We start from the raw sequence: 61169 nt of genomic DNA on the forward strand, positions 1-61169 counted from the left end.
CGGTAGCGCCGGAACAAACTCATTTCCGGCCACCAAAGCCCAACTGTACGGTGCCACCCGCCCCGCCTACCGCCCACAGCCCCAACGCCGCAGCCGGAGCAGGTGCTGCTCCTGCTGCCTCTGGTTCACCTTCGTCATCCTCTCCATACTCGTCCTCGCCGCCATCGCCAGTGCAATCTTCTACGTCCTCTACCGCCCCCACCGCCCCAGCTTCGCCGTCACCTCTCTCCGAATCTCCCAATTCAACGTCACCGCCACCAAGCTCACCTCCAAGCTTGACCTCTCCATCACTGCCCGCAACCCCAACAAGAAACTCGTTTTCATCTACGACCCCACCACTGTATCGGCCGCCACCTCATCTTCCGACGTCAGCGTCGGTACCGGCACCATCCCTGCCTTCGTGCATGGCACCAAGAATACGACGTCGTTTAAAGTCCTCATATCATCCACTTCAGAAACCCTCGACAGCTCGTCCATTACAGCTCTGAAATCAGATCTCAAGAGCAAGAGCTTACCCCTGAAATTTCAGCTGGACACCAAGGTGAAGGTGAAGGTTGGAGGGTTGAAGACGAACAAGGTCAAAATCAGGGTCACATGCGACGGCATCAAAGCCACCATTCCAGCCGGAAAGTCTCCGGGAAAGGCGTCAACGGAGAACGTGAAGTGCGAGGTTGATATCCGAGTCAAGGTCTGGAAATGGACTTTCTGAGGAGAGGGGTGAAAAATTTTATTCTTATAATTTTTACATTTTTATTTTATTTTTGTTGTTGTGATAATGTGTTTGTATAAATAGAAAATTTGGTGAAAATTGTTATAAAATGTATGTGCAAGATAAATTGTAATTTTTTTTTTTTCAGTTTTGGTTGTGGAAACTGAATGGATTTTGATGATTTTTTTCGTTCTTTTTTAATTATATGGCACTGTTTTAGCTTGGAGTTTGGTTACCCAGAAAATTCTCAGTGCAGAGATGATGAATTCCACTCAATCCAATGGCAGAAGTTATATTATTTGTTTTTCAAATTATCATAAATTTTCCCTCCCAAAATATTATTTTCTTTTAATTTTTATTCCGTAAAATATATTTATCGAATCGCATAAAAAAAATTATTTAATGGAAATAAAATTTAAAGTTGAGTATTTTATTCTTTACTTTTTCCACAATATAAAAATTATTATTTGTTGTCAAATATTAGTGTATTTATTTTTTAATGAGAATTCAATTCCAAAGAGAAAAATGCATGGGATATATTTGAAAAAAAAAAAAAAAAAGAATTTCAACCCAAATCTCGGGTGCTAATCCCATACAACAATCAATATCAGATAAATTCAGGATATCATTAGTCGTAAGAGCAGTTATAAGCCACTAAAAACACACTTCTCAAAAAAAAAAAAATGTCAATTATTATTTTTTTCCTTCTATTTTTAAGAAATTGAAATACAATTTATTAAAATATAACCCATGCACAAATGGGTTAATCCACCAATCTCATCTTCACTTTCCTAATTTTATTTGGCCCGAAATACAATTTATACTAATTTTACCTTAATATAATATTATCATTTTAAAGTTAATATATTTATTAAACATAAATGTAAAAAAAAATTAAAAAATATAAATAAAATGAGAGGTCAAAGATGGGGCCATATCTTACTGTAAAATTTGGCAAGGTGGGCATTATTTTAGGAAGTGGTTGTGGGTCAATTTAGTGGTTGTCACAAAATTGAGAACGTGGAAAAGGGCTTATCTCAATGGGTTCATATACATCATCTATGTTAGGTTTGTTATTAGTGTCGGTGGGAATTTTATAAAGCCATCAATTATTGTGGTTGTGTTCCTACTTTCCATGTAGGCCCCCATGGAGATGGATATGGTCTCTAGGGTTTTACACTTTTGGCATCCCTTTCTCTCTAGATGGATAAACCCTAGATAGCCACTTCTTTTCTTCTCATTTTTCATGGCATGTGCAACATATGTGACCATTGCAATGAATTTGGGTCCATGTCAATGGCCTTATAAGGTTGCTTTTAGTTTTAAATAGGTGATACAACGATCATAAAATTATCGTATTTCAATTATTTTTAAGAGAGAAGGTTAATTTTTCAAGAAAAAAGAAATGATATTTTTGTCAAAAACTAATATTTTTAAATAAAAAAGACTAAAGTATTAGATTTATAAATTTGGTATTATTTCGTCTATTTTAATCATATAACCTTATTCAATAAGTTTTTTTTTCCCCAAATTTCATTGTTTTGTATCTTGGTCATATTTTATTTTATTTTTTCATATCTTCTTCTTATTTATTTATACTTTGATCACATATATTCGTACAATGATCATATTTATTTGTACGATGATTTAACGTCTCGTATTTCACTATATATTTGAATAGTCCACATTATGTATTCAGTATGATACTGAATCAATACCATAACATTTGTCTTACTATAATGTTGATCAATCAACAAAAGTTTTGACACGATACTTAAAGTTAGCTATATATATATATCATTGGTGTATTCTTTGATAATTTAAACTTTTGTTGATAAAATTTTAGTTTTAAGATGGTTATAAGTTCAAAAGTATTTATGATGTAACGTGTTAGAGTTTTTGGTCAAAGTTAATATTACAAAAATAACGAGAATAGACAGTAAGAAACAAAACAAAATAAGATCTTATAGATTTACGCGGAAAACCTTAGATGGAAAAAAACCCACGAGTAGAAGAAAGAAAATTAACTGTGTCAAAAAATTGGTACAAGATGAAAAATATTTGAGCGACTTTTATACATACACACACACACATATATATGAAAAAGTAATTAAGAAAGCACTTCAACGTCTCTTATTAGACGTTCAATTGTTTGCTTCGATTTCCTTCAATTTTTAGGTTCTTAATTGTTTTCAAGTGTTTATTGTTTGAAACTTAATTTAAACTTTAAATTTTTTTCTTTACCTTAAAATATATTAGTATAAGACTCATTGATAGTGAAGTAGTTCTCGAACCAAAGTAAAATTATCAACTTAAATTGGTGGTGGGTTTTGGGCATAGATTAGAATTTGAAGTGACTTAATGTTATTAGGCTTTGCTCACAAAGAAAATGGGCTAATAACACTCCTTTCTTTTACAATGGTTAGTGTGGCCCATGGTTGTCACAACTTGGGTTGTAAAAATGTTTGATATGGTCCAATTAAGATGGTCAATTTATGTCCTAATCAAATCAAATTTAGCTTTAAATAATGAAAAAATCGAATCAAATCAAGTTTATTAACATCGCTCACGCTCGATATAAATAGATCAATGGACCCAAATCATTTGAACATTTAACCTAATTAGGGTTTAAAGGTTATTAATTTGATCATGGTCCAATAACAATGAATGACACAATAAAATGTACACGATAAGTGTAAGAATAAATACTAATAAACTCATTTAATAGATTATTATTAATCATAAAAATATTATGAATTTAGAGTATTAATTAAGAAACAAGGAATTAAAATATCATATTGTTCACTTGAGTTTTGTGGTTATTAAAAATTAAATAAATATAATGAGTTTTCAATAAATTGGCACATATTGAAAATTTGAAACAAAAATAAGGAAAAATGATAAGTCATTTTTAGTATCTATCTATGACTCCTATACGATGGAATGGATGAACAAAATATTGGAGAAAAATCATTTTCCATGAAATTGCACATATTGGCAAATGTCTATACGACATTAAATTCTTGTATTTTGGATCTCAATTTCTTCCTTGACATAAGTCATCTTTATTGAGGCCTTGGGAAGTTTGTTTCCATGCCTTCACCGTGGACTATAAGTCCTTATATTTAATAAAAGTGAAGACTTTGGGTTCAATTCATTAACTTTAGACTAAGCTTGGATTTTGGAAAATTTGAAGGAGAATGAGAGGGAAAGAAAATAGTAAGGAAAAATTGTCATTCTATGTTAGGAAATCATAACTTTCAAGTGATCAATTATATGAACTCAAAAGACTGCCTACTTGTTTTAAACATTGATTGTATGACATTAAATTCTTGAATTTTGGATCTTAGTTTCTCCCTTAGCATAAGTCATTTTTATGGACGTTGTGGAAAATGTGTCCCCGTGCGTTTACTTGGACTATAAGTCTTTGTGTTTGGATGATAGTGAAGATTTTGGAGTCAGTTGATCAACTTTAAGCTAAGTTGGGTTTTTGCTAAATTTGAAGGAGAATGAGATAGAAAGAATGGAGAGGAAAATAAAAGGAAATAAAATGTAAATATATATAAAATATTTTTTAACATTTATATAACAGAGAATGCAGAAAATGCATCAAAGTAATTGATAAGAAAACCTAGCCATTGGCCCAATGTCTTGGATTAACAAAATATGGAAAATCATTTTCAATGAAATAGTACATATTGGTAAACAAAAAAAAAACCGATTTTTGTGTTACTTCTAGAATTTTGACTGCAGAAAACATGAGCTTGTAACCATAAAAAGGAGCCCTTGAGTTATATTATATATATGCCTTTTCTTCTTTCAAGTACTTACACTCTCATTCTCGCTCTATTTTGTAATTAAGCAACCATGAGAAACTCCAGACCCATCATTCTGTTTCCCTTATTTTGCTTTTTCTCCTCCACCATCTCAATCTTATGTGACCCAAATACTTTGTTTTGCAATGAAAAAGAGAAACATGCCCTTCTAAGATTCAAGAAAGCTCTCTTTGATCCTATGTTTTATAGATGGATATGGATATGGATATGGTCTCTAGGGTTTTACACTTTTGGCATCCCTTTCTCTTTAGATGCATAAACCCTAGATAGCCACTTCTTTTTTTTCTCCTTTTTCATGGCATGTGTAACATATGTGACCATTGCAATGAATTTTGGGTCCATGTCAATGGCCTTGTAGGGTTGCTTTTCAATTTTAAATAGGTGACACAACGATCATAAAATTATCGTATTTCAATTATTTTTAAGAGAGAAGGTTAATTTTTCAAGAAAAAAGAAATGATATTTTTGTCAAAAACTAATATTTTTAAATAAAAAAGACTAAAGTGTTAGATTTATAAATTTGGTATTATTTCGTCTATTTTAATCATATAACCTTATTCGATAAGTTTTTTTTTTCCCCCCAAATTTCATTGTTTTGTATCTTGGTCATATTTTATTTTATTTTTTCATATCTTCCTTTTATTTATTTATACTTTGATCACATATATTCGTACAACGATCATATTTATTTGTACGATGATTTAACATCTCGTATTTCACTATATATTTGAATAGTCCACATTATGTATTCAGTATGATACTAAATCAATACCATAACATTTATCTTACTATAATGTTGATCAATCAACAAAAGTTTTGACACGATAGTTAAAGTTAGCTATATATATATCATTGGTGTATTCTTTGATAATTTAAACTTTTGTTGATAAAATTTTAGTTTTGAGATGGCTATAAATTCAAAAGTATTTATGATGTAAGGTGTTAGAGTTTTTGGTCAAAGTTAATATTATAAAATAACGAGAATAGACAAAAAGAAACAAAACAAAACAAAAGAAGAACATATAGATTTATGCGGAAAACCCTAGATGGAAAAAAACCACGAGTAGATGATAAGACAATTAACTATGTCAACAAATTCGTACAAAATGAAACTATATAAAAAAATTAGTACAAGATGAAAAAAATCCGAGCAACTTCTACACACACACATATATATATATATATATATATATATATATATATATGGAAAAGTAATTAACAAAGCACTTCAACGTCTCTTATTAAATGATCAAGCGTTTGACTCCGTTTCCTTCAATTTTTACGTTTTTAATGGTTTTCAAGTGTTTATTATTTGAAACTTAATTTAAACTTTAAATTTTGTTCTTTACCTTAAAATATATTAGTATAAAACTCAATCATAGTGAAGTAGTTCTCGAACCAAAGTAAAATTATCGACTTAAATTGGTGGTGGGTTTTGGGCATAGATTAGAATTTGAAGTGACTTAATGTTATTAGGCTTTGCTCACAAAGAAAATGGGCTAATAACACTCCTTGCTTTTACAATGGTTAGTGTGGCCCATGGGTGTCACAACTTGGGTTGTAAAAATGTTTGATATGGTCTAATTAAGATGGTCAATTTATGTCCTAATCAAATCAAATTTAGCTTCAAAGAATGAAAAAATCGAATCAAATCTAGTTTATTAACATCGCTCACACTCGATATAAATAGATCAATGGACCCAAATCATTTGAACATTTAACCTAATTAGGGTTTAAAGGTTATTAATTTGATCATGTTCCAATAACAATGAATGACACAATAAAATGTACACGATAAGTGTAAGAATAAATACTAATAAACTCATTTAATAGATTATTATTAATCATAAAAATATTATGAATTTGGAGTATTAATTAAGAAACAAGGAAATAAAATAAAATATCAGATTGTTCACTTGAGTTTTGTGGTTATTAAAAATTAAATAAATATAACGAGTTTTAATTAAATTGGCAAGTATTAAAAATTTGAAACAAAAATAAGGAAAAATAATTAGTTAGACCTTGTTTGGAAACTATTTTCAAAAACAGTTCTGAAAAATTATTTTTAAAAATTATTTTTTAATGTTTTATAAAATAAAAGTCTATTTGAGAACCTTAAAGGTTTTTTTTAATCCATTTTTAATATTTAATTTTTTTTTTTATATTTAATGTTTTATTTTTAATCAATTTACATATTTATATAATTATTTTTAAAAACAATTTTTAGAAAACAAATGAAAACACTTAAAACATGTTTTTAAAAATAGTTTGTTTCTTATTATTAAAGAAGGAAAAATAGAAAATAGGTTTTCGGTTGATAAATGCGTTTTTTTTTTTTAGAAAATAGAAAATTATTGTCGAGAATAGTTGGCAAACAATCCAAAAAAAAAAAAATTTTTTTAAACAATTTGAAAATTTTTGAATTTTCCTGTATCTAAATTAATTTTTTTTTACAAGAAATGTTAAAATAAAAAAGGAAAAATGAACAAGCTACCATGGCCTTTGGTAAAAGCCTAAAACCCCACTTTCTAAACCCCTGCCAGAGTTTGGGCTAAAACCCTAGTTTGAAAGCTACGCTTCTGATCACATTTGGATACATTTTCTCTGCAACATGTACCGTGTAGCTGCAAAATTAGCTTCCACGATCAGGTACCCGTTTCCCCTTTTGAGATCATCTCCATTTTCATCGTTTACACTTCACATCAGCATCATTTTTCAGGGTTTTATCTACTGAACGATTTGTATATTCTCTGTTGTTTCTCCAGCTCTGCTTCTTCCAAGAAACTGGTAAGAATTTGTATTCCTTTTTCCCCTTTTCATTTCTCTGTCATTTCATTTTGTTTTCCGGTCATTTTTCTTTCCTTATCTATCTGTTTGGTTGCCGAGAAAATTGAGGAAAAGAAAATAGAATTTTGAATCTTTATCTTTTGTGAAGCCAGGTATCTGTGCTGTATAATGCTCTATTGGGTTGGTCCCAGATAATGAAATTTATTTTCAGTCATGTCTTAGGACCTGGATTATGAAAATCTAAGAGTTCTCATGTTGTTTGTCCTTTTACTGCATTTTCTCGGCAACCAACTGGGGAGCTACAGTTATTCACTTGTGTTACATAGATGAATGGGCAAAATGAGTTATTCTTTTTACCGCTAAATTGACTTGTTACAATAGATCAGTGAAAAGGGAATAAATTTATTTAAATAAATTTTCTCATTCTTTGGAGCTGGGAGGAGATGGTTTAGGGACTTGGATTCCTTTTGACATGTTTGCTTGTTGATGATTGAATTGAAAGGTATATAGCAGGGTTTTATCTAGTAGAAGTTATGGAGCAAAGGATATCCATTTTGGGATTGGGGCACGGGCGGCCATGTTGCAGGGTGTTACTGAGCTTGCAGAAGCTGTGAAAGTTACAATGGGACCAAAGGTACTGATTTATATTCTTGAGTTTCTTTTTTATTTGTTCCTTCTTGAACTTTTGGGAGAAATATAAATCTAAGTTATGGCAAGGAAAAGACGTTTTCACAGATCATCAATGATGGATTGGAATTGGATTAGTGAAACAATCACAAATTGTTCACAAGTAGTTGCAAAGATTTTTGCCTCTATCCATGCAATAAAATGTAAACCACAAAAGAACACGGGCTGTTGAAATAAATGAAGACTTCAAATCTTATATCAGATTGGTATGACGTTATAAGATTCCAAGTTTTCTTCTCTTTTTATATTTGCTCTAGATAATCTAGTGGAGCATTTGGGAAAAGAGAGGAAAATACTATTTTGTCTTTGAGAATTACTTTTTTTTTTTCCTTGTTTTTTTTTTTTCTCTCCTGCAGGTTAAAACTGGATTCCATTAATTATTCATCAGAGATTAAATAATTGTTATTTCTCATCAAATCCCTAAAGATAAAAAAAAAAAAATAACAGCTCTAAGTTGATTGAGACTTGTTCTTTCTGTTTGACTGTTTCAGGGTCGCAATGTGATTATTGAGAAAAACCGTGGGGATCCTAAAGTCACCAAAGATGGAGTCACTGTTGCCAAAAGCATCAAGTTCAAGGAAAAGGCTAAAAATGTTGGTGCAGATCTTGTAAAGCAGGTTGCTAGTGCTACTAATACTGCTGCAGGAGATGGTAATTCTTTTCATTGTTCTCTACTTTATATCATAAACCCACTTGAATTTCTCAAAATTGATTCATATACACGATTATACTTTTTAGAATGAAAGCAAAGGAGGCATAAAGATTCTCACTACTAAGAAATCATACTTGGATTCTTTCATTTTCAACGCACCATTTAGTAAGGCTGTGGTTTTTATCTGCCCAAAGTTCAGGTGCTCAAGTGGATGGGAGTAGCTGTTGGTGTGTCATTGAAATCATAGTATATTATCTTATATTTTCTTGACATGCATGACCAGAATAATTAGTGATATGAATGTTTCCGTTGTTTTTCATGTTCAAAGTGGCAACTGGTTTTAGTTTGATCATGCCAGTTTAATTGGTTATTTTATGTGGTGGAAGCTTTAATATGCTTCTTACCAACCATGATTTTGAAAGCACGTTTTTCATTTCATTAGTGCAGTTTCCATGACATCATATAAGGAGTCTCATCACAGAAGTGGTATTACTTATTTGGCTGCAGGTACAACTTGTGCAACTGTGCTGACTCAGGCAATATTTACAGAAGGCTGCAAGTCTGTAGCTGCTGGTGTAAATGCAATGGATTTACGCAGTGGTATCAATATGGCAGTTAATGCAGTTATATCTGATTTAAAATGCAGAGCAGTGATGATTAGCACACCAGAAGAAATTACTCAGGCAATGATGCTTCTCAGGAAAACTGATTTTTATTTCTGGTTCTTTTTTGTATGAAACATGGGGCTGGCCTTCTAGGAACCATTTCAACTTCGGTTACTGCAATTTTGTTAGAAGTTTCTTTCTGGAAATATAGGTCACATAACCCCCTCCCAATCTCCTGGGCTGTGTTCATCTCTTTACTTGAATAGTCAAATTAACTTGATCATGAGCAGACCCTTTTCTACATCTTCATGCATTAAAGTACAATACACAGCCTGTATATGTGACAATCAGTGTTTCTACCTTCTGCTGCTTTTATCTCTTTGTGGGCATTGTTTTTTTTTTTTCTTTTTTTCTTTTTTTCCCTTAACCTCTTTTGCTGGTTTTACATATGAGCATCAGATATCCACGACATACCTCCTTCTTACTTGTACTCATTATTGGCCAATTCCATACTCTATGAAACAGGTGGCCACCATCTCTGCAAATGGTGAGCGTGAAATTGGAGAATTGTTGGCTAAAGCAATGGAGAAAGTTGGGAAACAAGGAGTAATTACTGTTGCAGTGAGTAACACTCACTAACTTATCTTCTGATATATTATGATCAATAGGCTTAACACAAGTTGATATGGTTTATGGATACTTGCAAAACATCCAGGATGGAAATACTTTGGACAGTGAGTTAGAAGTGGTGGAAGGAATGAAGCTAGCGAGAGGCTATATATCTCCTTATTTTGTTACTGACCACAAGACCCAGAAATGTGTAAGTTCAGATCTTTATTTTTAAACACAAATTTGCCTATCTAAAAAAGAATAATAATAACAGATCACCCTGTAACTGAACAAAGACGAGGTCTCCCACTATGAAGCTTGTGCTATAAATATTTGTGGACTTTATAACACACACACGCACATATAAACCTTTTAACTTCAACATCTAAATTACAAAGGTTTTAAAAAAACATTATATGCTTCCATCATGTTGTTAAATTCAACATTCATAATCTGCTAAATCTTTGTTTGCATGTGTCAGGAACTAGAACATCCTTTAATCCTCATCCATGACAAAAAAATTTCAGACATGAACTCACTTGTAAGAATATTGGAGCTGGCTGTGAAGGTAATTATCCTATTTTGAATGGATTATTTTTCTATGGGATACACTGGGTGAATGATCTGGTGAAGTCATAGGAGAACTTCTCAGTGATAATTCCTAGCTTCACTTGCATTTCTAAACAGAAAAATAGAGCTCTTCTAATTGTGGCCGAGGATGTGGAGAGTGATGTGCTAGCTATGCTTGTTCTCAACAAGCACCAAGCAGGGGTTAAGGTAATTGATTAACCTTTCTTTTGTAATTGTTTTACTGGGTATACTGGATCAACTGCTATAGAATACTGTTGCATGTGAATTTCAATGGTATCCGAATGCTAAGGCAATCTCTTTATTTTTTTTTATTAACTTTTTATGAGCCTACAAAATGTTAATAGCCAAGCATTCACATTATTTTATATAGCGCATCATGTTAAGCTCTCCAAGTAGAAGGCTGGAAATCTCCAGCACCCTTACCTACTTGTCATATTAAAAGTATCTAAGAAGCTTTATTAGCTTCTCTAAAACAAAATTCAGTTTTTTGGTGCTCTTGAAAGAGTCCACAATTTACAGCTTTAAACAACACTGAAAATAATGATTAATAACCACATTCACACTTCTCATTTATTGAAATCTCATGTTTCAAAGCAGAAGAGTAGTAAAACTAGAAATTTGAAAATTCCAGGTCTTAACTTACAAGTCCAATTTTAAAAGCTTAAAGTAAAATGAAACAGATGGTTTGAGGGCAAAATATCTATTTTATTTTATTTTTTTATCAGAAGCCAAATATCCATTCGAAAGATACATTCTCATGAATTAGTTTCAAAGCTAAAGAAAAAACAGAAGAATTAATGGAAGAAATTGTGGAGTATGAGCGAATGTGATACAAGAGGACTTGGCAAAGTGAGTGTCCTAGTATTCTAATGGCAACATTAACCCATGATATCATTCTGATATTGAACAATAAAATTAGATACCAGAGGTTGTAGTGGATTCTACCATGGTATCACTGGGAATAGTATTATCCTCTGGGCAAACTGTTGGGTCCCTTTTGTCCTAACAAGATGATTGAAGTTAGATCTTGCATGTTCTATCATTGATATTTGCCAATTTACTTGTTAAATTTCATTTGTAATATATCCATTGTCTTTAGGTCTGTGCCATCAAGGCTCCAGGTTTTGGGGAAAACAGAAGGGCCAATTTAGAAGATCTTGCCATTCTTACTGGAGGAGAGGTGCCAAAATTGTTAACACTTCATATTTTTTTAGTATATATGCTTACAGTGTTATGATTCAGTATCTGATATGCAGGTTATTACTGAAGATCGTGGCTTGAATCTCAACAAAGTCAAAGTTGAAATGCTTGGTACTGCCAAAAAGGTTTGTGCACATGTACATGCTTTACCTGAGCTTCATCTGGACGTGACTGAGGATGGGATGCGACAGACTTTGTAATTCTGAATGGAGGAGAGAGAAAGACCTAGACATCACTGATCACACCATCCTCAGTCTTACGAGCTCAATATGCAGAGATCTTTCTAATTCTGAATGGAGGAGAGAGAAAGACCTAGAGAGAGAGTGAGTGAGAGAGACGGAGAAGAGTTCTGGCCCCAAGGTGCGAGAGGGGTCTCAGAGGGACATTCCAGGTCAGGGGGTCGGAGAAGGAGGTTTGGGATTGAGTCCAAAACTTTTGAGGTTGAGACAGAGAAGAAAAAGGGGAAGACGCAAATCTTTATAGTGGAGAGAAAAGGAGGGGTTACTTCTTGGATCAAGCTGGGGCCGGCAAGTTTAGGGCCGCTCATTGAAGGTCTGGTGTATTGTTTAAAGGACACAAGGTCGGGCCATTGGGAGAAACGATGGCAAGAGAATGGGAGATTTTTCTCCCTAGCGCGAGGGGAAAACAAAGGGGGTTGCTTCCTGCGCCTGGGGGTTGCAGATCGGGAAAAGAAGAGATTCAGCATCTTCGTTCCCAGAGGTAGAGGAGCAAAAGGGGGCTGGATCCTTTTGACGGAGGCGCTGCGAGAGATAGAATCCAGTCCAGATGGGCAAATGAGACAGGAGAACAGGGACAAACCTTGGATACCCTTGGTGGGAAAATCCTTCGCGGAGGTGGTCAAGCAAAAATGCAGCACTGGAGAAGGGGTGGTGAGGGTGAAAGTGGATAGCAACGATGTAAACGCGAATCTGAAGAAGCTGGACCATTGCCTTATAGGTTGCTGGAAGCGAACACAAGGTGTGGGGGAAGATTTAAGAGAATGGGGGACCCAAATGTCAAAATGGTGGGGGCTTAAGGGCAATTTAGGCTTAGCTAAGTTGGAAGATGGTAAGGCACTTTTGGAGTTTGAGCTGATAAAAGAAGCCGAGAAAGCCCTAGTCGGTGGGGAAGTAGAGGTCGATGGCCTGTCTTGCGCTTGGAAAAATGGAGCCAGAGGACGGGATGCTTGAAGGAGGAAGAGAAAGAAAGGGAGGCCTGGGTAAGGATAGTGGGTCTTCCCATCTCGTTATGGAATCGGGACATTCTGAGCAAGATAGGAGAAGGATGCGGGGGTCTGTTAGAGATAGATGGCAAGACGGAGAGGAAGGAAGAACTACAATGGGCTAGGATTCGGGTAAGGAGAAAAGAGGGGAAAAACCCTAATATGGTGGAAATCTGGGTTGAAGATTTTTGCTATTCTATCACGCTGTGGTGGGAGACGAGGCCGACGCTGAGAGTGGTGTCGTCCGGCGAGGAAGAAAGGCAACTCGGAAAAGATAGAGAGGTTGAGGGTGAGGTCCAGTCACGCGAGGGCAAGCGCGTGGGGAGGCTGAAGGGGGCTCGATACTCGAGACGCAGCGTCAGACTGAGGATGGGATGCGACAGCTGACCGTTGGGTCAGGGCGACCCATGGAGGGGGTTTGTGGGCCTGGGGAGCTGCAACTAAGGCCCAAGGGAGTGGGTCTTAACCAAAATGGGCCTCCTGCGATGGGTTTTATGGTGAAGCCCAGTGGGGTTGTGGGGCAGTAGCTCATCCTCTTCCGCTGGGTGGCTGTTGGACCAAGGGAGAGATGGACTAAGGCCCAGAAGCACTTGGAGGATGTTCAGAGCCCAGTGAGGGAGCCAAGCGACCAGCCTGTTGAAGCCCAGAGGTGCGGAGGAAGCCCGGGAAGCCATTCTCTGAATTCTCTTTATTTGGAGAGAAGGATGGGCTGCACAGGCAGAGAGAGGCAGAACTCCTCCTCATAGGGCGATCGAAGACTGATAAAGCTCTTATTGAGGAAGCGACGAGGTATGTACAGTCCGATTCCTTGATCACGGTGCCTCCTTCTCCTCCTTCTCTTTGTTTTGGTCGGACTCCCGTGGGGGAGTATTGCGACCTTTCTGGGTCTGAAAAGAAGAGGGGTGAGGACGACTATCCTCTTCAAATGATCACGGGATTGAAACCCCCTTCGTCAGAGATTGTTGAATGCTGGGATTTGGTGGAGATCAGCGAAAGCAGAAATGAGGATAAAGGAAAGGATTTAGGCTCTGACCAGATAGTGCCTCGAGTAAATAAGGCAGGGGGGGAGCTTAATTGGGAGAAGAGTGATTTCGCCAGGTTTAGTAAGTTCTTGGGTTTCTCGACAGAAGGGTTGGAGAAGGACATTATGGAGTTTCTGATCAAAATTCGGAAGAGAAGGGAAAGAGTTCACAGTAAGAACAGTCTGGAGAAATCCAATTTGAGAGAGAATTAAAAAGATTGGAGTGTTCCATTAACTACGAAGGGGGGAAGAAGCAAACTGATGGTGGACAAATAAGGGGGTGCCAAATTACGGAGTTTAAATGAAGCTACGAATCTTAAGTTGGAACGTTCGGGGGGCCAATGACAGCGCCAAAAGAAGGGTCATTAAGGCAATGATCAGAAGGCAGAGGGTGGATCTTTTTTGTCTCCAGGAGACCAAAATTCAGGCTTTGTCGGAGGGATTAGTGAGAAGTCTGGGTTCGGGTAGGTGGTCTAATTGGGTGGCTTTAGACGCATTGGGCACTGCGGGAGGGATTTTGGTGTGTTGGGACAGAAGGTCTCTGGAGGTGATGGAGACGGAGGTGGGAAAATTTTCTGTTTCCTGTAGAATTAGGAACGTGGAAAATGGGATGACCTGGATTTTTACTGGGGTGTATGGACCTTTCTCCAGAGAAGACAGAGTGTGTTTGTGGGAAGAACTAGGGGCGATTAGAGGCTTATGGGAAGATCCATGGTGCTTAGGGGGAGACTTCAATGTCATCTTGTCGCAGCAAGAAAGGAGTAGTCAGGGAAGGTTATCTGGAGCTATGAGGAGTTTTGCCCAAACTATAGAGGATTTAGAACTCACTGATCTGCCAATGCAAGGGGGTAATGCCACGTGGAGTGGGGGAAGGAATAACCAAGCCTGGGCGAGGTTAGACAGGTTTTTGGTGACTCAGCAGTGGCTAGACATGTTCTGTGGGGTAACCCAATGCAGATTGCAAAGACCCACATCCGATCATTTTCCTATATTGCTGATGGGTGGGGGATAAGGAGGGGCCCCACTCCGTTCAGATTCGAGAATATGTGGCTGAAAGTGGACGACTTTAAGGGTCTTCTCCGGGGGTGGTGGCAAGGGATTGAGGCAAGAGGAAGGGCTAGTTTCAGATTGGCCCATAAGATGAAGATTTTGAAGCATAATATTAAAATTTGGAATAAGGAGGTGTTTGGAAGGCTGGAAGTTAATAAAAACTCTGCCCTTCAACAGCTGGAATACTGGGATGGAGTGGAAAGTGAGAGAAGCCTGACTATAGCTGAAATGGAGCAGAAAAAGAAGCTAAGGATGCCTTCTATAAATGGGTGCTAATGGAAGAAGTTCACTGGAGGCAGAAGTCTAGGGAGTTATGGCTCAAAGAAGGGGATAGGAATACCGGGTTTTTTCACCGTATGGCCAATGCCCACCGTAGGAATAATTCGCTGGACAGGATTGTAATCAATGGGGAGCTGCTGGTTGAGGACCAAGAGGTGAGGGATGGGATAGTGAATGCTTTCCACAAATTACTCTCAGAAGAGCCGGGGTGGAGAGCGGATATTGAGGGGCTGCAGTTTAATCAGCTGAATCCCGGGAAGCTGATGAATTGGAGATGCCTTTCACTGAGGAGGAAATCAAACTTGCCCTGATGGAGATGAGGGGAGACAAGCTCCAGGCCCGGATGGCTTTACAGTGGCCTTCTGGCAAGATTGTTGGGATTTTGTGAAGGAGGAGGTGGTGGAAATGTTTAAGGAATTCTTTGAGCATGGGTCATTCGCCAAATCTCTCAATACTACCTTTTTGGTCCTTATCCCTAAGAAAGGAGGTGTTGAAGACTTGGGGGACTTCAGGCCGATCAGCTTGCTTGGGGGCCTGTATAAACTTCTAGCCAAAGTCCTAGCTAATAGGCTAAAAAAAGTGCTGGATAAGGTGGTTTCAGTCGACCAAAACGCTTTGTGAGAGGGAGACAGATTTTGGATGCTTCTCTAGTAGCTAATGAGGTGATTGACTATTGGTATAAAAGAAAAGAGAAGGGAGTTTTATGCAAGCTGGACATAGAAAAAGCCTATGATAGCATCAATTGGAAATTTCTTATGAAGGTTCTTCAGAAGATGGGGTTTGGGGCTCGGTGGATGGAATGGATGTGGTGGTGTATCTCTACGGCCAAATTCTCTATTTTAATCAACGGGGTTCCAGCTGGGTTCTTTTCAAATTCAAAGGGGTTGAGGCAAGGAGACCCCCTCTCTCCATACCTTTTCGTCTTGGGTATGGAAGTGCTCAGCAACATGATTAGACGGGCGGGTGAGGGGGGTTTTATTTCAGGCTGTAGGATGCGGGGGAGAGGGGGGATGAGCTGACTGTAAGTCATCTTCTCTTTGCTGACGACACTCTCATTTTCTGCAAAGCTGAGAGTGAGCAATTGACCAATCTGAGTTGGATTTTGGCTTGGTTTGAGGCTGCCTCGGGCCTTAGAATTAACCTGGCCAAGAGTGCTCTATTTCCGGTGGGGGAAGTGGATGAGGCGGAGGAACTAGCGGCTGAGCTAGGTTGCAGTTTGGGGGCTTTACCCACTGTGTACCTAGGGCTGCCCCTTGGAGCCCGTCATAAAAATTCCCGTTCTTGGGATGGGGTGGAGGAGAGAATGAGAAGAAGACTAGCCCAGTGGAAAAGGCAATATATCTCGAAGGGGGGAAGAATTACTCTCATCAAGAGCACTTTGGCCAACATACCCATCTACCTCCTTTCCCTTATTCGCATTCCTAAGGCTGTGGCAAGAAGGATTGAAAAATCCAAAGAGATTTTTTGTGGGGGGGAGGAAGATTAGAGGGGAAAGCTCACTTGATTAATTGGAAGGTGGTTTGTAGCCCTAAGGAGGAAGGGGGCTTAGGCATCCGAAAGCTAGATGTATGGAACAAAGCACTTTTGGGCAAATGGGTTTGGAGATATGCCTATGAAAAGGATAATCTTTGGAAAACGGTGATAGGGTGAAATATGGTCAAGAGGGATGTGGGTGGAGGACTAAGGAAGTTAGTGGGCCTTATGGGGTGGGGTTATGGAAGGAGATTATGAAGGAGGCGGATTGGTGTTGGGAGAGCATGGCTTTTAAGGTGGGGAAAGGGAATAGAGTTTTGTTTTGGACAGATAAGTGGTGTGGCAATGAGGCATTCTCTCAAACCTATCCTCAGTTATTTACCTTGGCGGGTCAGAAGAATGCCAAAGTTTGTGAAGTGTGGGATTCTAGTATGGGTCAAGGAGGTTGGAATCTCAGATTGGCTAGAGATCTCAATGATTGGGAGATGGAGCAGATAGGTGGCTTGTTGTATCTTCTGAAGGACTTCAGGATAGCGCCTGAAGAGGACTCTGTGAGTTGGAAGAGAGAAGGCAACGGTGTGTTTGGGGCCAAAGGGGCCTACAAAAGTTTGAGTGGCCCCTCAGCCGGTGCTTTTCCAAATAGACGCATTTGGTTGGATAAAGTTCCAACAAAGGTGTCTTTCTTTGCTTGGGAGGCATCATGGGGGAAGATCCTCACCTTGGACAAGCTTCAAAGAAGGGGATGGCAGTTCCCTAATCGGTGCTACTTATGCGAATGCGAAGAGGAAAATGCAAACCATATTCTCTTACATTGTATAGTGGTTAAAGCTATTTGGGAGATATCCCTTGCCATTTTGGAGTTCAATGGGTATTCCCAGAGTCAGTTATAGAGGTGTTATGTAGTTGGAGGGGTTCCTTTGTGGGGAAAAAAAGAAAAAAGATATGGAATTCCATTCCGTTGTGTATATTTTGGACGGTTTGGAAAGAGAGGAATAGGATAGTTTTCAGGGGAGGGTCCTTAGATATTCAGAAATTTAAGAATTCTTTTGTATGTAATTTGTGGAGTTGGGCTAGGGTGTACATTGGTGAGGAAACTCGCACTCTGTTAGGTTTTTTGGAGTGGCTTGGGACCACTTGAGGGTGGGTGAGGTTTTTCCACCTTTTTTCTTGTTTTTCCAGCTTTGTTTGGGGCTGGTAAGTATACTCCCTGTATACATGTGGCTTTTTAGCCTTTTCTATTATATATGATTGCTCATTTATCAAAAAAAAAAAAAAAAAAAAAAAAAAAAAAAACAGCTCAGGACAGCCATGGAGAACAGTAGTGCCATGTTTGACAAGGAGAAAGCACAGGAGCGGCTGTCAAAGTTATCTGGTGGTGTTGCTGTCTTCAAGGTCTATTATTTACCTTAATGAATGCCAGCAGTGGTGTGTGTCTCTGTGCCCTGATATGCAACTTTTCATTTTCTCACAGGTTGGAGGGGCCAGTGAGGCAGAAGTTGGGGAAAGAAAAGATAGGGTCACAGATGCTTTGAATGCCACAAGAGCAGCTATTGAAGAGGGTATTGTACCTGGTAAAGTTCTTACTTTGTCATCATCAATGTTTTCTTCAGTATATTTCCTGTGTACCTGGGTTGTGTTCCCTCTTTTTGGCAGGTGCCCTTTAATATATATCATGTATGCCTATTGAAATGATATCCCTTCAACTATAACCACAACATGATTGTTTTCTTTAGGTGGTGGTGTTGCTCTATTGTATGCCACAAAAGTTCTGGAAAACATTCAGACTTCAAATGAAGACCAAAAAAGAGGAGTCCAGATAATCCAGAATGCTCTTAAGGTGTCACTTATTGGGATTTCCAATTCATTGTTTCTTCCAACAGTTACATTTTGCAAACTAATATTTCTTAACAATGGGTACGTTTTATTGTAGGCACCAACATTCACAATAGTTTCAAATGCTGGTGGTGATGGTGCTCTGGTGCTTGGCAAACTGCTGGAACAAGACGATCTTAATTTGGGATATGATGCAGCCAAAGGTCTGTTCGTTTGGATGCCACAGAACTTATCCTCTTATCCTTATATTCTATTTATATATGATAATGGGATTGAGTAGTGTCTAGTTTCTTCTAAATAGGCCTATCTAGATCCACCTACTGAATAGTCATCAATATGCCAATTTTCTCATTTGTTTCAACTGAGGTGATGGTTCAAAAGTTTGATATGTTTTCCATGTCTCCAATAATGGACGTGGCAAGTCCTGCCGTATCTCTTCGCCACTAGGGTGAAAGCCCCTCTATCAGCTTTATTCTTAGAGGTCCAAAAATACTTAAATCGCACTGTTCGTATAGATTAGTGATAATCAGATGGGTTCACCTATTTTGAGTTTGGCTATTTGAGGATATGAATGTGGATTTAGCCCAAAAAGTTAATAATTCAAATGAGCAAAAATATGCTCTAAATCGTTGGGATTCTCAATTTTATTCCAATGAACAATTTACATGGCCTCGAGATTGCAGGCTTTGTTATTCACTGATCTATGTATGACCTTCTAAATTTAGGGGAGTAATATGTGGCCTGAATCTATTTTAAGCCAAGTCTTCAAATTAGATTGGTTTAGTTTTGGAATGACCTTAATTTGCCTGCTCAAGCTTAGTTGATTTACTTTTGGTTAGATTCAAGCTTGTAAATCAACTGAAACTCAACTCCTTTGTGGAACCCAATAAAGGCTAACTTTTTATCTGAAGGAAAAATGTTTAGTTAAAAGATAATATTTGCTCTCCCAATCATTTCACAATATTGGCTCTTCTTGTGTTGAAAACCAGGTGTGTATGTTGATATGGTTAAAGCTGGAATTATAGATCCTCTCAAAGTGGTCAGAACTGCCTTGGTAGATGCTGCCAGGTAAAGTTCATAATCAGTTATATTAGAGAAATGTACTTGCAAAATATTTTTACTGAGCAACCAATTTTCTTTAAAGTTAAAGCATTGGCCCGAGACCTCCAGCTAACCAGAGCTTTGTTACCATGTTGAGCAACCAATTTATCTAAAAACTTAAGCTGTTAAGATTTAGGCCTACAATGTATATCATGTTCTTAACAGTTTCCATATCTAACAAAACCCGATGACATTGGATTGCAGTGTCTCGCTGCTATTAACAACAACGGAAGCAACTGTTGTAGACCATCCAGATGAGAAAAACTCCGCGCCCAGCCGAATGCCAGCAATGGATGATATGGGCTACTGATTTGAGCAAACCATAAATGAATTTGAAGTTCAAGATTTAGAATCTGTACCCTCTGGTGCATACCATGAAGCAATTTATTTTTGAGAACTTGTGTCACCATTCTTTACGAGTTGCAGAAGTCTTTCAATGGGAAGTCAGTTTTGGATTTTGATCAGTATGAGAAAACACATTCATGTAAAGTACAGTTTAATCTATGAATAAATGTATGGTTCGTCATTTGATTAAAATCATGTCTAGGTTTACCATCCCCAATTCTCTTTCCTTTGTTAGTGATTTAGTTTGCATTTAGAGGAATGTTTAAAGAAAATTTCTAGATTGGTATGAGATTCTATTGATCAGTCTTTGGTATCAAAAAACACTTTTAAGGTTCAACTATGATTCTGTCATGCTATTTGATAGCTATTATGAAAAACACTTTTAGGGTTCGAATATGATTTTGACATGTACCTATTTCATATCATACAAAAGAAGCATCGTTATCTTGTTTTGTACTCAGATCCAAGGAAGAAAATATCGGTAATCACAGATATATTGGTACTTCGATTTTACGGATATATCGGAAATATATCGACGGATATTTTGGAAAAAATATCGGTAAGCTTAAAATTGTTAAAAACTCATGAAAATGTAAGGAAAACCTCATAATAATATAAGTAGAAGTATAATAGATATTTTAAAGTTATTTTATTGAAAATTTTGATATATGTATAACATGATTTATCATATTTGATAATAATATCGTATACATCGATAAAAATATGAATTTGTGAGTGTACATTTATTATTAAATTACACCTAATAATATGATATTTGATTATAATATGTCTAATTTTAAAATATATATTAATATTAAAATATGATCCATTTAATTCAATTGTATTAAACAATATAAAATAAATTATGATATATATATATATATATATAATTTTTTAATATTTAATTAATTATTAATGATATTAAAAACATTTTGAAGAAAATTATATAATTTTTATATTTTTGGTAATTAATTAAAATATTTTGCATTTAATTATAAAATAATTATAATTAATTTGCTCTTTAAACTATTCTTTTAATATTTTCTTTATATAATGAGTTTAAGTATATATAAATATTGCACATTATATATCAAATGGCAAATTAGCCCAGATGACAAGTGGGTGGAGGTTTGGGGTTCAAACTGTAGCGGCACTGTAGCACTTTTGATTTTCGTTGACACAAAAACGCCGATATATCGCAAGAAATCAACGATTTCTCGAGATTTACCCCAAAATATCACCGGACCGATATTTATCCATATTTCTCCATGAAATATCATGTCGATACAATACCCTTCGATACACGATATTTCGGCGAAATATCGCGATATTTTCTTCCTTGCTCAGATCACATTATTTTATACCTTAATCACATTATTTTGTACCTTGATCCCGATTATATGGACTCTAGTCCCATATGCTTCTACCTTTATTTAACGATAGTTGGGTCTTAGTATCATAGATTTTTCATAGTTTTAAATATCACGTCAATTGTGATTAAGAGATGATGAATAGATAGATTGATTAAAAGATCATGAGAGGAATACGATCAAAGTATAAATCATATGACAGGATGCAAAACTCAAATGATGGTTTCTTTTAATCATTAATAATTCAAATTCTATACTAAAATTGAATCTTGAATGGTTAATTTTAAAGTTTGAATACAACCTAAATCAATGATACCATTCTTGAATGGTTGATTTTTTTAATAATTATTTTGATAATTTTAACGAAAATTTTGTGAAAAACCCTAGTTTTTTTTTTTTCCCTTTTTACCCATAGAATTGGAAATGGAGAATCCAATTCCAAAATCATTTCTATGTAACCAAACACCTCTAAAGCCTAAAATGTGCTTTTAAAAGCTTTTAGCCTATTTCCACTGTTATTGTATTTGGCGCCAAATCTGATGACTGACGGCTTAAAAAATTTGAGCGTCTGAACCTTCAATGCTTCATGGTTCTTCTCGGCGCCTCATCTCTATCTCATTCCTACCAAATCTGAGCCGTTCAATCTCAATCACCCATCACCAACCCAACAATGATGTTCTTGATTTCTTCAATGATTTGCTTCAACAATGCTCCAAATCTCACCTTTCCCAACAAATTCACTCCCAAATCATTGTCACTGGCTCGCATCGATCTGCGTTCTTGGCCGCCCGGGTCGTGTCGGTTTATGCAGGTTTTGGGCTGGTCAGTGATGCCCAGAGAGTGTTTGAAGCTAGCCCAATTGAGTGCTTTTCGAATCTGCTTTTGTGGAATTCAATTTTGAGGGCTAATGTGGCTCATGGGTACTGTGAAGAAGCTCTTGAAATTTATTGTAGAATGCGAAAGCTAGGGGTTTCGGCTGATGGGTTTACTTTTCCTTTGGTTATAAGGGCTTGCGCTTTGATGGGTAGTCGTAAATTGTGCAGGAGCGTTCATGGGCATGTTGTGGAAATGGGGTTTCAGTGGAATCTTCATGTGGGGAATGAATTGATGGGAATGTATGGGAAGATCGGGAGAATGGATGATGCGCGCAAAGTGTTTGAGAGAATGGCTGTCAGGAGTTGTGTTTCTTGGAACACTATGGTTTCGGGTTATGCACTTAATTATGATTGTCATGGTGCTTCTGAGATGTTTCGGATGATGGGGTCTGCAGGGCTGGAGCCCAATTTGGTGACATGGACTTCCCTGCTGTCGAGTCATGCTCGATGTGGGCAACATGTCGAAACAATGGAGTTGTTTGGTAGGATGAGGATGAGGGGAATTGGGGCTACTGCTGAAGCACTTGCTGTGGTGTTATCAGTCTCTGTTGATTTGGCTGCTTTTGATGAGGGCAAGGTGATCCATGGATATGTTGTGAAGGGTGGATTTGAAAACTACTTGTTTGTGAAAAACTCGCTTATATGCCTGTATGGGAAACATGGAAATGTAAATGCTGCCCGAATTCTGTTTCTAGAAATCAAAACCAAGAATATAGTGAGTTGGAATGCTCTGATATCATCATATGCAGATTTGGGTTGGTGTGATGAGGCTTTTGCAATATTTTTGCAGCTGGAGAAGACAGATGAGTATCCGATGGTGAGGCCCAATGTGGTAAGTTGGAGTGCTGTCATTGGAGGATTTGCTTCCAAAGGACAAGGGGAGGAGGCCCTTGAACTCTTTCGAAGAATGCAGCTTGCTAAAGTAAAGGCAAATTCTGTGACAATTGCCAGTGTTTTATCAGTTTGTGCAGAGTTAGCAGCACTGCATCTTGGTAGGGAGATCCATGGCCATGTAGTCAGATCTTTGATGGATGGAAACATTTTGGTGGGGAATGGATTGATTAATATGTACACAAAAAGTGGAAGTTTCAAGGAAGGGAATTTGGTATTTGAGAAAATTGAGAATAAGGATTTGATCTCTTGGAACACTATGGTTGCAGGGTATGGCATACATGGACTTGGTGAGAATGCTATAAGAACTTTTGATCAGATGATTAAAGATGGCTTTGAGCCAGATGGGGTCACTTTTGTTGCTGTCCTTTCAGCATGTAGTCATGCTGGGCTTGTCGCTGAGGGCCGTGAACTCTTTGATAAGATGATCAAAGAGTTCAGGGTTGAGCCCCAGATGGAGCACTATGCTTGTATGGTGGATCTTCTTGGCCGAGCTGGGCTTCTACAGGAGGCAAGCGAGGTAGTGAAGAGCATGCCAGTGGAACCCAATGCTTGTGTTTGGGGAGCCCTGCTGAACTCCTGCAGGATGCATAAAAACACAGAAGTGGCAGAGGAAACTGCCTCTCAGATCTTTAATATCAACTCAGAAATAGCAGGGAGCTACATGCTACTCTCAAATATTTATGCTGCATCCGGGAGATGGGAGGATTCTGCAAAGGTCAGAATCTCAGCAAAGACAAAGGGTCTAAAGAAAACCCCAGGCCAGAGTTGGATTGAGGTGAAGAAGAAGGTTTACATGTTTTCAGCAGGCAACACCCAGCATGCAGAATTGGAGGAAGTTTACAGGATCCTCAAGGATCTAGGTCTTCAAATGGAGGTAGAAGGCTATATTCCCAACATAGATGAAGAACAGAGACCAAGATTGCTTGGGTACAGGTAGAACTTAAGAGCTTCTCCATTCCTTATGGACATGCTCATGAGTTATTGCATTTTTACCACATATTTATCGGTATGTAAAACTGGTTTTTTCTCAAATAATGAGATGATCAGAGCTATAATCAGAGGGAGACAATAAAAATTTTCAATGCAAATGAAGATGGGGCATTGCTCTTTATGCAATCTGTTTACTAAATCTAACACTAACAACAAAGAGGGGATACAAGAGAGAATGACAGATTCAATTAGGCATTACAGTTTGTGAGTGTAAACAATGTAGCTGCACCCTTTAGATCATGATCTTGAGCATGTTGAATGGAGTCATTGTCTTCCTTCAGTATGCCTCTGCCTTCCTTCAAAACCACTTCATCGCTGCAATTTCAAAGTTAAAATGTCAGAAACAACAACTCAAAAACTGCAAAATCATGAAAATTAGAAGAAAAGAAATTGAAGTTGCCTAGAAAATTGAAAGGTTACCCACCCAAATGCCATGAACTAAAACCCTACTTTCTTTATATTTATAACACTCCAAGCACGAAATGCTAGGATCCAATATCTAAAGAAACTTTGGAAGATCTATAAAATGATTGTGATACCCTTGACACTCTTGATCACTTGTTTAGGAGTGTCACGCATCAAACATCAAATCCAAAAAGACCAACATGTAGAATATTAGATTAATATATTCGAGTTTGAGGTATGAAATGGCCATGTACCCTTGACCTCTTGTGTTGGCATTGTGCCAATTACTGATTTGTTGAGTAAAGAAGACAAAAGTGGGATTGTAATCCAGGAATTTTCCATCAAAGTTTGATTTCAACTACATATGATTGACATGGATGACAAACTCTCTGATACAAACCTTGTGATTCGGGTAATATGGAACAATTACATAATCAAATCAACCTCAACATGATTGAAGAAGGGCACCACGTACAAACCTTCTGTGATCGACATCGACGCCATCATCACCATCCCCATTGATATCAAGAAGCGGCTTAATATCATCAACATCAACAAACCCGCCGTCTTTTACGTGCAAAGAATCGACATCATGCATGACCCATGCATTGATATCCTGGTTCTGTTTTTGTTGCACCACGTAATCATGAGGATGGGGATGAAGAAGATGATGCTGATGATGGTAATAGGAATTCAAAGGATCGGGATCAATGGAAATGGACGATGGGGATTCCGGTATGCTGGCCTGTTGTTGTTGGTGGGTGGCACGACATATGGCCAAGTGATGGAGGACAAGATCGAGCTCCGCCTTGGTGTACTCGATCTGGCGCTGGAGGTCACGGATGATACGGTAGCAACCGCCGACGGGGTCGGAGGCGCGGACGTCAGACTGGAAAATGATGGTGCGCATGGCCTCGTCCTTGTCAGGAGGGTGGAGGTTGCGGATGATCTTGGTGATGTTGCTGACCCCAAACAATTTATGGCAGTTGAGGAACTGGCGCTGGCGACCGTGAGGAAAATAAGGGGCGAGAATGCAGTCAGGGGCGCATTTTCTACGTTGGTATTTGCAAGCCTCGCAAGCTTGGGTGCCGTTACCAATCCTTGGAACGCTCATTGGGCTGCTGCGTTTCCGGCGGATGATTTGAGAGAGTAAGGTGTTGCTGGGTGGGGTGTTTGTTTTTTCTCCCTTTTTTTGTGGGAGGAGGAGTGGGGAAATGGGAGATGGGGAGAGAGACAGGGGGAGAGGTTTGTTGGTTATGGGGGAGATTTTTATGCCTCTCGATCATGGACTAGTCTGGCATTTGGGTTTTGGTTTATTGTTTCTTTTCTGTGTATTATTAGATGCGGGAAAAAGTCGTTTTATCGTATCTGCTTATGTGTCTGTTCGGAAGAAGCGTTTGTTTTCTTATCACAAGACACGACCGTAAACAAAACATTTTGTACCCCGATACATATTACATGCATATAGTCTCATAAATTTAAGATTCTTTATGCCTAATTTGAATAAGTTCGGAATGGATTCCTCGTTACCACCCCGAGGAGAAGTAATAGGTAGGGATGACAAGGATTGGAAGAACCCGTGAAATTTTGTACCTAAAACAAAGGTGCTATCAAATTGCGCTACATCAATTTATGTAAACTAGCTAGGTATAAAAACGTCTTCAAACCTTTCGATGTAAGTATAAAAGTATGCGTTTTTTATATAGAATTAGAAGAACGAATGCCGCCATTCATCAATCATGGTAAAATAAGGATAATATTATCCCAAATTTGTGAATATAACCTCTTTAATGTTTGAACTTGAAAAATAGCTCTTTTTTTAATGCATATCCTTCAACATCTGAATTAACTATATATAGGTTTTAAAAGAGATTGTTATTTTTACGTGAAGAAGTGAAGATAGTTAAAAACATGTATTGTTTATATTAAAAGAAGTGGAGAGTTAGATTTAAAAATTTAGAATATTTAATTTATTTTAATTAAATAATCCTAATATGAATTTGCATTGATAACTATAGCATTTAGGAAGAAAATTCAAAATAAAAGGCCTGCATGAGAATGACTAATAAGATAAAAACATTAACACAAATTATTAGAATAAAATTATCCATTTGGAGATTAAATAGGCATAGGTTCATTTGACCCTTTCAAAGGGCAATTTACACAAATTACTAATAAATTATATATCACTTCTTTTTATAAAGATTAGGGGATTACGTGAAAAATGGTTAATGGTATAATTGATAAATATTTATATAACTAAGGATATTTATGTAATGTATTTATTTAAAGGAATAGAGAGTTGGAGGCATTAGTCTTCCCTTTTTTTTTTTTTTTTTTTTTTGTATTGTGTTTGAATAAAATGTTTAATCCTCGTATTACCAATTAAATATTTAGAAAATTTGAAATGTTTATAACATATGTCTGTTTAGAGAAGAAATTAATTCTTTTAAATTGATTATAAATCTTTGATATAAAATGTTTGGGAAGAAAAATGATTTACAATACAAACAAAAAATGGATTTGTGTCATGATTCAATATATGATAATTTAAAATTAGTAAATTTGGGGATAATTTACAAATATTTGCACAATTATAAATATTTATATTATGCATATTTAGGAAAATAATAATGTTTATATAATCATCATTTATTTATTGTTAATTGGATAAATTTTCCCTTTGGTTTCATGGATTGATGAAACTATGAAAGATGGATAGAAAGATGCTAGAATTTGTTTACTTGAAAACAAATTTAATTTTAAAAAGTATTCTTATTACTTTTTAAAAAAAATTATTTTCAGTTATAAAAAAACTTGTTTTCAATCATTTTTAAAAACAATTTTTCATTTAAAAACTTAAATATGAAATACAATTATCTAAGTTCTCCATCTTTTTTGAAAATAGTCAATTTAAAAAAACAATTCCCAGAATCTTTTATTAAGGCTATGTTCCTTTCTCCAAAAGTATTAATGGAAAAAAAATGTTGAGAGGAAAATGATTTTCTCATATTTAGTTTTATCAAAAATATGAAAAAAATTTAAATCAATAAAAAAATTAATATATTTTTAAATTATTTAAAATAAAATAAGTCTGAAATAATTTATAAAAATAATTTATTGACTTTAAATTATTTTTTTCCTTCACTTTTTCTTTCTCTCTATTTTATGTTATTTTTCTAGAATATTTTATGTTATTTTACATGGTATTAGATGCTTATTAATCTCAAAAAAAAAAAAAAAAAAAAAAAAAAAAAAAAACTCATAAAATAAAAAAATTGAATTAATTGGAAAAAAGTAAAAATAGGAAAATTCATTGAAAAAGAAAGAAATTAATGTCACGTTTAACATCATTTAATCCTCTTGACATCTTGTGTTCTTCCAACAATGGATCATCATCATCATCATATGAGAAAACAATCTCATTATTGGATTATTCCCTAGCCCTTCCATCCTTCTATTCTCCTAGAGGAAAATCAAGGAAGAAGAAAAAGAAGTGCGTCGGAGCTAACTTCCACTTTCCCTTTAGCCTACAAAATCCATCCTCAATTAGCTTTCATTCTCAAAGACTCAAACAGTGTAGTGCTGTTGAATGCCCTCGATGTCAAGTCCCTTCAGCTTCACCACTGACTCAACATGCCCTTTCAATGTGTGAAGCTCCCTTAACCTGCATTTCATATCAATTCAAGTGACATGAGATGTAGCTTTACTTAATCAAAGCTTCAATACCATGCACAAATGACAAATTATAGAACCAATGTGGGAACACAAAGAGTGAGACTTGAACCAAGACCCCTAGTTAATGGAAGCTCCGGTATCATGTTAAGCTATTAATTTGATCGAAAAGCTTGACCGATGAGGTAATAGACTGGGTCTACTAGAGGCTATCATTAATAATATATAAAGGCATTGATTCTTATCGACCAATTCAACCTGGGTTTTCCATGATCATTACCTTGCAACTTCAGCACGCCTCTTGGCCTGTTCAGCCATTTCAGACAGCTCCCTGTAGTTGCCCTTTTCAGTAAAGAGCTCGGATGTCTGTGGAGGCTGGAGGCCATGCAGTGTGCGCTGAGCCAAAGCCCATTGTGCCTCCCTCTCTCCTCTTCCATAATCCTTCTTTGTTGTGAAGGCAGTCTGGATTGTTCAGTACAAGAAAAAGGATCAATTAACCATACTGCAAAACCCTTTTTTCTTTTTTCTTTTTCTTATGTCATTGATGTAGGTATGGTACCTTATTCTGGAGGAGTGTGTCCCAGGCCTTGCCAGTCAATGCATACCGAATAAAGAACTTGAGAATATCTAGAGGAAAGTAGAAGACGATACTGTAAAGCCAGATGACACCAGCCCATCCCCATCCACAACCTTTGATCTTTGCAAAGCCCCAGTTTGCATATACAGCAATGAATGTAGCCACCTTAAAATCAATTCATCACCAGAATATGTCACTTGAGAAAGAAAGAGAAGAAAAAGAAGGGGAAGTTTCAGACACAACTCACCAACTGTGCTATTAGGAAGGCACTCACTAGCAGGAGACCGGGGCGTTCAATGAAAGACCAGCCCTGAGATCGAGTAACAAAGATGAGTGCCTGACTCACGATACTCACTTGGAGGTACACAACTGCTGTTAGCTCATGCTTGTTTCCCCTGATTGATCTTACTGAAAATTTATCCTGACAACAGTATTAGTATTAGTATTAGTGCTAGTATTAGTATTGGCATTGGAATGAATTGTCAACACACTGAAGAAAAGATTCGTGTATTCGAATATGAAATGGCATGCTGCTCACTTACTGAGAAGAAGTTAGAGTCATGAGCAGCCCAGAAGAAAACAACAGTCATGACAGCTAGGTAGGTGCCAAGGACTATGCCAGTGGCAAAGATCTCCCTGAGCTTCCAGGAGTCAGGAAGAGGAGATGGTTTCACCCTGTCTTTAGCAATGGTCATGATGGTTCCATCATTAAGTATGGCTATGATGAGGACCATGAAGGGTGAGAAGTCGAATTTCCAGATAAGAGCGATGAGTGTGAACCCCAGCACGATTCGGATGGTTATGGAAACTGCATAGATGGTGTAATTCTTCATTCTCTGGAAAATGGCTCTGCTGGTCAGTACAGCACTCACAATCACACTCAGTCCTGGCTCTGTAAGGACTATATCAGATGCACTTCTGGCTGCATCAGTTGCATCAGCTACAGCAATGCCGATGTCTGCCCTCTTTAGAGCTGGGGCATCATTCACACCATCTCCGGTCATCCCACATATGTGCTTCTTGTCTTGCAGCCTCTTCACTATTTCGTATTTGTGCTCTGCAGGCGTCCCCCATCAGAGTTTGTACCAATAAAGGGGGGGGGGGGGTAGGAAATGGCAGCATGCTCATATATTTTAGCCATTAATTTCTAAACTTTGAACTGTAAACCAACAATATAACTTCATTCAAAGGGAGGGTTCAGTCCAAGTACCAGGGAAGACACCAGCAAAGCCGTCAGCTTTTTCAATGAGCTCGTCAATGGGGAGGTCTGCAATGCTATGATCCTTGCTCTGTCCAAGGAGGGAAGAAGACGGGTACATGTTGGTTCCCATGCCAAGCCTGCGACCGGTCTCCTTGCCAATGGCTAGCTGGTCACCAGTGATCATCTTTACATTGACACCGAGGTTAAGGGCCCGGCGAATGGTCTCTGCACTATCATGCCTTGGGGGGTCAAATAGAGGCAGAAGACCAACAAATTGCCATGGTCCTCCTGCGCTTTCCTTGTTCTTCTCTGGTACTGTCTGTCAGCAAGAAGAATGTTGCCTAATCAACTTCAGTTCCTACATTACCCCTTCAATGGTTAGAAACAATTAAGAGTTAAGAAGAAATATAAACTCACTTGTTGAGAAACTGCAAGAGAGCGAAGACCACGGTCAGCAAACTTGTCAATGATGGCATGAGCTTTCTTCTTTGCATGATCCTTGAGGTTGCAGAGCTCAATGATCTGGTGGAGATTAGATAAACAGGCACAGATAAACAAGGAATACGACATGAAGTAAGAAGAGATAAAAATCCCCACTAGTACTGTATGTGCTAATGACACATTCATTACCTGTTCTGGCGCGCCTTTGCTAGCCCGATGCCAGTTGCCATCAGAGTCAATGTATGTTATGGCTGTACGCTTCTCCACTGGGTTAAATGGCAGAAAGTGTACTTCTGTTATCCCTGATCTTGCCTGCAGATCACAAGTGAAACAGGGTGTGTTTAACTTCAATTGTCATATATCCCAGCGTCGTTTAACATCCAAAAATTCTAATTACATTCTCTGTTTCTTTCCACTTTTATTCTGATCATTCACTTCAAACATTTTGCCTGCTTAAAAGGGGGCTTCATCCCAAGGATGAAACTGAGAAGTGTGCTCAGCTGAGTGTTGGCTGTTTAAGCTCAGTTTGGCTGAGGTTTGGAATCAATCTTGACCCAAGCACAATTGCCCTACTGAAACGTTTATGAAGCCAAACAGGTTTGTATTCTTCTCAAAATCTAACAGTCCCTGAATTCCTTAATGCAATCTAGAAATAATAACATACTCAGAGAGCTTGCTCAAAATTTTCTCAGATCTCACTAGTTCACATTACCTCCAAAATTTCCCTTCTAAATTTTTAAATTGTTCAAAGTGTAGTGTTGCTCGGTAACCAAACAAGCTTGAAGCTTAGACTTTAGGATGGCTTTATTAAGGAGAGTGAATGAGCTTGAACAAATCAAACTATTCATCAGGATTTGTTGGGTGAGTTGCTGTCATATTTAACTGTAATGGTTGCAATGAGTTCATTTTCATTATCTTCAGTGGAAGTTGAGGTCAGAAAAGCTTAGTTCCCATCAGCCCATAAAGCTACATACTTCACTACTAAATAGTACTGCTCTTCAACATACCTCACTGGGGTCAGCCAACATTCCCACAATGCAGGCATCAATGGCATCCTGATTCTCAACCCGGGAAGCCCTAGCCGCAAGCAGAATCACCATGTCACTGTCCACATCCTTTGAAAATATCTGCAAATTAGAATATTGGTGACATGATCAATAAAGCATTACATTCCACAGTTAGATCATACTCTTAAATCTTTCCTTTATTTTTGTTCAATGGCCAACCTCAATCATGCTTTTGTCCACTGTAAGCTTGTTGAGGGTGAGAGTCCCAGTCTTGTCACTGCAAAGAACATCCATTCCAGCCATCTCTTCTATTGCTGTCATCCTCTTTGTGATAGCACCTTGCTTTGACAGACGGTGAGAACCTATGGCCATTGTCACTGACAACACTGTTGGCATGGCAATTGGTATTCCTCCAATGAGAAGCACCAAAAGATTATTGATCCCATCCCTGTACTTGCGTCTCTGAATTGGGTACATCACCACTATTTCTACTATTATGCCAAGCGCAATGGAGCATATACAGAAGTTCCCAATGGCAGTCAACACCTGATAAAACCATATCATCCATTGCCACATCTCATTACCAGTTCCACAACTTCAAATCCAGTAATCCCAGAATGGCCAATAAGTTCAGTATGGTACCTTTTGGAAGTGGCCCTGGTGGTTGGTGTTGTCAACAAGGTGAGCAGCCTTACCAAAGAAGGTGTGCACCCCAGTGGCAATTACAACAGCCTCAATTTCACCTTGCTTGCAGGTGGAGCCAGAGAAGACTTCGTCACCGGGGTTCCTTGTCACAGGCAAGGACTCACCAGTGAGTGCAGCCTGATCAATTTTGAGAGGGTCGCCCTCCAGGAGACGGGCATCGGCTGGGATGATATCTCCCAACTTGATGCTGATCACATCCCCAGGGACCAGGATTTCAGCCTCCTGCTCACTCCATCTGCCATCTCTCAGAACCTCCAATCATTCAAACACACAAACAACACCCACCTTATCGTACATCCAACTTATCCAAAAGCTTGAATTTAAACTAGGAATGAAGTTGAAACCCGGATCAGGCTGACAGTTATCATATAGAAATACCTTGGCTTTGGGAGCAAGACCAGCCATCAGTGCTGCAGCAGCATTCCCTGCATTGTTCTCTTCTATAAAACTTATGGTGGAGTTGATGAAAAGCAACACTACAATTCCAACAAAATCTTGCCAATCTGGATCCTCACCCTGCATTTAGTACACCCCCAAAAAAAAAGTCAGAAGAAAAAAAGAAAAAAGGAACTGAAAGTAAGGCAAAGATGAAGAGGGAAGACAATAAGACGAGGTGTTTACCCCTCCATTTGCCAGAACAATGGCCATGATAGCAGCAGCTTCCATCACCCATGACAGGGGATTCCACATAAAGCCCAAGAACTTAAGCAACTTGCTCTCCTGTTTCCAAAAAAAAAAAATGTTCTCAACAGATCAGTTTCTCCATCATTATCAACAAAATGAAACTAGGGCACTGCTCTAGAACATAGAGAATTTGCCTTTTTCTCCTCCAGCTTGTTTGGGCCAAAGATCTGGAGCCTCTTCTCCCCTTCCTCTGTTGTCAAACCGTCTCTTGTACATTTCAGCTGTTCAAATACCTCCTCAACTGGTATCCGCTCCTGTAACAAACAACAAATTAAACGATTCCCATCACTTGACCTGCCAAGAAAACTTTCACACAAATTTTTCCTCTTCAATGTCAAACAGGGCTTCCCCACATGCTTTTCTAGCTTAAAAGATACCAATTCATATCATGCTATGGAGAAATAGGTTCAACACATCAATAACTGCCCTTGTTTGTTGTTCAAGACGTCAATAATAAGCCTTGTTTGGTTGCTGAGAAAATGTAAAAATGGAAAAGGAGAAAAAAAAATATTCTCAAATCCTAGCAAGCTATAAATCACAAAACCATGACCAGCATGAGCCAAACAGAAAAACATGAGAAATAAAATTGAAGAACAAACACAAACACTGCAATGAGACCGAGATTCAAAGAGCCAAAACGAAACAAAATCATAGAAAAAGGAAAAAAAAAACAAAAAAGAGAAAATCTGAAAGGGAGAAAACTCCCATTCTGACAAACATTGAGAAACAGTTTCAGTGTTCATGAACAAGCGTGGTCACTCACTACCAACTTTTGAAACTATCACAATCAGAAAATATCAAGAAAACCACGTGTCTGTTTGAAAAAACACATTCAAAATCGAAAAAAAAAAAACAACAAAAATATAACAATTATATGATCAGTTCGATGAAGCAATTTTCAACTGAACCAAAGAAAGCACTTACAAGATCAACTGTCTCATTCTTGATTTCTTCTAAGATATCAGCCATCTTCTTCTCTTCCTAAGCTCAAACAACAACAACAACAACAACAACAACAAAAACTTTGTATATATATCCAAAGATTCAGAAGAAAGCTTCAAGAACAACAGTAAGGTTGATGATCATTCTCATCATCATAATCATCAACAGTTTTGTGTATAGAAAAAAAAAAAAACAAATTGAAAAAGGAAAGAAAATTGAGAATTCAGTCTGGGTTTTTTTCTATTTTTAATTTTAAAATTTTTTTATGGGATTAGTGGGTTAATTTGTAAGGTATAAGTTTCCTCATTTGGAAGACCAAGAGCCCTTGGAAAGGGTAAGTGGCTGTCCCTCTATAACGAACTTGGATTCAGTTTACGGTTGGTGTGTAAAAATTTTTGTCCAAACGAGAGAACCCCCGTGACTGTTGTTCTTTTTGTTGCCCAAGTCATTCGCTCTCACACTCACTCTCCTCTTCTTTCTTACTATTTTCCTTTTCTTTCTTTCCGTTTTCCTTTGGTATCAAAAGAAAAAATATTTGGAGGAGCATCAATCATCGTATCATTTAAAAAGTAGTAGCACCAACATGGTTTTTTTTTTTTTTACAAGTTTTTATTCAAAATATTTTCAATAAAAATGTTTTTTTAGAAGCATTTTTAAGGGAATCACATGCTAAAAATGTCTTTTCTAAAAACATCATAAATTACTTTTTGAAATTTAAAAAATGTTTCTTAAATTTTAAGAAACATGTTATTTTTCTTCAAAAACAAATTTTATCCTTACATATAATTTAAAATATTTTTTTTATTTATACTTTTATTTTAAAAAAATAAAATTTGAGAGGTTTTTTGTTATTAAATAATAAGACTAAAAAATATATATATATACTCAATAAATAAAAAATTAACCATAAAAAATCGTATAACCCTAATGCACAAATATTCAATTATTATTTTTATTAAAAATTTGAATAATTTGTCATGCTTTAAGTAGTTATAAAATTATATTTTTCAAAAAAAAATTATTTATTATAATATTTAAATTCTCAAAGCTAGCAAATATTTTTCCTATTTTCAAAAGAGGAAATAAAAGAATTCTAACTTATTCTAATTTTCAACAAGTATCATATCCAATAAAATCCATAACCTTAAAAAATTTTAAATATTGTAAACACGTGAAATCGAAAAATCTTTTTCCAACCATTTCAATTTTTCTCTCCAATTTCCATTAATACAAGATAAAGAAACATCAAAGATTCCAAACATAAATTAATAATAAAAAAATAATCGATTTATAGAGAAGAAGAAACACATATAAAGAAGTAGAAAAAAAAAAAAGAAAATAAGATAAACCTGATCGAAGATGTAGAAGGGAGTTTTCAGAACCTAGTTGCAGCAAACAATGACGAATCCTAAATCCAACAATCAAAATGGACATCCAAAACCCTATAAATTAGAAATTTTAGAAGAATCACTTGTTGTAGAGAATTAGATGATGATTGGGTCTCTAACTTTGCAAAGAAGATAAGAAGTGGATGATGAATGGATCTCTACCTTTGCAAAGAAGATAGACATCAGGTTTTAAATTAGAAATTGATTTTTTTTTTTATAAATATCGTGGAAGGTTTAATTGATTTAATTTGGAAACTTGTTGCAGAGAATTAGATGATGAGTAGGTCTCTAACTTTGCAAAGAAGATAAGAAGTGGATGATTAATGGATCTCTACCTTTGCAAAGAAGATAAACATCGGGTTTTAAATTAGAAATTGATTTTTTTTTTTTTTTTATAAATATCGTGGAAGGTTTAATTGATTCAATTTGGAAGAATCACTTGTTGCAGAGAATTAGATGATGAGTGGGTCTCTAACTTTGCAAAGAAGATGAGAAGTGGATGATGAATGGATCTCTACCTTTGCAAAGAAGATAAACATCGGGTTTTAAATTAGAAATTGATTTTTTTTTTTTTATAAATATCGTGGAAGGTTTAATTGATTTAATTTGGAAGAATCACTTGCAGAGAATTATATGATGAGTGGGTCTCTAACTTTGCAAAGAAGATGAGAAGTGGATGATTAATGGATCTCTACCTTTGCAAAGAAGATAAACATCGGGTTTTAAATTAGAAATTGATTTTTTTTTTTTTTTATAAATATCGTGGAAGGTTTAATTGATTCAATTTGGAAGAATCACTTGTTGCAGAGAATTAGATGATGAGTGGGTCTCTAACTTTGCAAAGAAGATAAAAAGTGGATGATGAATGGATCTCTACCTTTACAAAGAAGATAAAACATCGGATTTAAAGAACAAGATAAGAGGGTAAAATAGTAATTTAGGTTATTTTATATTATTCAATAGGTTTAATGAATCAGAATACCACCTACTTTTAATGAATGTAAATCCGACTCATAAGTTGGATTTGATTTCTGTCGAATAATTTTTTATTTCATTTCCGCCTTCTTAACATTTATCCAAACATAGGAATAAGAGAGAAAAGGAATGAGATGTCTATTCCCACTCCCTATTCCCGAGTACCAAACACCCCCTCAAATAGATTTTTAGAACTTATTTGAACTATTTTCAAAATAAAAAACATTTTTGATAAATTATTTTTTATGAAAAATAATATTTTAAGTGTCTGTTCTAATAATAATATATGATAGAAGAATATATTTTAATTTTCTCATTTATTTTTTAAAGATTGTTATAAAAAATAATTATATGTATGATTAAAAAATAAAATACAATATATAAATATTATTTTTAAAATTTTAAAATAGATTTTCTTAAAAAAAAAATACATAAAATTAATTTTAACAAGTGTATTATAAAATTATTATTTGAGAAATGTTTTTGTTTGAAAATAATAAACCTTTTAAGTACTTGTAAGTTATTTCTAAAAATAACTAACCATCTGTTGTAAAAATAAAATATTAATAATTAGCTTTTAAATAATACAATCATGTGTTTAATTAAAAGTTGAATATTATATTGAAATAAAATAAATTGTTTTAAAACTTTAAGGGGAGCTCAATTCGTCCGTAATAATCACCAATTCGAGTATCCTCAGGCCAATTTGAGATGTACATAAGTTCACCCAACCACCCACAGTTATAAAAATAAATTGTTGTAACCTTTTAATATTAATAATTTAATAATTCAATTTATTAAATATTGAATTATTACTATTCGGAAATAAAAAAGAATTTTTAAACCAAATTTTATCACTTAATTGTTATTCATCCCAACTCATTTTTCTTCTAAGGACTATTAAAAATGATTTAATAATTTTTCTTTTAATGAATATCAATAAAGATTTAAAAAAAATAAAAAAAAATAAACTGAAACATAATTCAATAATGCTAGCAAATACCACTATCTTTTGTTTTGATCTTCTAAATCATTCCATAGAAATAAGAGGTAAAATCAATAAAGATTTCTTGTTGGATTCATCCCTAAAGTCAATGAACATCTAAAACCCAATTCATCTGTAAATCATTCCTTTCTAGGAAAAACTTCCTTCTATTTTCCTACTCAAAGATCCAAAATCAAAGTCCAAACCCAATTTTGAAATTTCTTCCATCTTATAAGAAAAGAAAAACTTGAAAAATGAGAGATACTCGATCACAGGAAATGGATAAAATTATCCCATTTCATTGAAAACCTGGAAAACGGTCTTGGTCAAGATCCAAAACATGATTTTACTAGCAAAGAGAAGATGGGTATTACTCAAATGAAACAGAAGAATACACAAATCTGCTTTCTTCCAAACAAGTGGAAATTAACAGACCTATTTCTTCTGCATCTGACTTGAAATGGTAATAAGCTCCTTATGTGAATATCAGGAGGTGAAATTCAAAACAGTGCCATCCTTCCCCTCTTGAGCTTGCAGAGTTGAACAGATTGCTCGGTATGCTAGGACCTGAAATTAACAAGCCAGGCTGAAGATCAGAAGCTGCTTCGAATTCATTAACTTTAGTTGAGCATTTAATCCAAAAGATTAGAAAGAGTGGAATGTGCAAAAGCCACCAGGATTTAAGTTAATAAGTCTTTGAATGTAAATCTTTGTTAGATTTTGTTGATGATCTACAAGTGAGTTGGGTATAATGTAAAAGCTTCCAAAGTATTTTTCAAATTTTCAATTGTTTCTCAGAACTCTTCACAAAAAAGACCTGAGAGCACCTTAAATTTGTTCTTGAAACAACCTATTTTCAAAACAATTTTTCAAAAAATCGTTTAAAGAAAAAAAAAATTTGTTAACTGTTTTTTAAGTTGAAATTTTTATCAACAGTTTCCAAATAAACACTTTGTTTGTAATCCTTTTCTTGCCTTCAACAGGCTCTGTATACTTTTGATGTACTTGAGCAGTCTCCCCTTTTCCTAGGTCTTTACTAGTAAATATTTGCCTATCAAAAGATCAGATTAACAAGATTTTGGCTGCATTTGCATGCAGCAAAAAGTAAATTCAGAGAACATCGCAAGGAAACATAGAAAACAAAGAAAATGGTTAGTTGATAAAATGTTCTAAGGAATAATGCTGATTAAAAAACAATCGTATTAGAAAAATCTTGCAAAATGTCGTTGAGAGCCTAAAATTTCCATTTCTGACAATAACTAAAACCAAAAGGGATATCTGTGTGCAAATATATCCCAACTTTGGTCTACATACCTTCTATCTCATTGATAATCGATAAATTCATAGAGGATAACAAATGAATTCAATGCTAAAAGGTTTACATTGTAGAAATGAACATGTTTACACCAACATTGCTCCCCAGATTCAGGGACAAAGTCTTGGTTCTTTCCAAAATATGATCAATGGCTCCGTTTCTAATGACAATGATAAAAATATTTTTCTTCAGTTTTTAAATAAGTAAACAAGGAGGCTCTCTTACCACGTCTTGACAGATTTCAAAACAATCAAGGCTCAGACTTGATGAGGTCTTCAACAGAGTTCCTATACTTGGCAATCAGATCCCTAGCATCGAAATATGAACATGGAATATATTAAGTAGTGAACTTGGTGCAAACAGAAAAATTCTAGAGTAACACTACAAACCTCCGTTGATTTAGCAGTTGCTCACTTTCCTCCAGCTTGCGCTTTTGTCCCTCAACTGTCTATGAACAACATTCGGTGACCGAGAAAATGCAAGTTACATACAACTCATAGTTTCTGATATAAGAAATGAAAACAAACAGAGGTGTGCTCCAGTGTTCCATGAAAATTGAATTTTCCAGTCATTTTCTGCACATATAGAAGCTCAGACATGAACTACGAACCCATTATTTGATGAATGGTATCCATTATAACAACATGTGGCCTTCATCACAAATGCTAGCAAAAAACTAAAACATCAACATATAACTAAAACCCTAAATCGACCATATGACAGATCCAACTGAACTCAATTAAAGGATTATATCCAATCCTTGGGCCATATTATCCATCAAATCCTAGAAGCCTACCATTTCCTTCTTAATGCTTCCCCATTTTCTCAAACACAATGGCACATACTGAATCTCCAACCATAAACAATTAAACCCGATAAATCAATTGTAACTAGCGCGTAATCTACAGAAAAAGAATGAAAACTAAAACTAAAACAAATATGATGAAATTAGTTAATTACCATGGCCTTTGTGTTGATAGATACTGATATCGAGTTCAACAGCTGCTGGCACTTTTCAAAGTGACTGTTCAATTCCCTAACCTTTCCCAGCATATAACAAAAAAATCAATGAACAAACAAAACATGGAAAACCAATAAGTTATTAAGCCTAAGAAACCCTAAATTCGATCAATTAAACAAATCCCAGTAACAAAAATTCTTTCAAAACCATCAAAACTGGAAAAAGAAGAAAGAAAAATTCAAACCAGTGCATCAGAGTGCTGGTCACGTGTTCCATTTTCGATTGCGTCGGACAAATTCTCCACCAACTGTGACACATCAAAAATCAAAATCATCAAAAAGGTATAATTAGGGTTTAGGGTTTTTCTGGGTTTACTTCACATACATGTAATAAGTGGAAGTGAGAAGCCAGTGATTGGTGATGATGGTGTTGTTGCTGCTGCTGCTGCTGCTGTTGTTGTTGCTGCTGCTGATGGTGAAGACGCTGCTGTTGATGCTGATAGAGGTGGTGCTGCTGTGGTTGCTGTTGTTGGAGGAACAGATGGTCCTGATCCGAGGGTGTAGCGGCGTTACTGTGAGGCGACATGCTGGGAATCATTGACCAGCTTCCACCTGAGTATGGGTGATCCATTGCGTTATTCCTCCAAAACCCTAGGACAAAATTGAATTCTGCCAATTAGGGCTTATCATCTCAAGATCAAAATTTCAGAAAAGTTAGCAAAATCTTTAACAATTATGAATTTGAATATGCAAGTGTGAAGAATTGAAAGTTACCTAGAGAGAGAGTTTAGAGAGAGAAGAAGACGAACCTCTGAAGCTTAGATCATTAAAGGCTCCAGCTCTGGAGAAGACACACAAAACCTTCTCTGCAAATCTCTGGACGACGCCGTTTTGGGGTCAAGCGAAGTCGTTTAAGGAAACGGAGAAACTTAGAGAGGCAAAACGCTTTTTCCCAATATGGTTTCTTCGTTTACTACATATTAAAACGATGCGTTTTCCCAATCTGGTTTCTTCGTTTACTAAAACGACTTCGTTTTACTTAAACGCCGTCGTTTTCCTCCCGATTCCCATTTTCCTCCTGACCACCACCGAGCGAGACATCTGCAGAGACCATAAATACTCTCTCTCTCTCTCTCTCTCTCTCTCTTAAGAAGCCGTGGGTGTCTTCAAAGGTCTAAGCTTTCCGATTGAGCTTTAGGGTTCGTCTTCTTCCCTTTCTGGATAACATTGAAATTTGTTGATCTCTGCATATTTGTATGATAGAATTTTATTTTATTTTTTAATTTGTTCTTGTATTACGTTTCTGGGATGATAAACCCAATGGGTATTCGATTCTGTTCAAGGGTTTTGAAGGGGCCATCAATATATAGTATATAGGAAATTTCTTTATATCGTAATGTGTGACCATTGTCAAGCATTTTCCTTCCTTTTCTTGCGAACCAAGCAAGGGAAGACTCAAAACTATGTTGCTGAGTCAAAAAATTAGAACATTGTGTGCAGTTAGGGTAAAGGGATTTTCAGAAGATGTTATGGGGTTTTGTAGCAGAAGGTTGAAAAGAGATTCTTATGCATATTGTGATGGTTGCTCTCTTGATGGTAAGGGCATAGGATAATACGATTCGGGTTATTGACCGGTCTAGCTCTGAATAGTTCTGGATTGAGACCACCGGAACTTCAAGATGGATACTGGCCATTGTGACGGTTGCCCTCTTCATGGTTTGGGTGTTGGACATATGATTCGGGTTATTGAAAAATACAAAATTAAGAATAAGGGTTCTATTGTAGTAAACCTTTTGTGAAGATGGTTTCACATGATAATTTGTGTTTGTCAATGGACTAATGGAGGCAAAAAAATTTTGCATTTGCTCTAAACCCTGCAACTACTCTTCAATTTTAGGCAGCATGGATGATATATTTTTTCTTCTAAAGATGATCATTTGGAAATTATAACTGTATAAGGATCCTGTTCCTTTGTACATAGTATGAGTATGATAGGATTGTAAAGGTGGTGAGAAATTTTGAGGCAATCCTAATTCTAATTATCAGGAAAAGCAAAAATGTATGTGTTCATTTGGATTTGGGAGATTAGAAGGGGGAAGATCATTCAAGTTCAGAAGATGAGTTTGAACGTTAGAAAGTTGGGGAGTTGGGGAAAAAGGTGTTATTAAAGACGCATGGTTTGCACCTGACTGTTGTATTCAGACTGGAATTTAATCTGTGTTCTGGTGATAGGTAAATCATTGAAACTCAAGACATTGGGTTTTCTATTCCAAGATAGAATTAGAACATTAGTGCCCTTGAGGCTTGGCTCAAGTGATTATGGGATGGGGAGGGTTTGTGGGAGGTTCCAAGTTGAAGTCTCAATATGGACAAAAATTTACCTATAACTAAAAATAAAAAAATAAAAAAAGAGAGAGAAGATAAAATTAGAACATCAGTTGGTTTGTGTATGTATGACTCAGTTGTAGAGGCTATTGATCTAGCTTTAGGATCCTTCATTTTTACTTTCATGTTGAGAAATAGGGACTATCACAAACTTTGGAAACTTGCTGCTGTGTCTGAACCAATCATCCTAGGGTTAGGTGCCTCTGGTGTCAATATCGGCTGAGCTTAAGTCATGGTGTCATGGGAAGATTTAATAAGACTGGGCTGTCTAGAAAGGGCAAGTAGGGTTATTCAGAAAGGGAAGGCTTTTTCTTTTTTTTTTTCATCTGGGTCAAGATTTTCCTTTTAAAAATGCTAGTTTGGTGAACCAACATGTAAGAATTTCCAGTCTTATAAATGCGATAGGTTTGTTCTTGATTTTGATGATTCATCTCCAGACGTTAATTCACAAGCCCCTCCAGCTGGGACTTTTTGGCCACTGCCTTGTGGTAAAACATTTGAAATTCCTTCTAAATTTAAAGTTCTGACTGGCCGGTAGTTCATAATAAGGTTAACACTCCCCTAAAGCAGGAAGTTCAAAGCTCTCTTAACCTATGTTTCATTATGTCACTTGATCATTCCGTGCCATCTTTTTCATACTCTACAGTAACTGGTTATAAAAGGAAGTAAATGATAGAGCTATTTTCTTTTAGATAATTGTTAATTTGTTAGGTAATAGGTGAACAATGTATACTAGGCTAACACTCTCCTCACTTGTGAGCCTATACTAGTAGATATAGTTATCAAACTTTAGACAGATTACAGAGAACAAACGGGTGGAATAAACAGGATGAAGACTTAATGATGAGGATGAATCTCCAAGATATAAATAAAGAAAAGGAATTAGTATTAGTTGCAATTAAAGTAAGATTAGTATTAATTAGATTTGAATTAGGATTGGTATTTGTTGGAGTCTAATTAGGATTAGCTAGTTAAGTTATATTATAATTAGAATTTGAGTTATGATAGGTTATTAGAGTCCTAATAGACTTTGGATGTTATAATTAGAATTAGAGTCATAATAGGTTATTAGAATCCTAATAGACCTTGGATTGCTTAGAGAAGCCTATAAATAGGCTAATTGATGTAAATCAAATGAATAAATTGATATTAATAATATTATATTTTCTTTCATTGCAAGTGTTGCAATCCTTAACGGTGATCTTTTTTTCATTGTTTCTTCTCTCTCTATTGCTTATCTTATATTCCTCTCTATTATAAAATTTATTCTTTATTCCTCTCCTTACACCCTAAAAATAAAACCCTAGCCCACCTACTTTTGAGTATAAACAACCATCCTAGAGTTGTCCCACATCACTTAAACTTAAGACTTCTAGTTAACCTAAGCTTCTTACCACATTAAGCTGCTAATCAACCCAAAAGTTTAAGTTGTTGGGTAACTGGCAAACAATGTTATATCATGCTAATAATATTAATGATGAATCAGTTCTTAATTTGTGATTGATGATTTAAAGAACTACTGTTGCGGTTTAGCTATTATTTTTTTGGGCATAGGTTTGAAATGTTTAAAGCCTGGAAAAACAATCCCACCAACAAGCTCCCCTGGCCTCTTCTCTCTGAAACTCTCTTTGTTAAACTACTGTTATGGCTTGGATATTTCTGTCTTCAGAGGCTGCTATCTTCTTTATTATGACCACGATTTAGTTGGTTTATTGCATAAGCTACAAATTCCAATTTTGATATGTTATGGGGATTTGCAGGCACCATAAAGTATGGAAATAAAACCATCAGTTGCCTTGAGGGCAATGCTTGTAGGATCGATAGCAGCGTGTGCAAAAATTGCAGGCGTACTGAAGGCTGCAGGTGGTGCAAAGATCGGGGTAGCTGCAACTGCCATGACAGCAGCTGCTACTGCAGCTATGTCATCAAAGCAGGAAGATGCTTCTAAGCAACCTTCAAAATGATTTTCTTTTGCTGATCTAGTGAGTCAATAACGTATGTAGCATGGAACAAACTGGGACCAAACTGGAATTATTTTGGATTTTTGCCCTCACACCCACAGTGAGGGTATGTATAAAACTACTGAAATTGAAAATAGATATATAACTTTCCCTAAAACTTGTAGGGGAAAATCATATTTGTCTCGCTAGATTTTGTATGACATTATAATTTGGTCACTAATTGAAAAGATATCTCCGGTTCAATGGAGAAAATTTGTTCAATGCTGGAATATATTGTTCAATAAATCATAATGAATTATAATTTCATCATTGCTTATACAAAAAAAAAAGGGAGGGGAGGGGAAGCCTCCCAGCAGCTTTCAGTAGTAGAGGCTGCACTGGATTTATATTCAATTATATATATATATATCCTGTGGACATGCAGCATGACAGCATGCCTTTCAACATGCGTGTGGAAGATCTACAAGTGTGTTTTCTGTGTTTTGGCCTTGGGGATTCAAGTTGGAACGACCTTTTTCCAGACCTGGTCGCTTGTTTTCAGAGCAAGCTAGAACTGCTTGAACGGCATGTGAAGTCTGGATGATCAACTGAGTGAACCACAAGCTCAGAGTTTGGTGATTCTAATTCAAAGATGACCTGTGGAACAGTTAAAAGAACCAAGTCAAAGCAGGAAAAGTTCATTGAAAAGAAGACCAGATTTAGGAATGGTTTTGATCAACATTTTTCGAGGGCAATTAACCATCAAGAATATTGTTATTCTAGTATAGTACTTATAAAGAAGGCGAATATATTAAAAGCTAATGAGAATACTTGTTAATTGGGGTTTACTCATTTATTGTGGAACTAATAGAAGGGGAATGGATTCAGAGTCTTCAAAGGTGTAAAGCTGTCACAGTTGAATCTGGAAGATACGCTTATAAAAATCTTGGTTCATGTGGTTGAATGATTATTTGGATTTTGAGGAGTCTTTACTTCGTAGATTCATTTACGGACTGAGGTTGGCCTAAGATCTCAGGCTGAATGATTTGTTTCTTTGGGTTGTCTTGGTTTTTTATGTCTGTTTGTGTTTTTTATCGTATACTTGCTGTGTCTCATGGCTACCATTTAATTGCTTACCTATAAAAGCATCGTCAAAATAGAGGGGCTAAAATCTTCCCTAAGGTCAGAAAACCAACAAAGATGCTCTTTATTTGCAAACTATCATGGAAAAAAAAAGGAAAACGAAAAGCAGCATTTGACAATCTCATACCAGATTGTTTTCCCCATGTCTAAGCACTGGAGCAGGGACATAGAGGTTGCACTGTGGTCCAGTTGACTGCAAGGGGAGCCATTTAAAGATTCTCAAAGCAAAATAAATGCATTTAAGAATACAAACATCAATTCAGAATCACAAGAGAATCACTGAAATGTGGGAAACACCACTTTACCGGCCAAAATCTTCCTATGTTGAATTCATTGACAAATGCGATCCCTTTACCCCATCCACTGAATGATATGAATGTGTCTTTTGTTTCATCAACTACAAAACGGCCAGCATAGAGTGCTGGTTCTATGGAAACCTCCTCTGCAGAAGGAAAGGTAATGATGATTACTTTCATTGTCCCTCCACAGTATGATGCATTATTGCATACCATCGTTAATTGCACAAGAATAAGAGGTACAAGAGCAGGTAAATGTGGTTCAGAGTGGAATATGCTAATACAAACCAGGAACAGATAGATACCAAACAAATTTATACAATAGAAACAAAAGAGAACAGTACTGATGTTCTCACCTTAACCAGTTGTTTGTATTTATATGTATCGTAAGTAAGAATTGAGAACATACCAGTATTTTTTATATTCGTAAGGGCCAATGTTTTATTGATTCTGGAATGTGCAATCTCCTTGATGGGCTTGATATCCAACACCTCATTCAGGTTTTGGAAAGGAATTGCAACAATCTTCCAACTCTTCAGAACATTCCCATCCAGATAAACAGGAGACAAAATACCCTGTAGAAAGAAACAGAAAATTAGTTGAATATCATCTGTTAGGCTAAGATGCACGATCTTCTAAATTAAAGAGAAACAGAATGAGTGGGAATAACCACTATGCAGTTAGGAAGCATAGCATGTAATTTGCCTGAATAGATATTACATCAAATGTCTACTCAACATGATTACATTCATATTTCAGGAAGAGCATTTGAAATTTAGGTAAATCTCTAAGCTGTACAAAAAGCGAATTCTAGCTTAAAAAGCATGAAAATGTAATTAGGAACAATCACAACTTGAAGAATAATGATGGAGATGGTTCTGCTTAACACAATGTTTAATAATTGTGGTGGACGAATTACTCAGGGCTGTAACAACTCCAGAAAATAACTTATAATAAGATGAATAAAAAGGAAACCATGAGGAGAAGATGAAGTGATACAAATCACACACAAGCTGGGTCCTATGGTTTTTGATGCAGCTGTACAGAGAAGGCATAGTCTAGGGAGTCAGACTTAATCCCATATTTCAGGACTTGGACTCGATGATAAGAACTGTCTGCCTACCAAGTACAGCCACTCGGAACCATTTATCAAGTAAATAAAGTATGATCATTGAGGAAAGAAACTATATTATATGAAATCCACAATTATACTCAATAAAGATAAAAGATAACCATAAAAGAAAGCAGCAGTAAACTTGCAAAAGGACTAAAAACTTCAGCTGGAAATTATAATAGGTCTACAATCTAAAACCATAGAAGGGTTTAATAGGAATCCCGTATGTGCAGATCAGTTACCTTCTGGTCAAACAAGTGTGACCCATAATTTACACGTCCCATGTTTTCAACCTAGATAAGAAGAGGAGAAAATCAGAAAAAACTTATGCATAACCTACAGTTTAGAAGGTACTGAAAAATGATGAGCATAACAAAAAAATTAGTGGATAGCAATAACATACAGACAACCAGAACGTTATTATGGATAATGAAGCTTTCAATTTGCATGAAATTTACTGGTTTTTGTCAAGCCAGCAGCTATGAAAATGTGACTCAATAGTTTTAACGGTTTTTTAAGCAAACAAGAAAAAGTCTCTGCTTAGCCATGGAAAAACTTGAGTCACCAAGGACGCGTGCATCAGGGAAATCCAACTTACAAAGTAAATTTTTTTTATAAGCCATAGTCTACTCGGTGTAACCAAATTAGCAGTCAGTAGTAAAAAATGAAGCAAGTCAACCAATCAATTGTAAAAATGCCTTTTTTTTCTATAGCCATTGCATTTTGAATTAACTACTTTACAAACTACAAAATAGAACTAACTGCTAAAGTGGATTAGCCAAAACCCTAATCCAATCTGCTTGAAAAGGGAAAGGGGAAAGAGTCACTCACTAAAACAAATAAGTTGATTTTGGAAGCACATTTAGTATCAGGAAGGCTCAGGTTCTGATTTGACCATCTTTCAATTGTACCTACATATGTTGGTCTTCCACCATTATCTTCAGAAGGGCATGAAATAAAAACCTGAGCTCTATCATGCACCTGCATTTTTTACATTTAAAAAGTCAGAATTTTTTTTTTTTTTACTTCCGATATATTTTGTAAACTTCAGGAAAATCTGAACCACTGATGATTATAAGTGAGACGATTTCTGATGAAATGACATGCTACGATTATACAAGAGTGTTGCCCCTCATGTAATAAAAGGAAGAGAGAAAAAAAATTATTATAGGTCAGAATAGAAGGATCATAAACTGATCAGTGGTAGGGCAAAGGAAGAGAACTTTATTTGTTCAAGCAAAACATCAGCACAAGGAGAATTTCAAATGTAAGCAGATGAGTACTTTGTCACTCATATCACATAACTCCAGTCAATTTAAATATAAGGGAAGGACAAGACTTACATTTGGTATGAACAAATTGCTTCCTTGGTCCTTTGCTGCATATCCTGATGTATATAATAAAAATCCAAACATCTGAACAAAGGAACATACAAATTAAAAAAATAAATTGTTAGAAATCTTAAATTGAACAGGCATAAATAGTGAAATCTAAAATGCAACAAGAGCAAAATTCTTAAACACCTGTCCCACAGACTCCATTGAAGTTGGATTTTCAGATTCAACCACACCAATAGGATCTATTTTATCAATTAAATCAAACAAAGATTCAGTTTTCTGTAACTGGATGGGTCCATATCCTCTCTTTTCAGTGTTGGAAGGAACTGAAGGAAGAGATGCTGCACTGTGTCGCTTCACAACCCCTCGCAATGCTGAAATGAATACCACATTCATAAGTGGACCGTACTTGCTGGCTCTCCAACCATAACTTTCATGAGAAAATTTTGGAAAAGACAATATCATGAATGGAAGCATAATAAGAACCACTATACAACTGCAAGGAAAATGGGTCTACATGGTCATTATAACATGAATGAGCCTTCAAGTCAGAAATCCCTCTGGGACAGATGTAAAAATTAACAATGCATATGCAAGAATCATAATGAGTCGACCTTGAATGAGGAATAATAAAACATATGAAATTGACATTCACTTCAACAATGCTAACTAGCTAACTTTGTAATGTATGAGAGAGTGATACCAGAAAAGACCTCAGAGTCAGAAATTTCAAAACTTATCTAAACACCTAAACCTACTAAATGTTAGTTCAAAATTCAAAACCCATATAAGCACCTTAACCTACTAACTACCCTAATTTACAAAATTTTACCATTCTATAGAATGACTAAGTTGCATCTCAGTTGAGACCATCAGAGATAAAACTTTGATCTTAAATCATGGAAATGACTATTTTTCTATGAATAATAGCTGTATGACTTCCCCAAGCATGTCAATCGAACACCAGTCAATTGTGTTTGTTAAGCTACTAAAAAGTCCAAAAGCTTAAGTTTTGAAGTCAATTGGTTGCTTAACATGGTAGCAAAGCCTTAGTCTATGCAAGGTCATGAGAATGAGCTTAACTAAGGGAGGGAGTCATTTACTTCCTCTATTTTTTGGCCATCTTTTGGTGGTTGTTATGTACGTCTTGTGTACTTTGGTGCTCTCTTTTTGGCGCTTTTTAACGGATTCTCTTTTACTTATCAAAAAAATAAACATTTATTTCCCCTATCCATTGAACCCACAGAGAATACTATCAGAGCAGTGGCGTGTCAAGGCTATAGCTCAAATAAACTCGATATACATTGTTATTATCACCCAACAACTCAAGCTTTTACATCAATTGGCAGCTTAATACTGTATTAGAGCCTTGGTTTGTGGGAGACTAGGGGAGATCATGGGTTCAAACCTCAATGACGTTTATTTCTTCGATTTATTGAGTTCGCATGCAAGCTCAAAGAAGGTCACCCATGCGATGAGGTGTTAGGGCTTTAGCCCAAGTCAGAATGATATACATTGTTAGCCCATTACCTAACACTTTAAACTTTTGGATCAAATTGGTAGCTTGGAGTTTTCAACAAATCCTTCTGACGGTTAGACTGTGCCTGTCCGTACCTAGGAATATACATAGATCAAGTGCACGCATCAACTTGAAAAACCCTTAACAGTGACGGTAAGAAGTTGGATACAAGAAAATTGCTATAAGGCTCATGTTCCATGTAAACTTTGCAAGATCCCAAGTTGTGAAAAATTGAAGGCACTTTAAGATCAGTCATCCAATGCCAAAACATCAGAAGTGTGTTTCCATTTTGAGTAACTTGGCTTGTAATACTTCTAAATGAAGATGTTGAGTCACAAAACAACAACAATTAATATACTCTTTAGTAATTAATCCTACACATTTCACACAAAGGGTGTTATCCACTTACAATACATGAGATTTTTATGAGAATTTTTATCTAGTGGCTCGGGAAAAAGGAAGCGACTTCTGAAGGAACAAGAAGGCTTGGCAACTTAAAGGGGGTTGAGGGCTCAGAAGCAACTTTAGAGAGACAAGAAGGCTTCAAAAGCAATCTAGAGAGAGGAAGGGTGCTTAAAAAAATTTGGGAGTAAGACAACCAGTGAAATCCTCATCCAAGACTTTCTATCAAGCATAATATCAACAACTCTTGTAATGGAGAAAGTTTCAACAAGAAAGTGCTAAATTGAGTTCCAAGTCCTAAAGATATCTTCAGTGTTTAATCAAGAAGATAACTTTCTCCAAGGCCAACACAAGATAATTTGGAAATGAAGTGAAAGAGGATCTGAATAAAAATTCCATCCAAAGTCTTATTTCGGAACTCATTAATCATTCCAACCTTGATACCATTCTCAAACTCCCAACTACCAGATCAAACTTCGCTTTAGCCTTCAGAAATTTCCAAATTCATGCCTAAGAATGTAGCAACAAACTGACCCATCTCTATTTGAATCTTTTGTAGGATTTAACTTTCTAACACAAGCAAGCAAGGAACTTTCCCAATTTGAGGTCGTCATATCTCAGTCCAGAACCATAGATGTCTTCCAGTTTAATGCAATAACAATTAATATGTAGTGGACAAATGGACAATCATTTTTCATAAAACAAAAGGGAAATATTTACAGTTCTAGAAATAAATATATTCAATTTGATCCAAAAAAATCATATTTCAACTATGAAAGAGGAAATCACAACATAAGACAATTCAGCACATACCTTTGAACTTCGCATTGTCCACATCACCAGATTCTCTAATTGGTGCATCCTAGAAAAGAAGGCATTGCTTTGATATGTATGGTAAGTAAAAATACAGTATGTTAACATAATAAAGTCAAAATCTTCCTCACATAATCATAGGAAGTAAGGTCAGGCTTGTAGTCCAACTCATCTGCACCAGTATTGGCACCATTGTAAAATCCAAAGTTTGTCCCACCATGTGCCATCTGGGAATTGGAAGATGCTATATCATAGAATTATCTTGTAAATGGTGAACTGGATTCATCAAAAGATAGAATTTAGAACATACATAAAGCACAGCGGAACCCTTCAGAGACAAAATTTTGTCAAGAGCAGCGGCTGTAAAATCAGCACCAGTACTTGCAATATTCTCCCCCCAGTGTGTAAGCCAACCTGTATAGAACTCCCTGAAAGATACAAGCGCAATCAGCAACAAACTGCAAAGATCAAAAAAAAAAAAAAAGGCATACCAACAATTACACCTACGCGCAGAGAGGTGGAGACTTTCCTGGTGCATTGTACTCCTTTTGCAACTGAAATATAGGGCGTGGATCATCACCAGTTGAGAAGTCAACAGCTACAAATGGACAATTGAGATTAGCTTAGAAAACAGAAAAGAATTATGTAGTCATAAAAATATTTATGTTGCTTAATGGGTATTGTCATCCGATGAACTTCCAATGCAACTTCTATGATAGAAGAAGCTTCACTAACAGTATTCTGCATAATCTTAAATTTAGTAGGCATTTTGAAACGTGGACCAGAATTTCCGACCAGCAATAAACAGATAGATGCACATGCACACACATAGGCATTTGGCAGATACTTCACTACCTCAGAATTCCAAGGGACTAAGATTCAGTTTCTTACAAGCACATGTATCTCATATATGAGAAGCAAACTTGTCAAGAACACAATTGGATCATACGGTCTTCCCAAGAAATCCATGCACTTAAATATTTTTTTTTTATTATTTATCAAAGTAGGGTTATGCAGACTGGATGGAAACTAATGTCAGTTAAAGGAGAACTTTGAGAGTTACTAATGAACATGAGAGGGGAATGTGATACCATTGAGGCTTCAACTAATTATTGCAGTACATGTGTGTGAGACAAAAGTGCTTGAAGATGTAAAGAAGATCAAAAAGAACATATGTAAGTTTAGCAAAGAAATTGTGGTTAATGCTATAGTTGAATACACAGTTTTGTAAAACCAGAATGACCCAACAGGATTAATCATAACAACCCTGAAAAGTTGGGAATCTTGGGATAAATAGACCACCATGGCAGGAATTTTAATTGTAATATATGCATTAAAGATGGCTTAAATGTATTAGAAAGTAAGTAGATAAACAAAATATTTACAAAAGAAAAATGTCAAAATTGATGTCTGCTTCCTACTTCCAGTATCTAAGCAAATAGCCATTTACTCTTTTAAGTTCAAAATGCTGAAATTAAAACATAAGTTGATCACAAACTGAACCTGAAAAGACAGCATCTCCACGAATGGTGCCTTTTGCAAGAGTTTCCCTAGAACCTCCATCTGTAGTATACCTAAAAAGTCCATAAGATTTAGTCAAGAAAACAACAGATAATCAAAGAAGAAAACAATTATGACTCCAAAAGACCATTCTGATCAATATATGTAGCTCGCGTACCTTTCCCTAAATCATAAACCAGAAAAAATGCCAATGAAAGATAATCATAAATGTATGTAGTGCAGGAAAAAAAAAAAAATGCATACCTGCATAAGTTCATGCCACATGCACAAAACCATTAACATGTATCCATTCAAATGGGCATAGCTATATATTGTAAAAGAAGATAATACACAAACTCTCACCTTGATTTGCAATTAGTTCACTGCTAATCTGAAGAATTTTAATTTAAATGAAATTTCTTACAGTCACAATATGGACAAATTTATACTGCATGTGTCCCACTACACCGGTATAGTATCCCTATAGAACATAGAACAAGGTTCATTTCTCTATTAAATCCTTCATTAGGCAGCTTTTGGAGATCTTTTCCCTGCCAATGAAGTATGGTGTTCAAGGTATCACTTTATAGTAGTAAGACAGAATATGTTCTTCATTATGGAATAATGGGAACCATATGAGTTATGACATTTTGTAGTAGGGAGACAATGACCCCATTATGTTTGTTTTAGACTATTTGGCAAGAGTGGAACTGTAGGACCTTCAAAAGATGTTTTTATTCATCCCCTTTTTCTTTGGTTTACAGGTACTTTGGGTGCTAACGGTTCATCTTTGTTTAATTTTATTGTTTGTATAAGACCTTGCTAATATTTCTTTATTCCTCTATGCTCTCAATATGCTAGAGGTATACCCCTTTTTTTATTGGCTCTTATCAATATGCTCTCTATTTGCCTACCTAAAAAAACCTTGAATGTGAAACAAAGGACTACACCATAGATCTTTTTTAAGGTAAAAAGCACTTTTAAGTTTTTTATAATGAACTATATTTCATACTTTCCCCTTGTTGTCTACAAAGTTAGAAATGCGAAGCAAGAAGTACACATGCATTGCAAATTTTCAATTGTAAGACTAGTAGTTATTGGCAATGCATCTGAAGAGCTTTAATCTACCAGAAAACTAAATTAAGTTAAACACAAATGCATTATGAATCTCAAACTATAAGTATGCATGAGATAAATGAATAGCACTAAAGCACTAGGGCCAATGTAGACAAAGAAAAATGGATGAAAAATAAATGAAGAAGAGAGTTCAAATTATTCTTGTGATAAATATTACAAAGTTAACGTCCCATGTAAGTGAATAACATACAATAGAAAGTAAAATATATAGCATACACAGACTGAGATAGGCAGGGCAGCTCCACCATATGACAGTTAAGATAGTGGCCTGTGGCTCCATTTCAGGAAAAAAAAATGCCTGATTCAGTTTTTGCCTATTACCACCACTATAAAATCTTTCTCATTTTTATGTATCATCAATAACAGACTCATTTTGATCTATTATTTATTTATTTATTTTGATAGGTAAATTTTTGTCCCCATTGGGACTTACCTAGAACCTCCCACAAACCCTCCTCAACCCTTGGCCACTTGAGCCAGGCCTCAAGGACGTTTTGATCTATTATTTAATACTAATAAGATCTTATCCAATACCAATCAATTAATTATTTGCCCCACTGTTATTGTTATAGATTGTCCCCAATTTTTATCTGTGTCAAATATAACCATAAAATATGCCAAATTATAATTTATAGAACTTAAACTGAAAAGATCTTCTGTGTTTCTGATAAAAAAACAAATTATATTACTTAATAGTGACAAAGAATTTATTCAACGAGTCTGACTACTTAAAAGGGAAAAAGTTACTCTTACCACTTTTTACCACCTCCTGATAGTAGGTGCTCACTGGATGAATGTAATTGTATTTATTTTATTCTTACCACCTTTTTCTGCATCCAATGAGCACTGCTATCGGTACACTTTAAAAAAAAAAAAAAAAAAAAAAAGGCAGTAAAGAAGATAGCCAATTAAGCATCTTCCATTTGAAAAGACATTTTTGTGTGGGTTCACTATAGAATTTTAGAAGTGGACAACATATGTGAACCTTGAGGAAGAAAAATGAAGATGAAAACATCCTGCCCATAACACCAAAAGCAAAAAAATGCCAGGAAATTTAAAAAAAAAAAAATGTTTAAACTCTTGCCACAATTTAACCAAGCTTTGAGAGTTGGTAGATTCTGTTAATTGGGAAACTAGATGACTGATATGAATTGACAATGACTCCAAAAAACAATGAGAGGGTAGCCATTAGGTAGGTATATTAGAAGTAAATAACATCTTAGGTCCACTTTTTTGTTATTCTTTTCCATACAATCAACACAGATTTGAAAATAATAAGTACCTCAGGTGAAAAAAACTTTGTATCTCTAATAATACAAGTAATCTTATAAAGGAAATAAATGAGGCAACAAAAACATAAAATAAAGGAGGAAGAAAGGAAGAAAAGAAACGGTCTTCAATTGCCAGGTTAGAAGAAAACTAAAAAAACTGAAGTTGTTACATAAAACAAACAGATCAGAAGAATATTTTTTTGATAAGTAAATAAATCAACCATGACTCTAGATGTGAAGATGGAGAATTCCTTACAATATTAGATCATTCCCAAGGTGTCTTCTGGCCACTGCAACCAGGTGATGAAGATAAGCTTTATCATCCCCATATGAACCATATTCATTTTCAATCTGTCAAGATAGTCTCCTTTAGTTGGAATATCACCAATCTCAGTATTGGATTTCGGACAATTAGATTTTCAAATTCACAAATTAGAAGTTTGAACTTAGCATATCAAATCATAAAATAAATCATGATTTCCTTTTTTTTTTTTCTAAAAAAAAAACGGTTCTCTAGAATCTCTCACAAATTAGGAGTCTCACTTAATTATTCTTTAAAGGCTACTATTTCATCTCACATCCTTCCAAAAGACAAAAATTCTTCTTCATCTTCTTCAACATGTTCCAAATTATAGAGTGTTTCTAGGAGACTTCACCTAGTTCTGAAGAAATTTTTAAAATTTTGAGGTCTTCCTTCATGTTACCTTTTAAGGCTTTAAGCAGCTGCCTGAATCACTTAGGGGTTGAACTTACCCTAATGGATTCCCTAAAGAAGGAAATGTACAAGCATTTCATATCATCTGATGTTCTCAGTCCTCCACACTATTATTTTGCTAATGGATTCCCCACAGGGGGAATATAGAAAAAGTATGACGATTTTATAACATTCTATGTGCTCACTCCTAGAAATTATTATTTTGTTTGCAAGGATTACAGGAAAAAAAAAAAGAACACAATGTGAAAGCACCCACTATTTTATTTCTTTATACCCAAATGTCATTAGAGATGTACTATTCTTTCTTTCATTTTTTGATCAGAATGGATCTTTCTGGAGGGGATGATGTAATTAATTTATGGGCCAATCTATTATTACTACTTGGAATGGGAAAGGCAATTATGCTTCATACCATCTTTTAGAAAAGGAAAGAATGACAACTGCATCTAACAAAAAATTTCCAGTCATAACAGTCTGTAATAAAAGTACACAAGGGTTTCTGGCCATACTCCTGGTTTAATGATTGAGCTAATAGCCTAATAGGTGATTAAGGAATAATTTTGAACGCTCACTCAGCTCTAATGTGACTGGTACACTCATGTGAAGCAGAATCATATGCTCCTTAACAGGATCTCAAAATTTTCAATCTCTATTTAAGATTTGGCAGTAAGAGGTAATTCCTCCAATGCAACTTCAAGGGCATTGTGGGACGTTCAGTATATAGTAGATAATTATCTAGATCCAATAGTAGCTTGTTCCACCCTTGGAAAGACAAAAACCTTCCAAATTCTCTAACAAGAATGGTGTGCAGTTGCTGGAAATTGAAAAGTTGATTCTCACTGCATTTTAAATTACTTTATCATATATTTTAGTTGTTGAGAATCATTCACATAAAATAAATGCAAAGCAAAAGGCAAAAATGATGCACCTGAACCATTATAATAGGGCCTCCTTTGTCATAAAGAAGAGGAGCTATCTGTGGAAGTAGATTTCCCCACCATCTATCAACCTATAACAATTCATAATTGAAGTGATGAAAAAACATTAAGCTAATGGAAAAGAACAAAAAAATAAAAATAAAAATAAAAATAAACAGAAATTTCTACCTGAAACATACTTTTTTTTGTCTAATGAGAGAGGCATTAGACACTTTGAGGTGAACAGAAACCATCATAAAGAGTTGCAGATCAATGGAGAAGATGAACTAAATTTCTTTTATATCCAACACACTGATTGTGTGGCAGTATGCGTCCAGGCTATTCACTAAAAGAAAGCCTCACTAGGATCCAAAGGTTTCAGGACCTTGGAGATGGCCTAATAGGGAAAGCACATGAAGTATAAATGCAATAAGGGGCATTGAGGATTCTGTTGATTGAGATTCAAGCCAAAATAGGGCAAAGAGAAATGCATAATCATCTGAAATACGGCCTTTTATTTTCTTAGATGGAAAAAAAATTAAACCAGGCTAACATGTAAAAAAATTGAAATGGAATAAAATAAGCTGATAAGAATGGTCATTCACCCAAGCTAATCATGGTGTATTGGGTAACTCATTCAACTTTGCCACTTCTGCAGTTAGCATCTATCATATGGATAGCAACAAATATCCCCATAGAAGGAAAAAAAAATTCAACCTTTCAGAAAAATTAATATTACAAGGAAACTTCTCTGAAAGAGGCAAAAAAGATCCAATAGACTCACAAGAGAGAAAGAAAGCTAGAGATTGTAAACCAAAATATCTTCAGTATATAAGATTAAGTTAAATTTTTGTAAAAGAGTAAAACAATTAAAACTATGAGGAAAGAGAGAAGCTCCTTAAAATAGTAAAAAAGATTCCCTAGAATTGGGGAAAAGAGAGTATGAGAGATTGTTCATCATAACAGCTTAAGTACATAAAACAATTGAATACCATATGGTCTGTTTCTAATATCAATGTTCATTACAATTTACATCCACGAGTAATTTAAAGGGCATGCCATTCATCATTATGTTCCTAAATTATAAGCAAAGAACCTATAACGTACCAAACGAAGGAAGGCAGGATCCGATGATCTTAATCTGAGAGGCGGATTAACGGCAAGCAGCCAGGCAGGAAACCCCCCCAAATCCCACTCTGCAACAAAAAGATGTTCTCAATTGGAACCGTCAAACCAAATTGTGGAGGATGAATGATTAGAAAAGACAATGACAACTGAGGAACTAACGAATCAGGAACTAATATATTGTACACTCACTTCTATTACTGGGCCCCAAACTAATAGCAGTATCACAGGATACAATAATAGGGACATGGCAACTTTAACAAAATTTCAAACAAAAAAAAAAAAAACCAAAACAAAAGATGGTTGACAAAATTTTAGTTTTCATCATCTATTGTATTATGTAGACTAAAAATTCCACAAAAACAAATATTAGAGTGAACTTTTTAAGGATTAGAATGCATCATGTTACACCAAATAACAAAGATCAGGGAGAATCGTGAAAAATGTTGTGCACCAGGAAATATAGATTAAGAATGACGGGTTTAAAGAACCAGAAACCAAAGATTAAAGAATGAGATTAGACCCAAAAATACAAATTAGGGGCATTGTTGGGAAAAACATAAATATGTACTAGAGTTGAAGAGAATGGAGAAGAAGAACAGCTATGCTGTGCACAAGCGCACTTGTGTGTGTGTGAGAGAGAGAGAGAGAGAAAGAGAGAAAGAAAGAGAATAAGCAGAAAAGGAGAGAGAATAGGCTTAATGCTTCAGAGAGAAGGAACAGCGATGAGGTTTGAATGAGGGGGCAATAGATAAGTATTACAGACTTCCCAACACTTGATAAGATACAAAGGTGGTTGTCTTGCCTCTATGTGATATTTTAAGAAGTTTCCATTTCCAATCATGATCCAAATTTTCCCTATTACAGTGTCCATCTATCTGCTAAAATAAACCAAAGTCTAGATACATATAGGTAAATAAGGATTAAGGATAAATACACAAGGAAGAAAGATCTGACAGTTACAGCTCACCTCCACATATATAAGGTCCTGGTCGAAGCATAACAAGAAAATCCAGCTTCTGACAGAGTTTGAGAAATGCAACTATATCTGCAATACCCTCAAAAACCAGTTTTCCAGGTCTTGGTTCATGCAGATTCCAAGGAACATAAGTTTGAATGGTATTCAAGCCCAATGCCTTTGCTCTCAACAGCCTATCTTCCCAGTACTGCATGAATAAAGATACATAAGAAATCACCGAATTACACTAGAAAGCCTTTGGCTGCCACAAACTAAAGTATGAAGACATGTCCATTTAATTTAACAAAGAAAGTCAATTAGATACAATAAGTTGCCCATGGCACCATGAGGGAAAGCCTGAAAGTATTTGAAGCTTGAAAAGCTGCCACTTGTCCCTTTCCATGTGGTAAGCATTAGGAAATTAATACACGCAAAGCAACAAAAGGGTTTACAAATAACATATAACATATTATATTACAAAATTTGAAGAGAAATACCTCAGGATGAACCCGGAAATAATGCAAATCACCACCAATAATCTGGAAAGGTTGACCATCTTTCCAAAATTTGTCGTTCTTGATCTCAAACTTTTGACCAATGACCTGGTTATAAATCCCACTCATATAAGAAATCCAAAGTCACAAATCTAAGAATAACCATATCATTAATTAAGAATGACTAGCATGTCAATCTACCAAAAATCTAAGGAATGACAACTAAACCACAGCAAGAAACTCCTTATCAAGATCTTAACTGCAGATCATTATGCTTGAATGTTTTATAACCCAAATATTTGCCCACCATGAAAATAGAGGAAAAGCAAAGAAAATTTCAACCTTCAGTTTTCTCTATTTTCTGTATTCAGTTTCTAAAAAAATGAAAACTCATAAATAAACCTGTATTTGGTTACATGGGTTTGGAACCCAGTGCATGGGCTACGTGGATTTACATACCGAAGATATATTCGTAGTAGGAAACCAAATACATTCTAGACCTAGTATTTGGAGAGTGAAAGTGAGTATAGTAGTAATGGTAGTAAACAAAAGAAAATTCATAAAAGCCTGTGTAACCAATTACCTTCTAGACCTAGCATTTGTTTCTAGAGCCCCAAAAATGAAATTTCCATAATCAAATTTCTCCTCTTTTCATACATTTTGTCATCGATCAAGTAAGAAATAGCTAGTCATAAATGCATAATATTTTTCAACTTAAAATGAAAGCAGCTCTTTCAATGTGAATCAATAACAACAGAAACAAACAAAAAGAAAAAGGGAAAAAAAATTCCTACATTAAAAGTTCATAGAATAACCATTGAGATAGTGTGCATGTTAATCAAATCCTAGAGAATTAGAATTTCAAAACAGCTCTAGAGAGGGACAAACATACACACATTCTCATTTCAACTCAAAATCCAAGCACTTCTCCAAAACCGAATCCAGCAAGCCCTAATCAAAACAGAATTAGTATTTCTAGATAATTGCACGGAGAAAAAAAGATACACACACATCCTCATTTCTCGTTTCAACCCAATATCCAAAGAATTCTCCAAAATCGGAATGAATGAATTCTAGAAAGTTCCAGATAGTTCTTGAGACCACATTTCAAAGAAAAATCCAAACAATTCTCTAAAAAACCGAACCACGCCAATACTGGTCAAAACAAAGTCAGCATTTCTACACATTCCCATAAACAGAACGAATCGCAGACAGCCTCATTTCTCATTGCAACTAAAAATCCAGACAACGAAACAGACTTTAAAATTCCACAAAGTGCCAGATATTTCAACAATCCCTAAAAGAAACATAACTAAGATTTCCACAAAGTTCCAGAACCACATCCTCAATTGAGACATTTCGCATTCCAACTCAAAATCCAGAGAAATCTTCCAAAAACCGATCAAACGAAGCACAACCGCAACAGAATTACGAGTTACAGAAAGTTCCGTAGAGTTGGATAGTGAGGCGTACCCTGATCGGAGACGAAGTAGGGAGGGGAGGGGAGAGAGAGGAGAGGGAAGGGAGAGGAGCGAAGAGAGTGAAGGCAGCGAGGAAGAGAAGAGACAGGAGGAAGAAGGTGGTCCTGGAGCTTCGCTTCCTGGCCATTGTCAACAACCCTGACCAGCTTGACGCCTCTGTACGGAGACTGCTGGCTCGTCTCCCACTCAACCTCTGCATCGCATTTATTTGTTGCCTTTGACGCCAATAATAAAATATGGAAAATGTGATAAAAATATGGAAAAAAAATATATTGAAAATTCAAAGTTGCAGTCAAACGCAGAAAAATATGATTCGAAAAATCACATTTGGGAATGATTTCGTGACCAAAATCGGTTTGGAAACGTTTCCAAAATCGTTCTTAAAAAATCATTATTAACTGTTTTTTAAAATTTAAATTTAAATAAAAAACAGTTTTGTCGATTTATTATTTAAATATATTTAAATTATTATTACTTAAAACAGTCTATCGAAAATAATTTAGATTATATAAAATTTGTTTTCAAAAAAACATATTTTAAGTTTGTTCAACGACTAAAAATTGTTTTTATTTTCAAAAACTTTGAAATTACTAAGGGCATGTTTGGTTTCTATTTTTAATAACTATTTTATGTTCTTGAAAATAAAAAACATAAAAAATTTGTTTGGGAAAGAGGGTGAGTTTTTGTTTTTTGTGTTTTTTTTTTTTTTTTTATGTTTTCTTACCTGTTTTTTTGTGTTTTCACAAAGATGAGCTCCAACCGACCATCACCCTCACCTGTAAACTATTTCTTCTTCCTTAAATTATTTAAATTAATATACTTACATATGATAACAAAATCATCTTTTATTTAAAAAAATTATAATTGGTATAAAAATTTTAAAATGAAATTTTTTTTAATTTAAATAAATTGTGTATATGAAAATTATTTATATAGTTATAATATTAGGTTAATGGAAGAAAACATTTTATTAATTAAAAAAATAACTTTCAAACATATTTTTTATTTTACTTATTCTAAAAAACTTTTTTATTAACTCAACCAAACATTTTTTTTTTTTAAGAACAAAAACTATTTTTCAGAATTCAGTTCTCAAACATAATTTTTTTTTAAAAAACATAAAAAAATATTCTCAAAAACTGTTTTCCATAACAATTTTTAAAAACAGCAACCAATCAAACCTTAAATAATCCTAGGACCTTGTTTAACATTTGGTTTTTAAATTAGTTTTCT

General features: G+C 35.6%; 8 protein-coding genes across 11 annotated transcripts in view; 4 read left to right on the top strand and 4 right to left on the bottom strand.

Annotated features, from left to right (window-relative positions):
* The window catches only part of LOC117922246 (NDR1/HIN1-like protein 6), a 999-nt gene extending 204 nt beyond the window's left edge, over positions 1-795 (top strand). The window contains exon 1 of the mRNA XM_034840303.1: positions 1-795. This exon is cut by the window's left edge and continues 204 nt beyond it. Within this exon, the coding sequence (XP_034696194.1) occupies positions 1-709 (709 nt within the window). The 3' untranslated portion in view covers positions 710-795.
* A 6266-nt stretch (positions 796-7061) lies between these two features.
* Positions 7062-20192, top strand: LOC117922415 (chaperonin CPN60-like 2, mitochondrial). Of its 2 annotated transcripts, none has more exons than XM_034840552.1 (17): positions 7062-7194; positions 7311-7332; positions 7835-7966; positions 8511-8670; positions 9179-9354; positions 9802-9897; positions 9992-10096; positions 10367-10453; positions 10573-10662; positions 11576-11656; positions 11733-11801; positions 18018-18113; positions 18193-18292; positions 18455-18558; positions 18652-18757; positions 19544-19622; positions 19860-20192. In XM_034840552.1, the coding sequence occupies exons 1-17, from the start codon at positions 7157-7159 to the stop codon at positions 19963-19965; spliced, it is 1647 nt and encodes a 548-aa protein (XP_034696443.1). In that variant the 5' UTR covers positions 7062-7156; the 3' UTR covers positions 19966-20192. The 2 variants fall into 2 exon arrangements, with proteins under 2 accessions (XP_034696443.1, XP_034696444.1); XM_034840553.1 differs by having other exon boundaries at positions 7116-7194; positions 7265-7332.
* Positions 20193-21907: 1715 nt separating this feature from the next.
* Positions 21908-24255, top strand: LOC117921702 (putative pentatricopeptide repeat-containing protein At1g17630). Its single transcript, XM_034839660.1, has one exon. It carries the CDS (start codon positions 21950-21952, stop codon positions 24074-24076), a length of 2127 nt encoding a protein of 708 aa, XP_034695551.1. The 5' UTR covers positions 21908-21949; the 3' UTR covers positions 24077-24255.
* Positions 24223-25753, bottom strand: LOC117921703 (LOB domain-containing protein 22). Its single transcript, XM_034839661.1, has 2 exons — positions 25014-25753; positions 24223-24444 (listed from the first exon to the last, which is right to left on the bottom strand). Exons 1-2 carry the CDS (start codon positions 25646-25648, stop codon positions 24318-24320), a joined length of 762 nt encoding a protein of 253 aa, XP_034695552.1. The 5' UTR covers positions 25649-25753; the 3' UTR covers positions 24223-24317.
* A 2097-nt stretch (positions 25754-27850) lies between these two features.
* LOC117922143 (plasma membrane ATPase-like) lies at positions 27851-34049 on the bottom strand. The gene is made up of 15 exons (XM_034840175.1): positions 33749-34049; positions 32959-33078; positions 32762-32860; positions 32519-32656; positions 32078-32392; positions 31655-31981; positions 31436-31555; positions 30618-30740; positions 30405-30509; positions 29997-30306; positions 29329-29843; positions 29034-29207; positions 28769-28951; positions 28490-28671; positions 27851-28201 (listed from the first exon to the last, which is right to left on the bottom strand). Exons 1-15 carry the CDS (start codon positions 33791-33793, stop codon positions 28105-28107), a joined length of 2853 nt encoding a protein of 950 aa, XP_034696066.1. The 5' UTR covers positions 33794-34049; the 3' UTR covers positions 27851-28104.
* Positions 34050-37383: 3334 nt separating this feature from the next.
* On the bottom strand, positions 37384-40265 carry LOC117922146 (mediator of RNA polymerase II transcription subunit 9). 3 transcript variants are annotated; one of them, XM_034840179.1, is made up of 7 exons: positions 40199-40265; positions 39775-40040; positions 39635-39697; positions 39390-39470; positions 38819-38877; positions 38655-38737; positions 37384-37681 (listed from the first exon to the last, which is right to left on the bottom strand). In XM_034840179.1, the coding sequence occupies exons 2-6, from the start codon at positions 40018-40020 to the stop codon at positions 38680-38682; spliced, it is 507 nt and encodes a 168-aa protein (XP_034696070.1). In that variant the 5' UTR covers positions 40021-40040; positions 40199-40265; the 3' UTR covers positions 37384-37681; positions 38655-38679. The 3 variants fall into 3 exon arrangements, with proteins under 3 accessions (XP_034696070.1, XP_034696069.1, XP_034696071.1); XM_034840178.1 differs by having other exon boundaries at positions 40164-40236; XM_034840180.1 differs by lacking the exons at positions 37384-37681; positions 38655-38737; positions 38819-38877 and adding an exon at positions 38884-39004 and having other exon boundaries at positions 40164-40240.
* Positions 40266-40482: 217 nt separating this feature from the next.
* Positions 40483-43923, top strand: LOC117922147. Its single transcript, XM_034840181.1, has 2 exons — positions 40483-40588; positions 43535-43923. Exon 2 carries the CDS (start codon positions 43547-43549, stop codon positions 43736-43738), a length of 192 nt encoding a protein of 63 aa, XP_034696072.1. The 5' UTR covers positions 40483-40588; positions 43535-43546; the 3' UTR covers positions 43739-43923.
* Positions 43924-43978: 55 nt separating this feature from the next.
* Positions 43979-60150, bottom strand: LOC117922144 (beta-galactosidase 17). The gene is made up of 19 exons (XM_034840176.1): positions 59929-60150; positions 58459-58563; positions 57974-58169; positions 56986-57074; positions 55890-55970; positions 54503-54597; positions 51842-51912; positions 50846-50936; positions 50649-50766; positions 50470-50565; positions 50339-50387; positions 47791-47978; positions 47611-47682; positions 47099-47248; positions 46510-46560; positions 45563-45728; positions 45163-45299; positions 44985-45050; positions 43979-44371 (listed from the first exon to the last, which is right to left on the bottom strand). Exons 1-19 carry the CDS (start codon positions 60133-60135, stop codon positions 44273-44275), a joined length of 2127 nt encoding a protein of 708 aa, XP_034696067.1. The 5' UTR covers positions 60136-60150; the 3' UTR covers positions 43979-44272.
* Between the last annotated feature and the right edge of the window lie 1019 nt (positions 60151-61169).

Source organism: Vitis riparia, chromosome 9 (assembly GCF_004353265.1).
Source record: "Vitis riparia cultivar Riparia Gloire de Montpellier isolate 1030 chromosome 9, EGFV_Vit.rip_1.0, whole genome shotgun sequence".
Classification (NCBI taxonomy): Eukaryota; Viridiplantae; Streptophyta; class Magnoliopsida; order Vitales; family Vitaceae; genus Vitis; species Vitis riparia.

Coding starts and splice junctions, on each gene's coding strand:
- LOC117922147 (XM_034840181.1), top strand. CDS start 43,547: ATGGAAATAAAACCATCAGTTGCCTTGAGGGCAATGCTTGTAGGATCG.
- LOC117921703 (XM_034839661.1), bottom strand. CDS start 25,648: ATGAGCGTTCCAAGGATTGGTAACGGCACCCAAGCTTGCGAGGCTTGC. Junction 24,445..25,013: donor GTCGATGTCGATCACAGAAG/GTTTGTACGTGG, acceptor TTGAAATTGCAG/CGATGAAGTGGTTTTGAAGG.
- LOC117922415 (XM_034840552.1), top strand. CDS start 7,157: ATGTACCGTGTAGCTGCAAAATTAGCTTCCACGATCAG. Junction 9,355..9,801: donor CACCAGAAGAAATTACTCAG/GCAATGATGCTT, acceptor TCTATGAAACAG/GTGGCCACCATCTCTGCAAA. Junction 18,114..18,192: donor GTGGTGTTGCTGTCTTCAAG/GTCTATTATTTA, acceptor ATTTTCTCACAG/GTTGGAGGGGCCAGTGAGGC.
- LOC117921702 (XM_034839660.1), top strand. CDS start 21,950: ATGCTTCATGGTTCTTCTCGGCGCCTCATCTCTATCTCATTCCTACCA.
- LOC117922144 (XM_034840176.1), bottom strand. CDS start 60,135: ATGCAGAGGTTGAGTGGGAGACGAGCCAGCAGTCTCCGTACAGAGGCG. Junction 58,170..58,458: donor ATTTCCGGGTTCATCCTGAG/GTATTTCTCTTC, acceptor TTATTCATGCAG/TACTGGGAAGATAGGCTGTT. Junction 55,971..56,985: donor ATCCTGCCTTCCTTCGTTTG/GTACGTTATAGG, acceptor GAATTGTTATAG/GTTGATAGATGGTGGGGAAA.
- LOC117922143 (XM_034840175.1), bottom strand. CDS start 33,793: ATGGCTGATATCTTAGAAGAAATCAAGAATGAGACAGTTGATCTT. Junction 33,079..33,748: donor AGAATGAGACAGTTGATCTT/GTAAGTGCTTTC, acceptor TGTTTGTTACAG/GAGCGGATACCAGTTGAGGA. Junction 30,741..31,435: donor TGTTGGCTGACCCCAGTGAG/GTATGTTGAAGA, acceptor TGTGATCTGCAG/GCAAGATCAGGGATAACAGA.
- LOC117922146 (XM_034840179.1), bottom strand. CDS start 40,020: ATGGATCACCCATACTCAGGTGGAAGCTGGTCAATGATTCCCAGCATG. Junction 39,698..39,774: donor CTCACTTCCACTTATTACAT/GTATGTGAAGTA, acceptor GATGTGTCACAG/TTGGTGGAGAATTTGTCCGA. Junction 39,471..39,634: donor ACCAGCACTCTGATGCACTG/GTTTGAATTTTT, acceptor ATGCTGGGAAAG/GTTAGGGAATTGAACAGTCA.